The sequence below is a fragment of the Apium graveolens genome, chromosome 4 (assembly GCF_009905375.1).
Source record: "Apium graveolens cultivar Ventura chromosome 4, ASM990537v1, whole genome shotgun sequence".
Taxonomy (NCBI): domain Eukaryota; kingdom Viridiplantae; phylum Streptophyta; class Magnoliopsida; order Apiales; family Apiaceae; genus Apium; species Apium graveolens.
The window spans coordinates 36,359,067-36,431,155 of NC_133650.1; positions in this window are offsets into that span (position 1 = coordinate 36,359,067).

A 72,089-nucleotide genomic window follows, 5' to 3' on the forward strand; every position below is an offset into this window, starting at 1 on the left:
CTTCATAATGAAGCAAGCATAGTATGTACCGATCTTTGCGGATTATTAATTACCAGTTAGTAATCCTATGACCAGGAACTATTTAAGTTTAGAGTTATCATCTTTTTAGGTCTCACTATTATGATCTCATCATAATCCATAAAAAGCTTTACTCTAAACTATGGTATATCTTATTTAAACACTTAAATAGATAAAGCCCGTAATAAAAACAAAACAAGTCTTTTATTAATATCAATGAAATCAAAACAGATTACATAAAGAGTTATTCCTAAATCCTAATTCATGATTGGACTTAGGACATATTCCTTTCAACTTCTTCGTCATTAAGCCTATGTTAACTTCAGTTGGCTTATCCTGTTTAGGTTTGTCAGAAGTTAATTTCTCCTTAACTTCTAATTTCTCAATATCAGTCTTTGCAGTTACAAACTTAACAGGATTTACCTTTGGTTTTTGTTTAACAACTATAGGCTCAGTTTCTACAATTCCCTTACTGTTCTTATCATCTTCATAACCTAAGCCCTCTTTCCAGTTTCCACTACTAAGAATATCCTGAGTTGTTCTACCAGAGTTAGTCCAAGTCCTAATAATCTCTCTTTCCTTTTCTAACTCAGTTTTTAGAGATTCTTTCATTTTTAGCACTTCATCCCTAACATAAAAGGCATCATCTCTATCTTTTTGAGTTTGATGGAACATGACTAACTCTTTTTCTAAATAATCATTCCTCTTTTTATAAGCAAGATTTTTAGAAGTTAATCTTTCACATGTTAAAGTTTGATCTTTATAACTAATGAACATGGTCTTAAGATATCTTCTCAACTCAGTAATATCATCAGTATGAAAGGCATAAGTAGTTTGAGGTAACTTTAAGTCGGCAGTAGCAGAACTGCTTTCAGCATTTGCCATCAAGGCATAGTTTTCCTCATCCTCAGAATCTGAAGCATCTGACCAACTTTTCTTCTTTGTGACAAGAGCCTTGCCTTTGTCACTCTTCCCTTTTCTGCAATCAGGAGATATGTGGCCTTTCTCACAACAGTTGTAACATTTAACATTTGAGTAATCTCCTCTGTTAGACTTTCCTCCTTTGCCTTCAGATTTTATGAAACCTTTCTTATCAGAACTTGCACCTTTTCTGGAAAACTTCTTTCCTCTCCTGAATTTCCTATATGCAATCTTTGTGATTCCTTTCATTATAAGAGCACACAGCTTCATCATCTCCTCATCAGGGTCCATCTCAGGTATACTTTCAGTTTCTGAGTCATCATCACTATCAGAACTTGATGACTCAGTATCATACTTTGTGATGAGAGCCTTTCCCTTGCCTTTCTTTGAGGCAACAACTTTGGGACTTTCCTCCTCAGCCATAAAAGCAACTATCCTTGACTTTCTTCAATTCCTCTTGCTTCTTTGTTCCATCTCAAGTTCATGAGTCTTGAGCATCCCATAAATTTCATCAAGAGTTATTTTATCAAGATTATAGTTGTCTATTATTATTGTGGCCTTCAAATCCCATCTTTCAGGAAGAGCTAACAGGAATTTAAGATTTGAATCTTCAATATCATACTCTTTGTCAACTAGTGACAAATCATTCAAGAGTTTGACAAATCTGTCATATAAATCAGTTAATGACTCATCAGGCTTTGAGTCAAAGTGCTCATACTCTTGAGTGAGTATAGTCTTCCTGTACATCTTGATTGAATCAGTTCCCTGACACCTTGTTTCCAAAGCATCCCATATCTCTTTTACAGTCTTGCTTACACTTTTTGACATGACATTATCAATAGCACTATGCATCAAGTGTCTTACCTTTGCATCCTTTGCAATGGATGAGATATCTTCAGCAATGTAATCACTTTTCTCCTTTGGTACAGACTTTGTTGGCTGACCTGCAACTTCCACAGAGAGTTTGATTGGCATATATGGTCCTTCATTAATCCTGTCAAGATATTCTGGATCTCTAGTTTCCAGAAACATAGCCATCTTCACTTTCCATATGGAATACTCAGAAGGTTTCAACATGGGAACTCTTATAGTCTCATATCGACTATGGGTTATGGTTTTTGGAGGTTCTTCAGTTTTGGTGGGCTTGATTGGAGTTTCTTCTTCAGACATGATTGTTTATGGATCTTAAATTGTATGTGTGTTAACAGATCTGCTCTGATACCACTTGTTAGGTCACACACACTGTAGAAGGGGGTTGAATACAGTGTTTACTACAATCAAATCAAATATAAGAACTCAAGTAACAGAAAACAGATTTTATTCAACATAATAAACTCTGTTACAATATGGAACTGTCATCTCTCAGTGATGAACAAATTATCACGAGAGCTGTTAGGGTTACAAAGAATAATAACTTCGATAATGATAACACTTATAGTGTAAACCCTATTCCTGTGTTTATATACTACACAGTTACAAGATAAATTCTAATTGATATGGAATATAATTCTGCTTTCTAAAATATATCAACTAGTTATCTTTTCTTCCAAGTATTCTATTCTTCATAGAATTCTTTCTTCATGCATATTTCTTTCTGTCTTAGTCTCGATCTTCTTTCCTTTCAATCAGCCACCTGCCTTATCTGAAAGTCATCTTAAGTCCTGATATTATCTCATGATAAATATCTTCTAATAACTTAAGTTCTGATATCTTAAGTTATGTCTTCAGTATAAGTGCTGATATATAGTTAAGTACTGATTTGTCCTGTTAGGTAAGATCTGAAAACTAAACACAAATCATATTACACATGACATTATCAAATATATCTAACATACTATGAAGGTATAACAATGAATTCAAAAAGATTAGCTTTCCATCAAGGAAAGAATCAGAAAGTAGAAGACCAAGGGTTCAAGGGTTCCAAGGATTGGTCTTTTGTTAATCAAGGAATAAGGGTTGATATGTCAAGCAAATCAATATCAGAAATTAGTATATGGTAGATATGTATTTGTGCAGTAGTTTCGTATGTGTCTAGCTCGTATCTGGGAATTCAACAATCAATGGTTTATGAAGAATAAGGCTTATGGATCAAGATCAACAAGAATCAGGGTTCAATATTAAATAGTTTAAAGCGCTTGTAATATAAAACATGAGTTATTTTGAATAATAGCGACATGTCATGAGACAGTTCAAAAATATTTGCAATATATCTTGAAGAAGGTTCAAAAGTACTTGCCTTATCACCGACGATTTCCACTTTACTTGTACTCATCTAACAGTTTTACTCATCAACCACTTTTCTTCTCTTTCTATGCCTTGCTTCTATTTATCAATCACTTGCCTTCTCTTTCTACACTTCGATTCTATTTATAGATCACTGGTTTCCTTTTCCATGCCTCGCTGACTCTGCTAGGAATCATAAGTATCTATTAATTATTCATGCTTATATTATTCTAATCGTCACATAGACGTCATAAGCTTTTATCTACACTTCGTTTCACCCAAATCCGATTTACGGATTGAAAGTTATGACTAAAACAGTCAAACCATAACCACATTGCATATAACGCATCAATTAGTTAGCATGTAGCACCTAACACGTAAGGTATTCGATCAAAATAAGTTTTCAAAGAAGATTCGGGGTTAAAATGATCTTCCAGGTATTTAATACGAATTTTGAACATTTTTCGAAATTAAAATTGGACCCGGAATCATTTTATAATTAAATAATAGGGTTCGAATACCCGAATCCGACTTTAAAATAATTTTATAATAATTATTGAGCCTTGAAAGTAATTTATAATAATATTCTAAAGCTCAAAATTATTTTTTGGAATTTTTAAATCAATTTTAAATAATTAAATCTAATTATTAAATCAATTAAAATTAATTAATAATAAATTAAAATAATTAATCAATTAACTATAAATTAATTGATTAATTAAAATAATTAAAACTAATTAAAATTAATTAATAAAATAATTTTGATTATTTTTGAATAAATAAATAATTAAAATAATTTTCTGAATTTAAAACAATTAAATAAACATTTTTCTGATTTTTTTTAAAATAATAAACAAATAATTTTTAAAAATAATTTAAACAACAGGGGTCAATTTGCAAATTTTTAAAAATGAGATACTAAAAATGCAAAGTTTGCAAAGACTCGAGGCTAAACTGTAATTGTTACAGCTGTCTTCCCCGGTCGCCGGAGAAGCTATGGCCGCCGTCCAAAAGCTTTTCCGGCGGCGACCACAACCTTCCAGAAATACACCATTTAACATGGTGTGTTCTTCTTGCTGCCATGAATCGTTCTGTAGAGTCCAGAGAGTCGAAAAATCAACGAGTCGAACGGAATATTAATCTGAAAATTTCGTCGCCGCTTCGACCCGTTTTCCGATCATCCCCTTCCATTAATCGTTTGTTTACCACGTATATATCATTTGAATCGTCTTTCAACGATCTACAACTCTGTATAATCAATTTCATGTAATAAGCCTTAAAAAAGAAATACCCAAAATTCAATTAAGAACATTCAAAGCTATAAACCCTAGTTTTTAATTTCGAGAATCAAACGCAATTTTCTATATGTTACTGAACTCTATTTTTGACATTTAATATACCAAATTGACCAGAAAAATATTATCTACACGATGAAATCATCAAATCATATCAACAACATCAAGAACAAAAATTCATATATTAATCCTTAATTAATTCGAATTAAAATAAATAAATAAGAAGAAAACCTGGATTTCTGCACTTGAATAGATGGTGGATTCAGAAAGAGTCTTTCCAGAGCTTCGTTTTGATATATTGCACGCTCGAATCGGAGTTCGATAACGCCTTCGTTTGAGTGTTTGATTATAAAGAACACACCATTTTTAGGGTTTTTCTCTGTATTTTCTGTATTTTTACTGATTGATTATGATTATACGAATAAAATGAAATAATAAAAGGGCTATATATATTTTTTGGAATATTGGCTCATTTTGGATCATTTTGGATCGTCTAGGATCGTTAAATTAGTTACTTAGCCGCTAAGTAACTGCAAAAAAATGATCTGATTCGATACCCGTATTGGATAATTATCCAAACCGGGATTCTTATAAAACACTATTTATGAAAATAACATAATAATATCCCGTCTGTCAAAAATACGGGTTTTGTTGGTTCACCGAAATGATTATCGTATCGAAAATCTTGTGCCGGGCCGCGCACGGGTCAAACCGTAATCCGGATCGAAAAAGTCAAAGTACGGAAAATGTCCGGAATTACCGGATTAGGTTAGAAAGGAGTTTTCGGAAGAGTTTCGGGTTGTAAAAACGTAAAAACAGTTGAAGTCGGTCGATTCCCGGCTTAACAGCCTCTTGCTGACATCATATTCTATATGTTGCTCATATAACTCAACTCAAGTCTCCATTTTATATATAATGGAGCTAACTTACTTTTCCTGAATATACACATATAAATACCCTACGAATCTGCTAAACGTGTGGCGGTGAAGCCAACTTACTTACACTTATCCTGACTATTTTATTGTCTCAAAAGGACTAGCATAATGCTTACTAATTATCTTTTCTTTGTAATTCTAGTAATTCGTGGCAAAGGTGCACTGCCTACTATTCTCTTTCACTTCCAATCGCATTCGAAGCACTTTAATCGTTCTTTTAATCTTCTCGTCCATCTACAATTGATATACTGGAGCCATGGCATATTCGATTTCTAACGATTTCGAGATTATTCCAGAGTTAAGAATTAACGAGAAAGTTTCGACTGAATATGACTGACGCGCAAACTTATCACCAAATCTTATTTTCCTTGAATCACAATCGAGTATATTCTTCGTACTCTAATTGCCTCAGAAATTGGATGAGCAGTTTCTCCGTAATAGCGTTTCCACTTGGCCTTCTAAACGAACCATACTAATTTTCTAAAACAAGCATTCGTCTGGATAATCTGAATCTTATAACAAACAAGAAACTCAAGTAGTAGTTTGACAACCAAGTTTTCAAAACTTGTTTTGTTCCAAGGAATTTTAGAAAATTTTTGTGAAGAAAACCTCTTTTGAAAACTATTTAAAATTTTGAAAATCATACACCTGGTTGTCATTACTATATGAGTTGGTTGTCGTCCTTCTCAACAACTACAAGGTACTAGATTAGGGAAACAATCAGGTAAGTGCCCATTCATTTCCACATATCTTCTAACCTTCATTGGGTCCATTTTACCTTCATTGGTCGACAAAACTTCAGTTACTATTGCATATTATCTTATTCAATGCTTCTCTTCAAATCTTCCATACGGGTAACATTTCCATCATCATCTCTTATGATTACTAAGTATAAAAAATCTCTCCAGTAATCATCAGATCTATTTTATAACGCAAGGTCGATTTATATCACATTACTTCCATACGCATCATGTTTGGTCGCATCATCATCATCTATTTCCAAGAAAATTTTCGATTTCAAATCTTTTTAAACTCCATTAGAATCCATCTATGTAATATCCCATATTTTCAAATATTATTATTATTATTATTTAGAATTATTTACGTGATTTTATGTGAATTTTAGTGAATTATATGATAAGTGGAATTGATGTTTGGGTGTTTATATGTTATATTCTTTGAGTATTTTAATTTTTATATGTCCAGAATAAAATATAGATAATTTTGATATTTTCCTGGTAATTTTTGGATTGTTATATGATTTTATAATGATTTATGGATTTATTAATTATTTCCTGAATAATTATAAAACTATTTTATAAAGCCGGGAATGTTCCAATTTCAACCGTTTTTGCGTTTTTGCATTTTTACAACCCAAAACACTTCCGAAAACTCCTTCCTAACCTAATCTGGTAATTCCGGACATTTTCCGTATTTTGACTTTTTCGATCCGGATTAAGGTTTGACCTGCGCGCGTCCCGGCGTAAAATTTTCGATATGATAATCATTTCGATAAATCAACAAAACCCGTATTCTCGAGAGATGGGATATTTTTACATTATTTTCGTATATAGTGTTTTATGAAAAGCTCGGTTTTGGTAATTATCTAAATCTGGTATTAAATTGTATCGTTTTTATAGTTACTTAGCGGCTAAGTAATCTATTTTGGATCATTTTGTAGTTACTTAGCGGCTAAGCAACTAATTTATCGATCCAAAATGATCCAGAACGAACCAATATTCCGTAAATATAATTAGCCTATTTTTTATTTCATTTATTTCGTTTATTCATTTGCAACCAGTAAAAATACCGTAAATACAGAGAAAAACCCTAGAAAACCAATACGTTCCTAAGAATCAATCGTACAAACGAAGGCGTTATCGAACTCCGATTCGGGCGTGCAACATATCAAAACGAAGCTCTCAAAATCTTCTTTCTGAAACAATCATCAGTTTTTGCCCAGAAATCAAGGTTATTTTCTTATTTAATTATGTTAATTCGAATTATATAGTAAATAAAATATGAATTTTTGCAGACGTGATTATTTGAGTGTTTTGATGATTCCATGTTGTAGAGCATGTTTTTCTGGTCAATTTCATATATTATACTTCAAAAATAGAGTTCAATAACATGTTTAAAATAGTCTTTTATTCTCTGATTCGAAAACTAGGGTTTATTTGATATGAATTTTCCTAATCGAGAATTGGGCGTTTCTGCCCTGGGGGTTATTAGTTGTTTTTGATGATTGAATCATGTTCACTGCTAAATTTAGACTCAATTGGTATATATAAATCTAACAGACAATTCCTGGATCACCTGTAATTGGCCACGCCGGAGTTTGGTCGAGTTTCGCCGGGTTTTATCATTTTCGCCAGAGTATTAGTTCTGGGCATCGTTTATGAAACTGGTTGATGATTCTATACTTCTGGACTGAATCTTGATGCTAAGCATAAAAGAACCCTGTTGTTTGGCTGAGATTTGGGGCCAACCGGAGGTTTTCCGGAACTCCCAACGCCACCGGAATCTGGAATTGGTCCGGTGGGTCTGGGTTCTTGGCAACCCGGTTTGACCGGGTTTCAACCCGTTTGGGTTATTTCCCGACACGCTTTTGATTTGATTTCCCCAAACTTTATTCTTATCAACTGTTTTTCAATTTTCCTTTTTAAATAATTCAAAAATCCTATTTTTAATTTCTAAAAATTCATTTTTATTTTAAAAATCATTATTTTAATTCTGAAAATTTATTTTAATTCAAAAATAAATCCAAATTATTTAGTTAATTAATTTTAGTTGATAATTAATTATTTAATTAGTCAATTAATTTAAATATTAATTGATTAATTAATTTAATTAGTTATTAATTATTTTTAATTGATTATTTAATTAGATTTAATTATTTATTATTGATTTAAAAATTCTAAAAAATAGTTTCGAGCTTTAGAATATTATTTTAAATTATTTTCCAGGCTCGATAATTATTATTAAATTATTTTCGGGTGTTCGAGCCCTATTATTTAATTATTAAATGATTCGGAGACTCGTTTTAATTCCGAAAAATGTTCAAAAATTCATAATAAATCAACCGTTCGTCCGTTTAATACGAAACTAACGCCTCTAGACTCAGAAAAATATTCCGCTTTCAATCAAAATACTTTTGAGACCAAAATCCTTTTTATTACGAAAGGTCGCTTGTTTTACGAATCATTCTGGGTCGATTTTTGATCGATAAATCATATTTTTATCCGATTTAAGTATTAAACATACCGAGTCAAACCTTTTAGTAAACCGAGTCATATGTGATATGAATTGTGTGATATATGAGTTATGTGCTTATGTGCTATGTGAATTATGCGTTCTTTTAGGGCAGTTATCGAATGATCAGGACAAGGTGTTGGATAAAGAATGAAATGGAATGGTATTGGATATTAGGCTTCTAGCAATCGCAGTAGCAGCATATCGGTGAAGTGTTGAAAAGAAAGACGGTGATGTTTTGAGATAGAATGTCGGAATAGATGTGTCATTGCGAGTGTGACTAATTCTAAATCCCAAAGGCAAGTATCCCTATCATCGCTTATTGTTCAAGTGATATTTATTTTGACGCTTATTATGCAAGTATTGCTTTCCCTATTCAGTTCGTAATAGATAGATGTTTTACATATCGCTGAATTAAATGATTCCGTTTATGCAAGTATTCTTTTGTTATTCTATATTCAGAATAGTTAAGTGATTTTACTTATCAAATTACTAGATTTATAAATGTTTTGGATTTTGAGAAAGATGATTTTGTTGCCGGTATTCCTGCCCAAGTGAATGGGGGAATAAAAGTATTTAGGATGTCGATTGATTCGGCTCCTTTTTCAATAAAAATGTTTTTAAGATTGGAATGGTTACTGGTTACTGGTTACAACGTAGGTGATCGAGATATCGGTCCAGCTGTAATATCTTTCAAGGCTTGTTATGCCTTTTCTGGCGCCCTATAGGTACCGTAAGTCTTCGGGATACGGGTAGTACCTATATTTACGGTATGGCTGCGGGATACCGGTGTTATTTCGTGACTGATCATCGGGAAAAACATGAAATGTTATTGGTTCCAATCTAAATTGATATCTAAATTTCTTTATTGTTTTGATAATCATAGAATAAATGATTTATCAACTGATTCTGTTTTGGATTAAAAGTGAATTGCGGTTTTGATTCAGATTCTGTTTTATGCTGATACTTATGTTGTTGTTAAATTTCAAAGGTGGTATTAGTATAGATGATTGATGTTGACTTCAGTATGGAATGTTGTGAGAATCAAAGTTCGTATTGATATCTAATTTAATATGACAGCAAAATAAGTATTAATTTCAAGAGTTCGTTTTTGAGTAAAGTTTATGATTCAATCCATAATAATTGTTTCATGTTATTGTGGTTTACGATATTTCCGTAAACACTGTTTTATGAGTTTTATTCTCATCAAGATTCAGAGTATTGCTAAAGCATTTCGCTCAAAAATATCAAAATAGTTTTAAATAAAATTAAGGAACCAATTCTGGGTTCCTCAACTAAAATTTTATGATTCAGCAATTATGATTTTAAATGTTCTGCTCTAATGCAGATGTCGGTTTTATATCAAAAGACCCTATATATGTCATAATGATCTTGCTGATCATTTCTTTCACTCATACTTGCCTGTTTTCAAATTTAACCTCCAGTGAGGATTAACTTGCGCTGTTTAACTGCGTAATTCGAGGAAGCAAAGAAGAAGCTCTTGGAAGGTGGTTGGTCCAGGGTTTGCGGGCTAGTGTAAGTTTTATGGTGTAAAGTTGTTTATATTATATTATAGTTTTATATTTTATTTGGGCCTAGTATAATTCATTTCAAAGTTGTACTAGTGGGTTTAGCTTTGAGTTTGGAATTTGTTGAAAAGAGTTTTAAAAGAAAGTGAAAATTTATTTGTGGAATTTGGATTTCTTGTTTCTAGAACTGTAACCTTAAAAGATCTTGGATTAGTTTGGGGTCATAAATGATAAATATCTTCCGCTGACATTTGTTTATTGATCTAACTGGCTAATTTGGATTGAGGTTTTATAGTGACGACCAAATCCTCTGACCCAGATTTTGGGGACGTTACAGGTTGGTATCAGAGCTGAGGTTATAGTAAACTAGAAACGAGAGTGTGTAGGAGTGTGTATAGCTATGTGAGGACGTTTGAGCTCATATCGAGTTCTTGTTGGACTATCAGATATAGTGCCAACGAGTAAGTTAAGATATGTGCATTCGTTTGGGATGGTTGTGCTGAGCTGGATGGAACTCCGGGAAGCTACAAACTTCTATTGTGGAATCTTCCGAGACTATGATTCGATGATGATGAAGATTATCGATATCCTTGGAACATGAAGAAGCGTCTAGAATCGGATGACGAGTTAACAGAAGAGTTCAAATTGAAGATAGGTATTAAGACCTTGGCAATACCTTCTCTTTCTATAATTGCTATGATATCTTTAAAAAAAAAAGAGGTATCAGTTAGAGGATATATTCCCTAACACTCATTTAATCATTTTGTGCCAGAATCTTGTTTTCTGGATTTCATTTTTTCTCCAGAAATATCAGCTTTGAAATCTTTTCAGTTTTATTCATTTAATTTTGAATTCCTTTTATACTCTTTTATTCTGACTGAGATGAACAACCCTAACTATGGGGGACACAAGGTATACCTGTCTGTGTGATAGGAGTTGGATGGGACGCCATCACTTGTGTGTATTGTGAATACATGAAGGTTAACAACCTTTAGTAGTGTCTTAATTTGGGCACGCAATACCAAGTTCATTTGATCATATTGATCTCTCAGTTATTTTTTTTATTTCAACAATACTTTTTGTCAAATTCAAATTTTGGTCTCGTTATGGTATCAAATTCTTTTCTTTTTAAAATTCCATGATTTTATCATTCCAAATATTCGAAGGTATGTCAATCAAGTTAAGTTGAGTATCCTGGTCAAGTCAAAGTAAGGCGGTGTGATGGAATTACCAAGGACGACAGTGGATTGCAATGCGATTAGAATATCAGTGGCGTATAACGAAGTCGATCTGTTTCTTTACTTCTTTCTCTATCTCTCTCTTTCTTTTCCTTCTCTCTCTCTATTCTTCTTTCTCGCGATCAGTAAAAGCGATTCTATTGAGGAATTGGTCAAAAGATATGGATGGAGCAATTTTGCAGAGTGAAGCTCTCGTGGTAACTGTTTGGTATAAGGAATTGCGGTGTTATTTGGAATTTTGAGAAAAAGTTAAGTAGGCAGTATTGGAAAGTTGGTTAGAAGGTCCCTAGTGTTCTCTTCTGCTGATTCCGAGGACGGAATCCTTATAAGGGGGTAGATTGTAATGTCCCATATTTTCAAATATTATTATTATAATTATTGGAATTATTTACGTGATTTTATGTGAATATTAGTGAATTATATGATAAGTGGAATTGATGTTTGGGTGTTTATATGTGATATTCTTTAAGTATTTTAATTTTTATATGTCCAGAATAAAATATAGATAATTGTGATATTTTCCTGGTAATTTTTGGATTGTTATAGGATTTTATAATGATTATGGATTTATTAATTATTTTCTGAATAATTATAAAACTCTTTTATAAAGTCGGGAATCTTCCAACTTCAACCGTTTTTGCGTTTTTACAACCCGAAACACTTCCGAAAACTCCTTCCTAACCGAATCTGGTAATTCCGTACATTTTCCGTGTTTTGACTTTTTCGATCGGGATTACGGTTTGACCTGTGCGCGTCCCGGCGCAAAATTTTCGATACGATAATCATTTCGATAAATCAACAAAACCCGTATTCTCGAGAGACGGGATATTTTTACATTATTTTCGTATATGGTGTTTTATGAAAAGCTCGGTTTTGGTAATTATCTAAATCTGGTATTAAATTGTATCATTTTTATAGTTACTTAGCGGTTAAGTAATCTATTTTGGATCATTTTGTAGTTACTTAGCGGCTAAGTAACTAATTTATCGATCCAAAATGATCCACAACGAACCAATATTACGTAAATATAAATAGCCTATTTCTTATTTCATTTATTTCGTTTATTCATTTACAAACAATAAAAATACCGTAAATACAGAGAAAAACCCTAGAAAACCGATATGTTCCTGAGAATCAATCATACAAATGAAGGCGTTATCGAACTGCGATTCGGGCGTGCATCATATCAAAACGAAGCTCTCGAAATCTTCTTTCTGAATCAATCATCAGTTTTTGCCCAGAAATCAAGGTTATTTTCTTATTTAATTATGTTAATTCGAATTATTTAGTGAATAAAATATGAATTTTTGCAGACGTGATTATTTGAGTGTTTTGATGATTCCATGTTGTAGAGCATGTTTTTCTGGTCAATTTTATATATTATACTTCAAAAATAGAGTTCAATAACATGTTTAAAATAGTCTTTGATTCTTTGATTCGAAAACTAAGGTTTATTTGATATGAATGTTCCTAATCGAGAATTGGGCGTTTCTGCCCTGGGGGTTATTAGTTGTTTTTGATGATTGAATCATGTTCCCTACTAAATTTAAACTTGATTGGTATATATAAATCTAACAGACAATTCCTGGATCACCTGTAATTGGCCACACCGGAGTTTGGTCGAGTTTCGCCGGGATTTATCGTTTTCGCCGGAGTATTAGTTTTGGGCATCGTTTATGAAACTGGTTGATGATTCTATACTTCTGAACTGAATCTTGATGCTAAGCATGAAAGAACCCTATTGTTTGGCTGTGAATTTGGGCCAACCGGAGATTCGCCGGAACTCCTGACGCAACCGGAATCTGGAATTGGTCCGGTGGGTCTGGGTTGTTCTTGGCAACCCGGTTTGACCGGGTTTCAACCTGTTTGGGTTATTTCCCGACCCGCTTTTGATCTGGTTTCCCCAAACTTTATTCTTATCATCTGTTTTTGGATTTTCCTTTTTAAATAATTCAAAAATCCTATTTTTAATTTCTAAAAATTCATTTTTCTTTTGAAAATCATTCTTTTAATTCTGAAAATTTATTTTAATTCAAAAATAAATCCAAATTATTTAGTTAATTAATTTTAGTTGATAATTAATTATTTAATTAGTCAATTAATTTAAATATTAATTGATTAATTAATTTAATTAGTTATTAATAATTTTAATTAATTATTTAATTAGATTTAATTATTTATTATTGATATAAAAATATTGAAAAATAGTTTCGAGCTTTTGAATATTATTTTAAATTATTTTCCAGGCTCGATAATTATTATAAAATTATTTTCGGGTGTTCGAGCCCTATTATTTAATTATTAAATGGTTCGGAGACCCGTTTTAATTCCAAAAAATGTTCAAAATTCATAATAAATCAACTGTTCATCCGTTTAATACAAAACTAACGTCTCTAGACTCAGAAAAATATTCCAATTTCAATAAAAATACTTTCGAGACCCAAATCCTTTTTTGTTTTGAAAGTTCGCTTGTTTTACGAATCATTCTGGGTCGATTTTTGATCGATAAATCATATTTTTTTCCGATTTCAGTTTTAAACATACCGAGTCAAACCTTTTTGTAAATCGAGTCATATGTGATACGAATTATGTGATATATGTGTTATGTGCTTATATGCTATGTGAATTATATGTGTATATGGATCAAGGGTCCTGTGTTTGTCTGTTATATTTATGTGTGGGCTATCGTATGGATAGACGATAGGCTTTTGACGCGTAGTTCATCGAGTGATTATCGATTAGACGATTAAAGTTATATCTTTTAATTATAGATGTGGATCGTTCGAATGATCAGGACAAGGTGTTGGATAAAGAATGAAATAGAATGGTATTGGATATTTGGCTTCTGGCAATCGTAGTATCAGCATATCAGTCAAGTGTTGAAAAGAATGACGGTGATGTTTTGAGACAGAATGTCAGAATAGATGTGTCATTGCGAGTGTGACTAACTGATAAATCTCAAAGGCAAGTATCCCTATCATCACTTAATGTTCAAGTGATATTTATTTTGACGCTTATTATGCAAGTACTGCTTTCCCTATTCAGTTCGTAATAGATAAATGTTTTACATATCGCTGAATTAAATGATTCTGTTTATGCAAGTATTCTTCTATTATTCTATATTCAGAATAGCTAAGTGATTTTACTTATCAAATTACTAGATTTATAAATGTTTTGGATTTTGAGAAAGATGATTTTGTTGCCGGTATTCCTGCCCAAGTGAATGGGGGAATAAAAGTATTTAGGATGTCGATTGATTCGGCTCCTTTTTCAATAAAAAGGTTTTTAAGATTGGAATGGTTACTGGTTACTGGTTACAGCGCAGGTGATCGAGATATCGGTCCAGCTGTAATATCTTTCAAGGCTTGTTATGCCTTTTCTGGCGCCCTATAGGTACCGTATGTCTTCGGGATACGGGTGGTACCTATATTTATGGTATGGCTGCGGGATACCGGTGTTATTTCGCGACTGATCATCGGGAACAACATGAAATGTTATTGGTTCCAATCTGAATTGATATCTAAATTTCTTTATTGTTTTGATAATCATAGAACAAATGATTTATCATCTAATTCTGTTTTGGATTAAAAGTGAATTGCAGTTTTGATTCAGATTCTGATTTATGCTGATACTTATGTTGTTGTTAAATATCAAAGTTGGTATTAGTATAGATGATTGATGTTGACTTCAGTATGGAATGTTGTGAGAATCAAAGTTCGTATTGATATCTAATTTAATATGACAGCAAAATAAGTATTAATTTCAAGAGTTCGGTTTTGAGTAAATTTTATGATTCAATTCATAATAATTGTTTCATGTTATTGTGGTTTATGATATTTCCGTAAACACTGTTTTATGAGTTTTATTCTCGTCAAGATTCAGAGTATTGCTGAAGCATTTCGCTCAAAAATATCAAAATATTTTAAATAAAATTAAGGAACCAATTCTGGGGTTCCTCAACTAAAATTTTATGATTCAGCAATTATGATTTTAAATGTTCTGCTCTAATGCAGATGTCGGTTTTATATCAAAAGACCCTATATATGTCATAATGATCTTGTTGAGCATTTCTTTTGCTCATACTTGCCTGTTTTCAAATTTAACCTCCAGTGAGGATTAACTTGTGTTGTTTAGCTGCGTAATTCGAGGAAGCAAAGGAGAAGCTCTTGGAAGGTGGTTGGTCCAGGGTTTGCGGGCTAGTGTAAGTTTTATTATGTAAAGTTGTTTATATTATATTATATTATAGTTGTATATATTATTTGGGCCTAGTATACTTCATTTTGAAGTTATACTAGTGGGTTTAGCTTTGAGTTTGGAATTTTTTGAAAAGAGTTTTAAAAGAAAGTGAAAATTTATTTGTGGAATTTGGATTTCTTGTTTCTAGAACTGTAACCTTAAAAGATCTTGGATTAGTTTGGGATCATAAATGATAAATATCTTTGGCTGACATTTGTTTATTGATCTAACAGGATAATTTGGATTGAGGTTTTATAGTGACAACCAAATCCTCTGACCTCGGATTTGCGGGTGTTACAATCTAGCTCACTTCCCAAGAAAATCATAGATAACATACTTGCTAGTAGCTCCATATAACCTAGTAGCGGCTATTTCCAGAACACACGCATCCTCACTCTAGGTTCTTTCTCATATTTCTTAATACCTAGTGTTCTTACCATATGTTATAGCTTTCGGATCCATCCTTCTGGGTGCTGTTACTCCTTAAGACGAGTTTTAAACGGATGTTAGAGAACAGGGTGTAGAGAGGTCTGAAAAGATGCACCCACAGTTGAGTATTCGGTAGAACCAGAATAAGCGTGTTGAGGATTCTCAAATGGATAGTCTCGCATCAGGAGGTGAAATAATAACGTGAAAAGGTACAACCACCGTAACAGGATGTGACATGGCTAACACTGGTGAATGAGCAGGGCATGAATCAGATGAGGGTCCTCCGCCTGAGGGCTCCAAATGATCAGATGATCCCGGGATAAAAGAATCTGCCATCGCCGCTATCTGGAAATTACGTCGCTAGATAAGAATCTCGAATCTCATCATGAATCATACCGAAACCTATTGTATAGTCACACTCAACCTCTCGACATTCTATCTTTCCATTTTTTAACCCTAATCCTAACCCTCTATCCATTCCCGACAATCTAGGCTTGTTTCAGTGACTTATAAACTGTAGCTCTGATACTAACCTGTGACGCCCTCCAAACCCGGGTCAGAACATTGGGGCTCACAACACACACACGCACAATATATAAACCTGTATATAAAATATTATATGCATTGGCCCTTCTTTTCACAACCATGGATCGCAACAGGTTCAAGTATGAAAACAAGCCACAACCTTATCTTTTATTACATCGTACGAAATCCCAACTAGTTCAAATTATAACTGATAATGATATCTCTCTTACAATCTTGCAGAATTCCTCTACAATATAAAGCTCCTACTAGCTCGATCCGACTTAACCTGGAATCCTAGCTCGCACACTGGACTAGGAATCCTTGTTACCGATAATTTCCTTTTCAACTGTTGAAAACATAAAAAGATTTGCAAGAGTGAGCTAACTAGCTCAGCAAGTTATAATAGCAACAACCGAGGTTAAACAATAACCAATTGAAATGATTCAGAAGAATCAAGTTTCTAAATAAGTAATGATTAGAATTGGATATTCACTTTTCATTTTAAAAAAAACCAAGGTTAGGCTGCTGATCAGTCACGCACTAACCCCGAGCAAGGCTCCAAGCTTCGCTCTATATACTGGATCTAAGGAACGCATTGGCCTATTATGACCACGAATCTGGTCCGACCACAAACCTGGTCCGCATTTATAAAACCATCCACTTCTAACACAATTCAATATGATAGCCAATGTTATTCAATAAGTTGAATCATAAACAACATTTATTTTGAAGCATAGAGTGTTTCACAATATTATGAAGGTATAACAAGGAATTCAAAAAGATTGGCTTTCAATTAAGGAAAGAATCAGAAAGTAGAAGACCAAGGGTTCAGGGGTTCCAAGGATTGGTCTTCTGTTAATCAAGGAATAAGGGTTGATATGTCAAGCAAATCAATATCAGAAATTAGTATGTGGTAGATATGTATTTGTGGAGTAGTTTCGTATGTGTCTAGCTCGTATCTGGGAATTTAACAGTCAATGGTTTATGAAGATTAAGGCTTATGGCTCAAGGTTAAATAGTTTAAAGCGCTTACAATATAAAATATGAGTTATTTTGAATAATAGCGACATGTCATGAGACAGTTCGAAAATATTTGCAATATATCTTGAAGAAGGTTCAGAAGTACTTGCCTTATCACCGACGATTTCCACTTTACTTGTGCTCATCTAACAGTTTTACTTATCAACCACTTTTCTTCTCTTTCTATGCCTTGCTTATATTTATCAATCACTTGCCTTCTCTTTCAACGCTTTGATTCTATTTATGGATCACTGGTTTCCTTTTCTATGCCTCGCTGACTCTGCTAGGCATCACAACTATCTATCAATTAATCATGCTTATATTATTCTAATCGTCACATAGACGTCATAAGCTTTTATCTACCCTTCGTTTCACCCAAATCCGATTTACGGATTGAAAGTTATGACTAAAACAGTCAAACCATAACCACATAGGCATATAACGCATCAATCAGTTAGCATGTAGCACATAACACGTAAGATATTCGATTAAAATAATTTTTCAAAGAAGATTCGGGGTTAAAATGATCTTTCAGGTATTTAATACGAATTTTTGAACATTTTTCGAAATTAAAATTGGACTCCGAATCATTTTATAATTAAATAATAGGGTTCGAATACCCGAATTCGACTTTAAAATAATTTTATAATAATTATCAAGCCTTGAAAGTAATTTAAAATAATATTCTAACGCTCAAAACTATTTTTTGAAATTTTTAAATCAATTTTAAATAATTAAATCTAATTATTAAATTAATTAAAATTAATTGATTAATTAAAATAATTAAAAACTAATTAAAATTAATTAATAAAATAAATTTGATTTATTTTTTAATAAATAAATAATTAAAATAATTTTCTGAATTTAAAACAATTAAATAAACATTATTCTGATTTTTTTAAAAATAATAAACAAATCATTTTTAAAAATAATTTAAACAGCAGGGGTCAATTTGCAAATTTTTAAAAATGAGATACTAAAAATGCAAAGTTTGCAAAGACTTAGGGCTAAACTGTAATTGTTACAGCTGTCTTCCCCGGTCGCCGAAGAAGCAATGGCTGCCATCCAGAAGCTTTTCCGGCGACGACCACAACCTTCCAGAAATAAACCAGTTTAACATGGTATGTTCTTCTTGCTGCCGGGAATCGTTATGCAGAGTCCAAATAGTCGAAACTCAACGAGTCGAACGGAATATTAATCTGAAAATTTTGTCGCCGCTTCGACCCGTTTTCCGATCATCCCCTTCCATTAATCGTTTGTTTACCACGTATATATCATTCGAATCGTCTTTCGACGATCTACAACTCTGTGTAATCAATTTCATGTAATAACCCTTAATAAAGAAATACCCAAAATTCAATTAAGAACATTCAAAGCTATAAACCCTAGTTTTTAATTTCGAATCAAACTCAATTTTTTATATATTACTGAACTCTATTTTTGACATATAATATACCAAATTGACCAGAAAAATATTATCTAGATGATGGAATCTTCGAATCATATCAACAACATCAAGAACAAAAATTCATATATTAATCCTTAATTAATTCGAATTAAATTAAATAAATAAGAAGAAAACCTTGATTTCTGCACTTGAATAGATGGTGGATTGAGAAAGAGTCTTTCGAGAGCTTCGTTTTGATATATTGCACGCTCGAATCGGAGTTCGATAACGCCTTCATTTGAGCGTTTGATTATGAAGAACACAACGTTTTTAGGGTTTTTCTCTGTATTTTATCTATTTTTACTGATCGATTATGATTATACGAATAAAATGAAATAATAAAAGGGCTATATATATTTTTTGGAATATTGGCTCGTTTTGGATCGTCTTGGATCGTTAAATTAGTTACTTAGTCGCTAAGTAACTGTAAAAAAACGATCTGATTCGATACCCGTATTGGATAATTATCCAAACCGGGATTCTTATAAAATAATATATATGGATATAACATAATAATATCCCGTCTATCGAAAATACGGGTTTTGTTGGTTCACCGAAATGATTATCGTATTGAAAATCTTGCGCCGGGCCGGGCACGGGTCGAACCGTTATCCGGATCGAAAAAGTCGAAACACGGAAAATGGCCGGAATTACCAGATTAGGTTAGGAAGGAGTTTTCGGAAGAGTTTCGGGTTGTAAAAACGTAAAAACAGTTGAAGTCGGACGATTCCCGGCTTTATAAAATAATTTTATAATTATTCAGAAAACAATTAATAAATTCATAAATCAATATAAAATCATATAACAACCCAAAAATTACCAGAAAAATACCGTAATTATCTATATTTTATTTTGGTCATAATAAAATTAACATACTTATACTGTATCACATATAAACATTCACATATTCACACCAATCATCAGATAATTCACCAAAAATCACATAATAATTATATAAAAATTATTAATTGATAAAAATAATTACACGCAATATCCCGGATGTTACATTTATTACTTCAGAAATAAGATATATTATTCAAAACGAAGTAATACCAAGTATACTTTAACATTCACTTAATCTAAAGAATAGTATACATTAATATTCTTTTAAGAATATTTGTTAGTCATCTGGTCTAGTTAAGTGTATTACTAGTCCAAACTCTTTTTATCTATAACGGGTATTGTTTCGTAGATATTGTCTTCTTCGTTTTGCAGTGAGGTGAAGTATAGTGAGGTGATTCTCGTTCTAAGACCCAAGTCCTAGACGTACTAACGGGGAGTTAGTAGTCTTTGCGCCGTGAGGAAAAGGAAAAACCTAAGACCAACTACTGAGATCCAAGACCGGCAAAAGCATAGAAAGACAAAGACTACCCCAAGGGTTCTACATCAACTTTGAAAAAATAATATGGTGTTATTGTCTAAGATAGGTTGTGTAGGTTGCACATTTATTTTGAGGTGGTAACCCAGAGTTACGTACCAAGAGAAGTATTGGTGGGGTTGTAAAGACTTCTCTTCCTACGTAAGGAGCAAGGTTATTTTAAGGGAAAAACTCGGGTTCTGAAGAGGAGCTCGGGGACTGGACGTAGGGGTGAGCGAATCTATTAGAGATTGCGCCATCGCGAACCAGGATAAATCTCTCGTGTGGTATTTTCTTCCTTGTCTTTTATTTCCGCATACATAATCTGTATCTGTAAAATATTTAAAACGAGATAAATATTTTTAAAACTCCATAATAATTCTTAAATTGGTAATTAAACTATTCAACCCCCTTCTAGCTTAAAATAGCCCTTTTACGGGACCTAACAATTGGTATCAGAGCAGTGTTTTTTAATGTGTTTGTTAAGTGATTTGCAGATTTACATGCACAACAAAAAGTGATCCGAACTGGCGTATCTAAATACCATTGGCTGTGGTGAAGTTCTATCTAGCTCTCGCCCTCCTCTATTTGACGGTACCAACTTTGCAACATGGAAAACGAGGTTTCGCATCTATGCTAGATCTCTAAGAGTTAGAGTTTGGATGGCCATAGAAGATGGAGTCGTGATTCCTACCAAAACGGTTGATGACATTATCATCGAAAGAAGGTTAGTGAATATAACGCAACTGAGGGAGAAGAATGAATATAGTTGTTAAGGCAAAAATGGTACTCACAAGTGCACTTGCTGAAAAAGAATATAAAAGAGTAAATAATTGCAAGTCAGCACAAGAAATGTGGGATAAACTAGTGGTTACCTATGAAGGAACCACTGATATAAAAGATTCTCGAATGGACACTTTGATCCAAGAATACGAGAACTTTAAACTCCAAGAAGGAGAAAATATCATCAACATGGAAACTAGATTCACTTGTATTGTCGATGAACTGTCTCAACTCGGAAAGAGTTATACACAAAATGAAAAGAACCGAAGAGTTCTTAAATCATTACCTCCAAGTTGGAAGGTTAAAGTAACCACAATCAAAGAGATGCACAATCTCAATGATTACAAAATAGATAATCTATTTGGAAATCTTCGTGCATATGAAGAAGATAATTTACAAGAAAAAGTCATTCCAAAAGTGGAAGACAAAAAAAAAAACATGGCTCTAAAATCTATACTAATAGATGTAGAAGAAAACGACGATGAATTAAACAAATAAATCCAAAATCTCGATGAAAGCGAAATTGCTTTACTTATGACACAACTACGTCATGTGCTTCAAAGCAAAGCTCAAAGATATGGAAAAGGCTTCCTAAAATCAAATAATCAACAAAGAGTTTTTAACTCTAATGGAAGGCCAAATTACTCTCAAAATTACACCCCTAACTATAAGAGTAATTTTCCATCAACGAGCTATAAAAAGGCAAAGGTATGCAAAATACTAATGTCTATAACAATAACACTCCTACTTACACTCCTCCCAAACAAAAAGAACAAAATACGGAGGAAATCAAGAGGTGTGTTACGAATGTAAACAACCCGGTCACTTTAAATAGGAATGTCCTAAACATAAAGGGCAATCTCTCGTGGCTGAAAACGGGTGGGATTTAAGTGAAGATGAAGAAGATCCGGAAGCTAGTGAAGAAATTGTGAATCTATGCTTAATGGCTATCGGGGATGCATCTACTTCAAAGGAAATCTCCACTTCATATCAAGAGGTAACCCTTTCTTCAAACTTCATTCAATTACATGAATCTAATTTGAATCTTGTAGATATGAATAATCATGATTTAGTTGAACTTGTGATAAACATTAACAACAAGTATAAAGATCTTGACAAAAGACATCATCTATTATGGTCCGAGAAAATGAAACTCGAGGAAATACATTATAATCAAAGTAAAGAGTTTACTCGGATGATGGACTAAAAAGTCCAATATGAAGATGAAATTCATCTCTAAATAATCAAATCTACTTACTAAAAATTGAGAATAATACTCACAAGGAAAATATTCTCAAACTAGAAGTGGAAAATGTGTCATTAATTTTCCAATCTGAAGAAATGGAAAATGAGAAGTTACAAATAAATGAAAATATTTGTAAACTTCATGTTGAATTGTTGAAGTTAAAAATACAAAACGAGTCACTCACTCAAGAAAGTTCAACAACTAAATCTCAAATAAACAATCTTGAAAAAGAGAAAGAGCTACAACAAACCAATGAGCTTAAAGAAAAAGATTTAGAATTAGAAGCTCAATGGTTAGAACAAGAAAATTTCAAGCTTATATCTCAAGTTAAGGATCAAGAAATATTTATTAACAATAAGAATGATGCCTTAAACAAAGAAAAAGAAAATATTGAAATTGTTATTCAATGATTTATAAAAGGCAATGAGATATTAAATAAAATGGTACATTCTAAAAATTCCTTTAACCATGAAGGTTTAGGATATAATAAGAATGTCCAACCAAAGAAAGGTGTTCAACACCATGAACAAACTAAAAGTGATGCTCCTAAATCATCTACATTTATATGCTCTTTTTGTAATAGACACGTACATACCATTTTATATTGTAAATTTAAAAATGGTGAATTTAAAGGAAAGCATATATGAGTTCAAAAAGGATATAAGTCATACAGAAATGTTGAAAATAATATATCCCATCCTAAGGTAGTTAATAACAATCAAAGACAACCTAGATCTAAATTCATTCAACCATCTATTAGGTTTGAAGATAATAAACCAAAATATCATGGCATCTTTCCTAGAAAAAATGTGTATTATCCAAATGATAGAAGCATGATATATCAACATGGAAACTCTAAAAATTATGCTAATACAAGAACATCAAAATTAAATACCACATATCCACGGGGAATACTTCATAATATTAGGAATAATGCATCTAGAAATCTCTATATGAATAACAATGCTTATCCAATGCCTAGATTTTTCCATGCAAATTTAAATGTTATTTATGATGTACTAACCCCAGGACCCTCAAGACAAAAGGGTACCTATGTATTTAATTGATCTATTTTGTAGGTTTGACTTACGGCTAAGAAGGACTTGTGGTATCTTGATAGTGGATGTTCGAGATATATGACCGGTAATAAGTCACTCTTGAACAACATTAAAAAGGTCACTGCTAGAAGTGTCACGTTCGGAGATAGCAGTAAAGGTATCATTATTGGCATCGGTGACATCGGGAATGAGCACTTCAAGATATCCGACGTACAACTTGTCACGGGACCAAAGTACAACCTTTTCTCGATAATTCAACTTTGCGATAATGGAAATAAGATAATTTTCTATCCTACTCATTGTTCTATTCTTAATAAAGATGAAATATTAGTCCTTACGTGTCCTCGAGACAAAAATGTCTATACATGTGACATGAGTAAGCATGTTAATATATGCCTAATCACTGCTATAGATGACCCTTGGTTGTGGCATCGAAGATTAGGACAAACAAATATGAAGTTGATTAAAAATATATGAACTTAAGAACATGTATGAGGAATACAAAAATTAAATTATAAAAAGGATCACATATGTGAAGCTTGTGAAATTGGCAAACAAATACGGGCCTCTCACAAAGCAAAATTTATGATATCTACCTCACGACCTCTCAAGCTTTTATACATGGATCTTATCGGTCTAGTCCCTGTACAAAGTCTCAGAGGATGTTCATACACTTTGGTAGTTGTTGATGACTATTTACGATTTACGTGGACAGAATTCCTCAAAGCCAAAAGTGATGCTTTTGAATCTTTTTCTTCTCTATGTAAAAGAATTCAAAACCAACAAAATAGTACCATAGTCTATATAAGAACTGATCATGGTAAAGAATTTGAAAATTCAAACTTTACAAGTTTTTGTGAAACTAATGGTATCACTCATAACTTCTCTGCTCTTTATACTCCTCAATCTAACGGAGTAGTTGAAAGGAAGAACAGAACATTACAAGAAATGGCAAATACAATGATAAATGAATATCGTCGTCCTAAATATTTTTGGGCCGAGGCAATGTCCACTGCATGCCATATACTAAATAGAGTCTTATTAAGACCTATAATACAAAAGACTCCATATGAGCTTTATTTTGGTAAAACTCCTAAAGTTAATTACTTTAGAGTATTTGGAAGTAAATGCTATATCTTAAACTCCAAAGATTACCTTACAAAATTTGATCCAAAATCAAATGAAGGTATATTCCTTGGATATTCAACTAATAACATAGCTTATAGAGTATTTAGTTTAAATTCTCTAGTGGTGGAAGAATCAATGAACATAGTTTTTGATGAATCAAAACCATCATCTAAATACAAAGATCTCGTAGACAAAGAAGATGTCACACAAGAAAATATTGAGAATATTATTCGATAATTCGAAAATGTGGATTTTGGCTCATCATCCCCAAGAAATCCATTAGAATTGTTAGAAACAGATATTGAACTACCTAAAGATGTTCCAAACATTAGAAGTCATCCTTTGGATAATGTTCTGGGAGACTTAAGTAAAGGAGTTCAAAAGCGGTCACAAGTTCAAAACGTTGTGAATCACCTTAGTTTTTATCACAAATAGAACCTAAGAACGCTAAAGAAGCTTTATTAGACGAAGACTGGATCTCTGCAATGCAAGAAGAATTAACCCAATTCTCTCGTAGCAAAGTTTGGGAACTTATTCCAAACCCCAAAAATACTTCCATAATTGGAACTAAATGAGTATTTAGAAATAAGTTAGATGAAAATGGAACTGTTGTTTGAAATAAAGCTAGACTGGTTGCACAAGGCTATACTCAAATGGAAGGTATAGACTTTGATGAAACATATGCACCGGTAGCACGAATTGAGTCAATTCGAATGCTATTAGCTTTTGCATGTCATAAGGATTTTAAAGTATATCAAATGGATGTAAAATCTGCATTCTTAAACGGGATACTAGAAGAAGAAATATATGTTGAACAACCTCCTGGATTTGAAGATGCAACACATCCAGAATATGTATACAAATTATACACAGCTCTATACGGATTAAAACAAACCCCAAGGGCCTGGTATGAAAGGTTAAGCAAATTCCTGTTAGAAGATAAAATTAAAATGGGAACGGCTGATAAAACCTTATTTACAAGACAAGAAACAAATGATATCTTGCTTGTAAAAATATACGTAGATGACATCATATTTGGTTCAACAAATGATGCACTATGTAAAGAATTCTCTGGCTATATGAGCAAAGAATTTGAGATGAGTATGATGGGTGAATTAAATTTCTTTCTGGGATTGCAAATAAGACAATCTGCCGAGGGCATTCATATTTCATAATCAAAATATTGTAATGAAATGGTAAAGAAATTTGAAATGGAAAATTGTAAACCAATTTTCACACCTATGTCAACATCTGACAAACTAATGGAGGATCCCAAAGGAATTCCCGTTGACACTAAGAAATATTGAGGAATGATTGGTAGCTTATTATATATTACCGCAAGTCGACCCGATATACAATATAGTGTTTGCAAATGTGCTAGATTTCAAGTAGCACCAAAAGAATCTCACTTATCTACAGTAAAAAGGATACTGAGATACCTTAAAGGTACCACGAATATTGGTCTTTGGTATCCTAAAGGAATACCATTTGACTTGACTTGTTATTCTGATTCAGACTATGCTGGACATTTAGTCGATAGAAAAAGTACAAGTGGTACGTGTCAGTTTCTGGGTGGATGTTTAGTTTTTTTCAAAGAAACAAAATTCCGCATCTATATCCACCACTGAAGCTGAGTATATAGCTGCTACCAAATGTTGTGAACAAATACTGTGGATGAAACAAACATTGGCTGACTGTACACCAAAATTTGATGTAATCTCCATTTTATGTGATAATACGAGTGCGATTGATTTAAGTAAAAATCCCGTACTGTACTCTAGATCCAAACATATATATATGAGACATCATTTTTTACGTGATCATGTCAACAAAGGCGATATAAAAATGACTCATATTGAAACTCAGTATAACATTGCTGACATCTTTACAAAACCATTAAATTCCGACAGGTTCACTAAACTCCGTTTGGATTTAGGAATATTGGAATATTTTAAATAAATAATATGTTCTCTAAATATATTATTTATATTGTGGGTATACATATATATATATATCTATTTTAAAATAATTTTTTTTCTACTATCTGTTAATTCTCTCAGTAATTCAGATTTATCAATATCATTTATTGATCGGATTTTGAGAAATTAAATGGACAAAGTGCATTAAAAAGAAATTTATTTTAAAGTAAATTAAATATTATTACTCATTAATATATCAAAATTGTCCTCTAAATATATACATATATATATATATATATATATATTAATTCGAAAATAGTTTCTAATTATTTTCTAAAAACAAAATCTATTTTTCTATCTTATTTATTCATAAGCCCGGCCCAATTCTCAAATAAATTTATATCCTTTCAAAATTTTCGGGCATCTAATTTTATCCAGCCCATTTAAACAACCCAACCCAAAAAGATTGAATCCAAAACCCATTCTTTTAACCCTAAAATCCTGGCCATACAATCTTATCACGATTTAATTCTGACCGTTCTTAAACTATAATATATATATATATAGAGTTAGGTTTTACTGTTCAGTATACACGCCTCTCAGTTGCCTTTTTTTTCTCTCAGTTCTCTCTCTCAAAACTCGCCGCTGTTCATCAGCTTCTCCGACGAGTTCATCGAATTTTCCGATTGAACCTTAATCAATTCTTAATTCTCAAATACTATACATGATATTCAAATGATTCAAATACAGGAATCGATTGAATAGCTTTCTTAATCAACTGTGTTGGTAAAATTAAAATGATTTTCGATCAAGTCCACTTGAGTTCAAATCAATGAACCTAAGTTTGATTTGAAATCAATATTCACACACACACACACATACAAACACACATATATATCTATTTTTCAAAACCCTAATTCGAATTCGAGTGTTTTGTGCAGATTAATCGAAGAAACTAAGCGAGATAAAGGGAGATCGAGCAAAGAAATAATGGTTGGAGAGGAAATTAGCTCGACTCAGTTGAGTCAACTTGGATGATGTACCGAGTAAACTCAGTGAGTCACTCAACTCGGCGTCAGACGAGTTGAGTCAGGTAAGTATCTATGCATGATTCAAAGCCACGGACTCAGGTATGTCGTCTAATTCAAAGCTGTTGATTGTGTAACTATGTGGTTTATTCGAAATAAATTGTGTTGATGATTGAACTTTGGATTGATTGGCTGTTTGAGTTCTGATTCAATGTTTTAGTTAAAATTACTTGTGGTTTAAATGATGTTAATCTCTGTGCATGAACTAATTTAGTGTTCATCTTAGTTTCAACTGTGTACTGATGAAATCGCTTTCATTCATTTGATTAAATTTGATTTTGATGAATTATCAAGTTATCAGTGGTATATAGATAGACTGATCTTGATATAAATGTAGAATTCAATTTGTTTTGGATTAGTTGAGTTATCAACAGTGTGTTGATTACATTTATCTTGACCTAACTGATTGAACTCTATTTTGTTGAATTATTTATATCAGTTTTAAGGATTATTTGTACTTAATTAAGTGATATATTAGGCTGTTTTTTCTTTAAAAAGTCAGGAATCAGTTGCTGTTATTTCTGGTGTATGAAAATTTTAATAGATTAAGTTACTAAACCAATTTAAATAATTTGCTTCAAGGCTATGGACTGGTATTGAGAAATGTGACTTAGCCTGTTATATGCTTAGTGTATGATCTCAGAATGATTGTCTGAGTTAACTGGTCTGTATAGTAATTCACTAAGAAATTGAAATCTATTTCCTTGCTATAAATGAATGGACTGATTGGAATTAACATGAACAACTGTTAATCATTTAAAAGATATATGACTAGTCTTGTTCACTTAAAAAATTTAAAATGAAAATGTGAATCAAGATATTAAGATTGTTTGATGATTAATTAAATGATTGTTAACATTTGTGAAATAATAATACTTATGGTATGAACTTTAAATAAAATCAGTGAATGTCTATCTTAAATGCTCATCTGAAATGAGATGATTCTGAGAGTCCTCTGTGATGTGTTATGTATTTGAATTACTGCTTCTTGACTCTGTGAATTACAACAGTTTATAACCGTCTTGAAATGAATAGTTTCGTTTTTATAATTTTCTAATTGTTTACAATGAGTAGTATATTAATCAACATATAATATGAAAGTTAAAATTAAGGGATTGATTGCTTTCGATGAAATTTATAAATCAAATGTGAATTTGTGATAACATAGTGGAATGATAATTAACTTAAACAGTTATGTGCAGTACTCAGGGTTCTTACTATGTGACATGAGTTTTTATTTACTTGGCTGAGCAGATTTGTTAAAATTACTTGCTGATTTATAAGAAGTAATTATTGCATTCCTCATGTAGTATAAATCACACACACAATGCCCTCACACTAAGACCTAGCTGGGAATCCCTTAGAGAATCCCAGAATCTGGATTACTGGTGAAACAGCCACAATTAGGAACTAAGGTCATTGTTGCATCTTTTATTTGTGAGAAGCTGTTTATGGCTTTATTTGGTTGCTAGAATCCTCTATATGTGTGTATGGATGTTTACATGTGTTATTTGGTTGCTAATGTTTATATGAGTGGAAATTAAATGGTCTAAAAGAATCCAAAATCAGTCACATCAATCATGAACAGTTGAGTCTTGCTCATTTAATTCATAATTTTACAAAGTGACTGCACATATTTATTGAACCTCTGTCCCTTTGTATAATATCTATTATTTTTAGCACTCATTTGTTTATAAAAGGAATATATTAATGAACACTCATAGATATTTAATGCATGCTTCATTAAATGCATTTACACAGCCCTGAGAGTTATATTTATTGAACTCCCTGCACAGACCTTGCATACATAAGAACTGCATATCCTCTTTCATAAATGCCTTCATATAAAAACAACTAAAAATAAAATGCAGTCAGTAGAAGTCAACATAATCTTTAAATAAAATTGGAAGTAAGTGTCTAAGTAAGACAATGCCTGTGCTTTCTGTGCTTATTACTTGAGTGGCTTGTTGACAAACTAACATGAGGTCATCCATATCTGCTTTACATTTAAAATCTGTACTATGCATTTGCATGCCATGCATATACATACATATGCTTATTCTTTATTCTAATTCACTATGCTACCACATGAGTTCTTTGAACTCTTTATAAGACCACTGCTATGCATGCAATGTATCACACATATACATAAACACAAACTTCACTTCATTTCTTCTCAGTGCATTCATTTTCCTCTTGCATGGACTCTAGAAACTCTCACTTTTATCCAAGGACAGATCCAATGATTCTCCCTGTCATTGACACCATTGATAGGGGATCACTGTCTAACTCTCCACAACAGTCACATGAATCACTCTTCCCAAACTATAATCATCACTATCCTCACCATTAAAAGCAAAAACACAACAACATCACACACCAAACACCTTTATATCATAGCACTCATGAATACACATAAAGATTTAGGAACTCTAACTCAAACCAAGTGATAAATTCCACTGCTCTAAACCTTGCACCACCATCACTAACACCACCCACACCTACATTAGTCAAACTGACCAATTCTGGTAAACTTAATAGAATGTTGAAAAACATTCAAACTGGAATGATGATTCAAGTTGAGCAAATGGGTGAACTCTTTAAGATAATCATGGCTGCTAAATGGGACAACTTTGTGTTCTACAGAGGTAGGAACTATCATGTGCATCTCATAAGTGAATTATATGTGAACATGAAAGTATGTCAAATGGATGATGGTGTTTGTTATGTTGAGTCTTATGTGCAAAGGATTAATTTGAAAGTTGATAGTAACTTTATCCATAAGGCAATGAGGTTAGGAAGTCATACTTTGCAAAAACCATGCATCAATATTTTGATAAGTTTGTTTTTGATCAAAAGGAGTTTGAGTTGTATGTTGGTCTCTTCTGTGATGATGATGTGCCTTTAGGTCTCTGTAAGTCTAACAAGGGTATACACTTTAAGCACTTCACACACACATATCAAAAACTAGCTGTCATACTTAGGGAAAACATTCTCCATAAACCAAAACAAGATAGAGTTTTTGATTTTGTTGATCTTAAGGTAATGTTTCAACTAGTAACTAATAAGGTTGAGTTTAACTTAAGTTATGTCATAATTTTAAACATGATAAATGGGTTTTATGAAGAATACATGCCATATACCTTGCTTATGACCTCTCTGTTTGAAATTAATCAAGTTAAACTAATCAGAACCTTTTGTAAGCAAATTAAATACTTTAATATTGAAACCCTTTACCAAGATTAGGTCCCCTTGAGTGTGTGTAAGCCCCAGCCTGTGAATCTGATTAGAATGCCTAAATAGTTAATCTTGAGAAAACCAACAATGAGATTAAAGTGCTAAAAGTGGAAATAAACAGTCTTAAAGTAATCAATATTAAGTTATTTAATAGGATTAATTACTTTTTAAAAAAGATTCTTAGGAAAAAGGCCTTACTTGAGGATTCTGAAGCAACCACAAGAAGGCATATGAATGAGGAGGCAATTGAGCATATGAGAGTTGGTGAAAAGGCTGATGAGCTTGTTTGTGTTGTTAAGGAAAAGGATAAAGTTATTGGTGTTCGTCAGAAGGATGATGAGTTTGTTGGTCTGGCAGATATTACTGTGCTGCCTGAGTTGTGTGAGACAGATGGAAATCTGGGTTTTATTGATGTTAACAAATCTCCTGTTAAGGAGTAATCTGTTCTGTGTTACTTGTTTTTGCTGCTTGATGGCCAAGCATTATCTGTACTTCATTTTTGTTGTTTCAATTTCTTTAAGTTATGTTTTCAGTTTGGTTGTTGGTTGGTAATGTTTCTTAAGTTCAGTTCTGTTGCTTTAAAAACTGTTGATTGGTCAGCTGTGATACAGTCTGATCATTACTATCTTCTTGAATTTGAAAAACTATTGTTGGCATTCTGTTAAAACTGTATGAATTTCAGTTGGTTGATTTTAACAAATATCTAGCTCAAACTTTGTTATATATAAACACTATGGTATGTTCTTAAAATTCAAACGAGGAATATTAAATTGTTATTAGGATATAAACTTACTCTTGCATGTTCTCAGGTTTATCACTCACTGTCAAAAATAGAATCCTAACATGTTTAGTTCTATAATAACTAAAGTCAGAAATTTGAACAGTTAAAAGTCTCTAAATTGTTGTTCTTTGCAGCAATAGTGTTGAATACCCCGAACTTTATTTTAGTTTCTTTAGTCCACTGTTTGGTTAAACTATACGTTGTGCATAATGGAAATTATATATGCAGGTTTTGATACTTTCAGCATCACTTTGGAACTTCAACAGATCAAATTTATTAGTCACAGATAGTTTAAATACATAGAATAGGTTGAGTATTAGGAACCATTTAAAAGATTAGTATCAAACTTTTCTGATTGTATAAACAGAATAGTTATATAAAACTATTATATTATTTGATGTACACTAACTTACTAATTTACTAACTACTAACCCAGATGATGTTAAAATGAAAACATCCAGATTTAAAAAATGATCTCAAATTTGACTAACAATTAGCAAGCTTGATGATCAGATAAGAAACAAGTTGGTTTTAAAACATATGATATTCACATCTTGTTTTTAACCCAAAAGGGAACCAAAAAGTCTATCATACAGAATAGAAATCTCGAGTTCAAATAAAACTTGTATAAAATTGAAAGTACATAATTTTCAAAAAAAAGGGTACTTGTATAAATTCAAATAGACAAGATATATGAAAACATATATTTAACAACAAAGATAGGTATACACAAACTTGAAAATGGTTATCAAGAATTGTTTATCACAGTTTGGCTCTTTTCTTAGTTTTGGAACTGACATCTTCTTCTGCATAAAATATGGGCAGAAAGTTTTTTAACCATTGATCAGTCAAGAAAATCGAATAAGTTTTGTTTTAATTGACACTGTTCTAACACATAACAAATAGTGAAAACTGAGAACTTAACTATTCTTCTACATTACTATCAAAAGTTTTGGTAATAGCGAAGTCATTTAGAACGAGATTACTACAACTAGCATATAAAGTTTCTTTAGAGATTCATACAAATGATCTAAACAAGACAAAATTAAAATCAGTTTACAAATAAACATACTATTATTAAATCTATAATAGTAAAAACCAAAGTAGATACTTTGTAACCAAACATAAGTGCATAAAGTGCAACAAAAATTTAATTAAAAGGAGAGTTTTTAAAGGGAAAAAGAAGTTAGAAAAATGGTGATTTCTTAAAATCAAACTTATAACTTCTTCACATTTTCACTAAAATAAAAACTTATTGTTAAAAAGGGTCATAATACATTAAGGGAGCAAATAAAAGGGGAAGAAGAAATTATTCTTTTTGAAATTTTAAAATATTCTTGCTAAAATGACATAAAATCTACATCAAAATGTATTTTTCTGATAAGCTGTTCAGTTTTGTAGGAATTAAATTCAAGGGATATACAACAGGACTTTCTCTGTTATATATTTATGTGAAAAATATTTCTCAAAATACATGCATACATTTAGGGGAAGCACACACTTAGAAAATTTTAAATTTTATGTTTTATTTGGCAAATATCAAAAAGAGGAAGATTGAAAGGACATCTTCGATTAATTATTTATTTTGGTATTTGTATAATTTAACATAAAATTTAAAACACGTATATCCTCTCCAAATAGGCATGAATTTAACTGACATAATCAAATGTGAAAACCCATATCTAACAAAATATTTTCAAAAATGTTTTTCAAAATGTATTTATATTTTAAATATAAATACAAGAGATATTCCAATTTGCTGAAAATCAAAATATATATTTTTGAAGGAATATACTCCAAAGCAATGAGATCGTAAAAGAATTATCGGAAATATGATTTTTCTTAGGCTCTCTTGCAATATTAATAAGGCAACAAGTTTGAAAAAGGAATATCAGAACTTGGATATTCTTTAGAAGGCTCGTGCTAAATTTATTTCAAAAATAGATGGTTTTAAAAGGGATAAAATATATATCTTTCACTCCATAAATATTTATAAATCCAAATATATATTTTTATATTCCTAGAAATTAATATTTGATATAGGAATATTAATATCTCATTTTATCCCCCTCCTCATATTTTTCCAAGTAATTTTCTCTCGTATCTCAAATATATTATTTATCAAAGAAAATACTTTAAAATACTTAAAAAAATATTTCCCACACTCTCAAAATATTTTATATTTAAGGAAATATATTCTAAGCATTTATTCTAGCCCAAAATGAGCCAACAAAGTCTATCTGCTTTTATAAAAGATCGTTGATATTTTATTTGGAACCGAACCCTGATTTAATCATTTTAAATCCAAATAAAATACTTCCACTTGCGAGAAAATATTGAAACTTAAGATTTGTCACTAAATTGGTATCTTCTATGCATGGTTAAAGTTTCGTAAATTTTAAGAAATTTTGTACGGGTGTGATTTTACTGGGTGTTGACCAAGACTTTGACCGAGCGTTTGACCAAGCTATCTTTGACTAAAATTGACCAAAACTTGCAGATCATCATTTTATGATATTTATATAATTATCATGTTTTTGGTTATATTTATTAAAGGATTTTTAAAGTCGTTATATTTAATGGTGCTAATTACTTAATTAATTAAATAATTAATGATTAATTGAAAAAGCTAAAAACCATTATTATATAATTAATAGTATATGGGATTTTTCTTGTTTGTCCTATATGCAAGTTGCAAACAAACACACCTTATCCTCCATGTCATCAATCCACACCACTCCCTTCATCCACCATTCAATTTAACTCAATCTCAACCACTCCCTTCATCTAATCCCTTCTATAAATAAATACCCACACCCACCATTTTTTACATAAGCTAAGAGCTAATTAATTGATGGGCATTTTCAAGAAGTATTCTCTCTACACACTCTCTAATATCCAAACCCAAATACTTCATCTCAAAAACCTTCTCTCTTACAAATATATATCATATATTCAAGGTTTTTGATCTTCAAGCTTAGTTCCATCAATCAAGCTCCATCAACCCAAGAAAAGCTCATCCATACAACTTTCTTGCCTCCCGAAGGGCTACCAAAGTACGACCAACAAACCAAAATCCGGCCAAACCTCCGGAGAATTTTTTCGGCGAACTTTTCCATTCATCTCTTAAAAATGGTAAACCTCTTAGCTTTCATCCGAGTCTTAACCGACCACTTTTAATATTCATATAAGAAACTTAGTAACACCTTCTCTTCATCTCTACAAGCTCTTATATAGAATAACTTAAAGAAAACAAATCCGTACAAGGATTATTTTCTACAAATTATACACTTCTAAGCACAAAGTGATAATTTAATACAACGCTTGGTTTATATTCCTAACTAGCACCTTTAGTGTTTCGTGGGAATTAAATTACAAAGCTAGCATTTTATTCTTTAAACTTAAACACACTTATTTTGGTCATATATTGATATATTCGATATAATTGTTTAACAAGACTTAAACGACTTCCCTTACTAACACCTGTAGTGTTCCGTGGAAAAAACTTAAGGCTTATATTATATATATATATATATATATATATATCTATATATACATATTTATTATATTTAGTTAAAAGATTTAAGTGAATTCCCTTACCAGCACCTCTAGTGTTTCGTGGAAAGATCTTAAAGCTTTTAAGTAAATATAAGTATATATATAATCGTATAAGAATTAAGCGACTTCCCTTACTAGCATCTTCAGTGTTTCGTGGGAAAAACTTAAAGCTTATATTGTGTAATATCCGGGATATATCGTGTAATTATTTTTGCTAATAGATAATTATTATATATGTTCAGTATCTATTCTGTGAATTATTTGTTAAGTGTTATATGTGTTTGGACGTTTAAAAATAATATTAATTGAGTATTTTAATTTTTATATGTCCAAAATAAAATATAGATAATTGTCATATCTTCCTAATTATTTTAATGTTGATTTATGATTTTATAGGAAATATATGGATTTTATAAAATCTTTTTCCGAGTTTTTAAAAACTATTTTATACAATCGGGAACCAACCGACGTCATCCATTTTTACGTTTTTATAACCCGAAACTCTTCCGAGAACTCCTTCCTAACCTAATTGCAATATTCTGAACATTTTCCATGTTTCGACTTTTTCGATCCGGCGTACAGTTGTCCTGCGCGGGTCCCGACGCAACATTTTCGATACATTATTCGTTTTCGGTAAATCAATAAAACTCGTATTTTTGATAAACGGGATCTTTTTATTAAACTATCACAATTATCACCTCGTAATACGTGTAACCAGGCGCTGAGACCAAGATCGCAGTACAAACTGTACTGGTTTGTATAATTATCCCGAAAACCGGTACAGTTTGGATCAGTTTTTATAAATAAACGTACCATTTTATATCCGGAATGATCCCACGGGATACTAATTTTCCGTAATTATAAATAACCTTTACCGTAATTTATTCCGTATGAAAAATCATTGCAGACAGTAATTATATAATTTTCCAGAGAAAATTCATATATTCATAAACCTTTCTGAGAATCAAACCAACAATCGGAGGTGTTACCGGAATCCGTTTGGAAAGCTCGAGTACTCAAAACGAAGGTCTTGAGATGTAGTATCACAATCTGTGTTCCATATCACTGTAGAATCAAAGGTTTATTTTCTGTAAATTTATTTATTTTCAAATTATTTTGATTAAAAATATGATTTTTTTGTCCGAATGATTGTTTGGATGATTTGATGCTTGCATGTTGTAGAGCTTGTTTTCCTGATGATTTTCATATGTCATATGACTGATTTGGAGTTCAATAACATGTTCAAAAGTGAGTTTAATCTTCGAATTTTGAAATTAGGGTTTATAACCCGTATGAATGTTCTTAATTGAAAATTTGGGCTTTTTGATCTAGGGGTTATTAGTTGTTATATTATAGTGGGTTGTGTTCCTTATAAAATTTGCAATCGATTGGTATATAGCTCGTTAGCAGAGGATGTCGGAATCGAAGGGAGTTGTGTTTTGAAGTTTTCGTCGGGTCACCGGAAACCGGTGAAGTTCTTGGCCATTTTTCGGCCAGGTCTGGGGTTATTAGGACAAAATGATTATTGGGATGTGTTTTTCATGAATTGTAGACGATAGCTGGAGCTCCTGAAGGTGTGACGATTCCGGGAACGCCATCTCCGGCGAACCACGATCGTTTTCCTGCGAGCCCTGCAAAATTTGCAGTTTGGTACCTAAACTTTTGGGGACGATACAGTTTAGTCCCTGAAGTTTCTGGAAAGTTGCAGAAATAGGATTCCTATTTTAAAATTATTTAAAATCATATTTTCTATTTATTTTAATTATAAAAATCCGTTTTTTAATTTCTGAAAATTCCAAAAATTATTATTTTAATTCCAAAAATTATTCTTAATTCAAAAATAAATTTGAATTAATTAGTTAATTAATTTCAGTTAATATTTAATTGATTAATTGGTCAATTAATTTGAAAATTAATTGATTAATTGATTTAATTAATTATTAATTGATTTTAATTAATTACTTAATTAGATTTAATTATTTAAAAATGATTTAAAAATTCCGAAAAATAGTTTCGAGCTTTAAAATAAAATTTTAAATTGATTTCAAAGCTCGATAATTATTATAAAATTGTTTTGAAGCCAGATTTGGCCAACCGAACCCTGTTTATTACTTTGAAATTGATCCAACGACCCGTTTTAATTTCGAAAAATGTTTTAAAAATCATTTTAAATACCCAAAAGCCTGTTTATGACCCGAGACTTCTTTATAAATAATATATCATTGATTGTTTGATGTGTTATGTGCTATACGTGACTTGTTGGTTAACTGTCGGTCTATATGTTCGGTGTTTACTTATTTATAACGTAACTTTCAATCCGTTAATCGGATTTGGGTAAAACGAAGGGTAGATAGAAGTGTATGTCAAATAGAATCGTATGAGTTGAGTATTGATAGATACTTATGTTATATGAGCAGAAGAGGCAAGGCTTAGGAAAGGGAAGTAGATAGCCGAGGAATAGACGATTGTAATTGGAAGTAAGTGCAGTATAGCAAGCTAGTACCAGGCAAGTGTTCTGAACTTTCTCGAGATATATTATAGTTGATTGATAGTCCTATTTTATATTGTAAGTGCTTTGAAGCATTGAACCCTAAACCCTGATTCCAGTTATTGATCTTGAGCCGTAAACTTCATTCTTTCTAAACCATTGATTGTTGTGCACCCAGATACGAAGCACAAATATACGATAGTACGCCACAAATACATACAAACTAAATACCAAACACTGAATTGAATTACTTACATGCTCAAACCATTGTACCTTATGATTTGAAAGACCAATTCCTGGTAACCTTGAAACAATGATTCCTTTGTTATCCAATTCTTTCATTACCTAACATCCAAACTTTGAAATTTCCATATTGATCCTTTGTGAAGGTTGAAACCATTTCATTATCGAACATCCAATGTTGTTTATGATTCTGTTTATTGCCTTACATTGTTTATTCTGTTATTATGTTAGAATTGGATTGTTTTATAAAATTGTGGACCAGATACGTGGTTAGACCATATAAATGGTCAAGTTAGGCCAATGTGTGCCTCAGATCCAGTAGTTAGAGCAGTGTTGTGTGCTTTGCTCGGGGTTAGTGCATGACTGATCAACAGCCTAACCTTGGTTTTTAAAATGAAAATATAATATCCAATTCTAAATCATAATTCATTGTTCACTTGATATCATAACCTTTTTCACTTGATGATCATTATTCTTAGTTTTGTCATTGTGACTTGCTGAGCTAGTTAGCTCATTTGTGCGATGTTCTTTATGTTCTTTTCCAGTTAAGAAGGAACCAGTTGGTAGCGAGGATCCCCAGTACAGCGCGAGAGCTAGGGGTTCAGGTTGATCGAGTTAAGCTAGTAGGCATAGTTTGAGATAATTTAAGTTTGTAAAAGTTTGTAATAATGTTTAATACTCAGTTCTGAGTTTGAATAGTTAGGATTTGGACGGTTTATAATATAAGTGTATGTATGGCTTGTGTGCATACTTTAACCTATTGCGGTCCGTGGTAGTTGGTAAGTAGGGTCACTGTATATTATCATTATCTTTATTATTGTTATAAGCAGGTTATACATATGTAATATCTGGGATATATCGTGTAATTATTTTTGCTAATAGATAATTATTATGTATGTTCAGTATCTATTCTCTGAATTGTTTGTTAAGTGTTATATGTGTTTGGACGTTTAAAAATAATATTAATTGAGTAATATAATTTTTATATGTCCAAAATAAAATATAGATAATTATCATATCTTCCTAATTATTTTTATATTGATTTATGATTTATAGGAAATATATGGATTTTATAAAATCTTTTTCCGAGTATTAAAAAACTATTTTATACAATCGGGAACCAACCGACGTCATCCGTTTTTACGTTTTTATAACCCGAAACTCTTCCGACAACTCCTTCCTAACCTAATTGCAATATTCCGAGCATTTTCCATGTTTCGACTTTTTCAATCCGGCGTACGGTTTGTCCTGCGGGTCCCGGCGCAACATTTTCGATACATTATTCGTTTCGGTAAATCAATTAAACTCGTATTTTCGATAAACGAGATCTTTTTATTAAACTATCACAATTATCACCTCGTAATACGTGTAACCAGGCGCTGAGACCAAGACCGCAGTACAAATTGTACTAGTTTGGATAATTATCCCGAAAACCGGTACCGTTTGGATCAGTTTTAATAAATAAATATACCATTTTATATCCAGAATGATGCAACGGGATACTAATTTTTCGTAACTATAAATAGCCTTTACCGTATTTTATTTCGTATCAAAAATCATTTGCAGACAGTAATTATATAATTTTCCAAAGAAAATTCATATATTCATAAACCTTTCTGAGAATCAAACCAATAATCGGAGGTGTTACCGGAATCCGTTTGGAAAGCTCGAGTACTCAAAACGAAGGTCTTGAGGTGTACTATCAGAATCTGTGTTCCATATTACTGCAGAATCAAATGTTTATTTTCTATAAATTTATTTATTTTCGAATTATTTTGATTAAAAAAATGAATTTTTGTTCGGATGATTGTTCGGATGATTTGATGCTTGCATGTTGTAGAGCTTGTTTTCCTGATGATTTTCATTTGTCATATGACTGATTTGGAGTTCAATAACATGTTCAAAAGTGAGTTTAATCTTTGAATTTTGAAATTAGGGTTATAACCAATATGAATGTTCTTAATTAAAATTTAGGGTTTTTTGATCGAGGGGTTATTAGTTGTTGTATTATAGTGGGTTGTGTTCCTTATAAAATTTGCAATCGATTGGTATATAGCTCGTTAGCAGAGGATGTCGGAATCGAAGGGATTTGTGTTTTGAAGTTTTCGTCGGGTCACCGGAAACCGGTGAAGTTCTCGGCCATTTTTCGGCCAGGTCTGGGGTTATTAGGACAAAATGTTTATTGGGATGTGTTTCTCATGAATTGTAGATGATATCTGGAGCTCCTGAAGGTGTGATGATTCCGGGAATGCCATCTCCGGTGAACCCCGATCGTTTTCCGGCGAGCCCTGTAAAATTTGCAGTTTGGTACCTAAACTTTTGGGGACGATACAGTTTAGTCCCTGAAGTTTCTGGAAAGTTGCAAAAATAGGATTCCTGTTTTAAAATTATTTAAAAATCATATTTTCTATTTATTTTAATTATAAAAATCCGTTTTTAATTTCTGAAAATTCCAAAAATTATTATTTTAATTCCAAAAATTATTTTTAATTCAAAAATAAATCTGAATTAATTAGTTAATTAATTTCAGTTAATATTTAATTGATTAATTGGTCAATTAATTCAAAAATTAATTGATTTAATTAATTATTAATTAATTTTAATTAATTATTTAATTAGATTTAATTATTTAAAAATGATTTAAAAATTCCGAAAAATAGTTTCGAGCTTTAAAATATTATTTTAAATTGTTTTCAAAGCTCGATAATTATTATAAAATTGTTTTGAAGCCAGATTTGGCCAACTGAACCCTGTTTATTACTTTGAAATTGATCCAACGACCCGTTTTAATTCTGAAAAATGTTTTAAAAATCATTTTAAATACCCAAAAGCCTGTTTATGACCCGAGACTTCTTTACTCATTGATTGTTTGATGTGTTATGTCCTATATATGACTTGTTGGTTAACTGTCGGTCTATATGTTCGGTGTTTACTTGTTCATAGCGTAACTTTCAATCCGTTAATCAGATTTGGGTAAAACGAAGGGTAGATAGAAGTGTATGTCGAATAGAATCGTATGAGTTGAGTATTGATAGATACTTATGTTATATGAGCAGAAGAGGCAAGGCTTAGGAAAGGGAAGCAGATAGTCGAGGAATAGACGATTGTAATCGGAAGTTAGTGCAGTATAACAAGCTAGTACCAGGAAAGTGTTCTGAACTTTCTCGAGATATATTATAGTTGATTGATAATCTTGTTTTATATTGCAAGTGCTTTGAAGCACTGAACCCTAAACCCTGATTCTAGTTATTGATCTTGAGCCGTAAACCTCATTCTTTCTAAACCATTGATTGTTGTACATCCAGATACGAACCACAAATATACGATACTACTGCACAAATATATATACTAAATAACAAACACTGAATCGAATTACTTACATACTCAAACCATTGTACCTTATGATTTGAAAGACCAATTCCTGGTAACCCTGAAACATTGATTCATTTCTTATCCAATTCTTTCATTACCTAACATCCAAGCTTTGAAATTGCCATATTGATCCTTTGTGAAGGTTGAAACCATTTCATTATCGAACATCCAATGTTGTTTATGATTCTGTTTATTGCTTTACATTGTTTATTCTGTTATTATGTTAGAATTGGATTGTTTTGTAAAATTGTGGACCAGATTCATGGTCAGACCATATAAATGGTCAAGTTAGGCCAATGTGTGCCTTAGATACAGTAGTTAGAGCAGTGTTGTGTGCTTTGCTCGGGGTTAGTGCGTGACTGATCAGCAGCCTAACCTTGGTTTTTAAAATAAAAATATAATATCCAATTCTAAATCATAATTCATTGTTCACTTGATATCATAACCCTTTTCACTTGATGGTCATTATTCTCAATTTTGTCATTGTGACTTGCTGAGCTAGTTAGCTCATTTGTGCGATGTTGTTCATGTTCTTTTCCAGTTAAGAAGGAACCAGTTGGTAGCGAGGATCCCCAGTCCAGTGCGAGAGCTAGGGCTTCAGGTTGATCGAGTTAAGCTAGTAGGCATCTTTTGAGATAATTTAAGTTTGTAAAAGTTTGTAATAATGCTTAATACTTAGTTCTGAGTTTGAATAGTTGGGATTTGGACGGTTTGTAATATAAGTGTGTGTGTGGCTTGTGTGCATACTTTAACCTGTTGTGGTCCGTGGTAGTTGGTAAGTAGGGTCACTGCATATTATCATTATCTTTATTATTGTTATAAGCAGGTTATAAATAAGGTGTGTGTGTGTGTGGACCCCAAACTTATGATCCGGGTTTGGAGGGCGCCACATATTGTATTATATATATATACACACATATAAACTATGCTAATATAATTTAAACTCTGCTCTTCTATTATTTTGATATATTGTGTTTAAATTACGCACCTTTTATTCTATCGGCCAAATATTTTATAAGTGCATATAGTTAAAGAATAAGTGTAACGTTCTCGATTTATAAAAGTCTACACACGACTATATTAAATGAGAAATTATTTTATCAAAGATCCAAAAGCTATAACGCTTCAATAAGGACTTGATATATTTATTACTTCAGAAATAAGATATGTTATTCAAAATGAAGTAATACCAAGTATACTTTAACATTCACTTAATCTAAAGAAAATATACATTAATATTCTTTTAAGAATATTTGTTAGTCATCTGGTCTAGTTAAGTGTATTACTAGTTCAAACTCTTTTTATCTATAACGGGTATTGTTTTATAGATATTGTCTTCTTCCTTTTGCAGTGAGGTGAAGTGTAGTGAGGTGATTCTCGTTCTAAGACCCAAGTCCTAGATGTACTAACGGGGAGTTAGTATTCTTTGCACCGTGAGGAAGAGGAAAGACCCAAGACCAACTACTGAGATCCAAGACCGGCAAAAGCTTAGAAGGACAAAGACTACACCAAGGGTTCTACATCAACTTTGAAGAAATAACAGGGTGTTATTTTCTAAGATAGGTTGTGTAGGTTGCACATTTATTTTGAGGTGGTAACTTAGAGTTACGCACCAAGACAAGTTTTTGTGGGGTTGTAAAGGCTTCTCCGCCTACGTAAGGAGCAAAGTTATTTTAAGGGAAAAACTCGGGTCCTGGAGAGGAGCTTGGGGACTAGACGTAAGGGTGAACGAATCTATTAGAGGTTGCGCCATTGAGAACCAGGATAAATCTCTCGTGTGGTATTTTCTTCCTTGTCTTTTATTTGAGCATACATAATCTGCATCGATAAAATATTCAAAATGGGATAAATATTTTGAAAATGCCATAATAATTCTTAAATTGGTAATTAAGCTATTCAACCCCCCTTCTAGCTTAAAATAGCCTTTTTACGGGACCTAACAATATTAACAAGTAGCATGCTCTGTAAAAAATAATATCAGTCGTGTGTTGTGTAAATACCAGAGTCCAATTTTAGCATGCTATTTTCAATTTCAAATCCACTGCTCCATTACAGGAACACAATACCATATGCTCCATTACGGGAACCACAAAATCAAAATTAGATATATATTGGATGTTATCTAGTGACAGCTGATCGGGCTTTCACACAATTCATACCGGATCCGTAGAGGCTAGCTAGGTCTCTGATAAGTTATGCTGGACTAATCGGTGAAAATAGGGCGCGCAACCGACTTAGCCACTTACGACCGTTATCCAATATCTGATTCATTTTATCCAATTTTCAAAACAACTTTTACCTATCTCTTTTTAAACAATTCTATTACAGCACACTTTCCAAAACCTTTCCTCAATAATCATAGTTTAAAGATATGCATTTTCAGAAGTTACTTTTCCCCAAAACATAATTTAAACAAACATTTTCAAAGACAGTGGATACATAACTTAAAACGTTTTGTTCCACTACGCAGTTTAAATCAATAGTTATTCATATATTACTGAACCGTAAAAGATTTGTTCAGGGGTAGTTGCCTTGCCGAACTTTAGAACTAAATGCTAGTCTGAATTTAAACCGACTTTAACTCTCGATGCCTTCGACTGGAAACTACGGAATCGAAATACCCTATATTAGATGACCAGTTTTACTTGACATATCCTCGTTATCAACTTTACCCGAACGATTTCAATTCCCAACTCGTAATTATACGTATTAATATAATACACATAACTACTAGGGTTTATAAAATATTTATTTACAACTATATAAGTATATACACTCGACTGGTATTCCCGATAATTACAGGTTACATTCCCGTATTTTTGAAATTAATTTCTCAAAAATCGGGCAGCGTCTCCTTTATTTATTGTACTTCCCGTCGAAACATAATCGACGCAACAATCACAATTTCGCAACCCAAACATCGATACGACTTTTACTAATAAATAACTATTTTTTGTTTTGAAAATAATTTAATGAACTAAATATTATTTTTATAATTATAGGACTCATAATAAATCATCACGGTCCACCGTCGACTCACCGAGGCTCATTGCTGATGGAGACAAAATTCGTCAGTGCCCGATAAATCGGGTTTCCATAGGAACTTCACCGATTAATTAAAATTCCCGCAATAAATTATTTATATCACAAATATTAATCAAATATTTCCTGCAAAATAATAAAAATATCAATTCAGAATATAACCGAACCAATCAACAGACAACAATCACCAACATAGAACACCACCCTTGCCACACATGCGCCACCACGCTGCACACACACACTTTCACATATATATACACATATATACATATATATATAAACCAACAAGAACAACACCGAAATCAATCGAGGCAAGCAACCAGAACCATGGTTGGAAACTCACCGGAAAACGGCGGCGAGGAAACACAGAACATGAAACAAACGGGGAAGCAGGGGTATAGAGAGAAGAGCGAGGGAGAGATAAGGGAGACGGAAGAGATGAGTAACAAAGGGATTGATAGAGACGAGGAATTTGAGAGATGCGGAGAGGCAAGAGATTGAGGGAAAAAGTGAGGTCGAGAGAGATGAACAGGGGTGGGGGGTTTGTTTTTTTTTCTTGTTATCCCTTCCTTTATTCACTTCTGTACACATTGCAGTTATCAATAGAAAATTTTAACACATATCAAGTAATTGCCATGCGTCCTTCCTGCAACTACAAGCCTGATTTTAACCCAAAATTTGTAATTTAACGAACATACTTACGGGTAGAATTAACCCGAAAAATTACCAAATAAGTTTTAAAATTCTCGTAATAATTAAAAACTATTAAATTAAAATTTTCATAATTTTTAAATCATTTCTGAATCGTGTATCATACCCGTATTTTACGATTTAGCGAACAAACGTGCGGGTGAATTTAATCCAAAAAATTTCAGAAATAATTTTAAAATTCTCGAAATATTCCAAACTTAAGAAAATATGAGTTTCATTATTTTTTGAAATATTCTAGAATTTAATATTGAATTTACTTTTAAATACAATTAGAAAATTATTTAAGAATAAATCATTGACAAAATATTATTTTTTAATTTTTTTTAAATTCCCAAAAATAACTATTAATATTATAAAGCAATGGAAATAATTTTAGAGACAATTCAAATATTTATGAAAATAAATCTTCACTAAAATCACTTTTAAAAATAAAAAACAACAAAATACTGCTCATTAATTAATTATACAAATAATCCTCGTACACCAATAAGTAACACACAATTAATAATAAGTTTAACACACAGGTGACACAACCAATACGCATATGTATTTATTTAATAATTACACTTTTAATAATACCAAAATATGAGTCGTTATATCAACGAGTTATCAACGACTTATATTACTAAAAATTTTAATACTTGATACTTTTCGTTATTCGACCGACTTGAAATAACTATCAACCATTTGTCATAATGGACGGTCAAAGTGGTCTTCTAGAGTTGACTTTACGGAATGTTACTATTACACGACTCACACTCTAATATTTTTAATAAATCAAAAAATTAATATTTAAATGCGAAACCATCTCAAGGAGCTTCTTGATTGTTTTTAATATTTATAAAAAAAGTTTCAATTTGAAAATATGAATTTAAATAGGTAAAAAATATTATAAAATTCCGGTCAACTACGAAGTTTACTATTTGCACATTGTTCACAAAAATGTTAATTTCTCTCAAACCTTAACTCAATCGATGCACCATTTTTACGTGCATGAGCTAGAGACCATTTAGAACAACATAACTCAAAACCATTTTCTTGGAAGAAGGGTGAAATTCCAGAAGTCAGCAAGTTTAGGTAGTAGGTAGTTTTCGTATTTTCACTTTGCGCGACCTCGGCTCCGACATTTTTCAAAAATTTAAAATTTAATATCCTAAACTCAAATTTTACAGAGACCTCCCTCACTGTATAATTCAGCTACTGACCAAAGTTAATAATTTTAAACAATATTTAAGAGTCTCATTTATACTCTCAAAATCAGTACTTTATAGTAGTTTGGTTTTCTCGACAATGTTCACTAAAACAGACTTATTTCCTAAACCGTAAAACATCTCGACACGATCTTTATATGGTTACAAATTAGAAAATAATAAATTTATATTCATGTCCTGTGGTTTTCAAAAGTATAAGTTTTACAGTTTGAAAACAAGCTTTAAAACAGTCCTAAATGCAAGCGGACACTATAACGACTATATAAAGATTCCCGATTTAACTATGTTAGACCCATTAATCAACAACCCAATTATCAAATCTACCAAGTTTCTTTAAAGGTCAGTTTATTAACTCTTTTAAAACATCATACATCAACTCATAATAATTAACCATCAAAATTTAACAATCCAAACTCCTTTTCCAAAAATCATATTATGCATGAACACATCTTGTAACTATGCTTAAAACTTAAAGAAATACACGGGTGGAGGAGTTTTATACCTTTAATGAATCCTTAAACATAGTAACAAGATTTTTAAGCCTTAAGAGACCCTTGACCTATGCTTATCCTTCCGAAACTTGCCAAAGAAATTAAGGAACTAGTTAAAAAATTTCAGAGCCACTATTCACCCTCATCTTTAAACAATTTTCAAAAATTGAAAATTTCATGGATGGGCTTCAAATTTGGTATGCATGTTGTCGATGATATGGAGAAGCTATGGTAAAAATTTAGTGATTTATGAGTGAGTAGATGTGAGTTTTGAATTTTTCTTTCCTTGATATTCTTGAATGACTTAAAAGGAAGAAAATGGAGAGGAGGGTGTTTGCTTCCCTTTTGTTTGCTTTATGTGATAAAGTGAAGATTTATATAAGTTTGTTTATGTATTTAATACAGGTTATAGCTGATTGATAGATTGCTTGTGTGATTTTTACAAGCTATACCCTCACTTTGCACTATTCAAGTACTATACATGTACTATTTTGCTAACTAGCATAATTTAGCTTTTGTACTTCCCATTTGGCTTCCTAATTACATTGGTTAGCTTCCAAGGTTATAGTTGCATGGTGTGCATGTATTTACACTTGCCAACATATGTATAATACTTAATTCCTTTTTCATTATCTCGATTAATTCTCATAAATGCTTCGTGGTATAAATCCTTTTGTCCTGATTACTTATAATTTCTAGTACTCGCACTTGGTCATTATTTATGGAATTCCATTTGTCATAATTCTCTTGATCGTATTGTAATTCTTGTATCCTTCGGTAGCTCGTAAAATAGAGTCATTTGAAATAATGGGTTATTTTCAAAAATTAATAATTTTTACATACACTCATTTGTAACGTAAAAAACGTAATATCAATTCCAAATCTTAATTTAGTAACTCGTATATGGTGTGGTAGCAAATTTTTTTATTAAACCGCAACATTACTATTCATAAAGATCTTTTACCAATGTCAAAATTTTGGGTTTTTTCTTCCCCCTTAAAAATCATTCTTTTAAATAATATTTGAAAATTGGAATGATAATTTATTGATTTTCCTATACATGCAATTGATCATCCAAAAGGAGAGAAGGACACTAATGTCATTTCCAACCCCACTAACACCTTTTATACTAGCCAAATCCCTAGAATACCATTGAATGCAAACTTTAGTAGTGTTACCACAAGGACAAGCTAGTAAATTCTCAATTCCACTTCCAAAAACAAAACCATAAGAACTCACCAAATTATCAAATGAAATTATTGTTATCACTCCACTCAACCAACTCATTTTCTTTTCTCTCCCTCCCCTTCATTTTTCATTCAATTCCTCAAGATTCTTATGTAATCCAACTCTCTAATCCTTGTCCAACCCATTCATATATATTTTACAAGAAATTTTGAGTGTTTAAGTTTTTCATATTAGAGATGATTCCAAAACCAAAGTGAAAGGCCTTGATTCTTATGAATTTAAGGTCCAAACCATGAATTATAATATTTTTGGAGAAGGTTATGGTTGGTGAAGTAATTATAATCCCACCATTTTCCTCCTCACCATTCGGCAACGGCTTTTTAAGGATCCGAATGGAACCAATTTTAGTTGCCTTGTTTGCATTCAAATATTTTAGTGTAAAAATCATATTTTCAAAGCATATATCTTAGTTTAAGCTCTTGCATGTCAATGATCCCTATAGTTTTAAGTCTTGCATGTTAGCAAAAACTCTTACATGCTATATTTTACTTGATATATAGTCATATTAATGCTTGCATGTTAGTTTTAGGATGTAAACTAAAAGTATTAGTAGAGCATCCTTGATTATAGATGATATTGTGGCTATGTGCTCAAATTTGTGAAGTATTAAGCTTGAAAATTGATTTGCATGCAAAGGTTAATGACTTAATAGATTAAGGTATTCCAAGATGTTAAATAAGTTTTTTCGTGGGTGATTTTACTTGAGGTTAATATTCGAATATATGCATGTATATTCGAAAGTGTGATTAAGTGTCATGTATGCCTAGTTATGTTTATATAATGATTTATTTTCATAATTTTGGAGTATGTAATAATCTCATAGGTGGATACTAGGAAGAATAAGAGGGTTAATAATTTAGTTTTGGATGTCATTGTTGTGAAGTGGGCTTAAGTCGAATGGAGTTAAGGAGAAAAGGGTGGTGTAGTTCGAGTGTTGAGTTGAGAATTTGTCTAAAGTTTGGAGAGTTTTGAGTGAGCATTCATGAGGCCCTAGGAATCCCAAGCTCCAGAGTGTAAGGAATTGATATAATCTTGAGTCCAGTAGCCATAGAGAAAAACATTGTGTTTTGGTAGGTGTATTAGTGTAAAACCGAGAGAAACCCAAAACATGGGCAATTTTGGAGTTAGTGTGTTTAGGGTCCAACTTAGGTTGGTTTAAGGTAATTAAACTATGGGCCTTGATAGATAAAGATGTAATGGAGTCTAGGGAAGGTCATTAGAACCAACCTTAGGGAAAGATTAAGGTTTTTTCCCAGGCACACAATATGGTGCCGAATGGTGCACTCGGGAAGGTTGGTTTTGTGTGAAGTGTTTGTGAGTTTAATTAGGTGAGGCCTAGATGTGACTTGGATTTTATAAAATAGGAAAAGGTCAGTAGAAGAGAATGTGCTAAAAATAATTAAGAGAATTGCATTTATAGTACTTAGGAATTTCAGGGTATGATGATTAAGAATTAGAAATTGGAAGGATCGAGTGATCAAGGGTAGAGTGTCTCGAGATCATTCGATACTCATTTAATTATGTGAAATATATGCCATGCTGCCATGTGACTACTTGTAATGATACATGATTCTGTGCACTAAGTGATTATGTGATAGAAACGCATGATAATAAGTGAACTCGTGTAAGTAATACTTATGTGTTGCATTAGAGTCGAGTAGTATATAAGAGTCCTTCGAGTTATATATAAAACCTTTAGTAATGAGGTTATATTATATGTGTAGGTTCAAAAGGAGATAGAAGAAATAATCTTGCCGTCAAAGTCGAGTAGGGAAGCTCAAGGTTGCTTTTGTGTTAACTAAGATCGTTAGGAGAGGCAAGTGTTCCTCCCTTGTCAAACTTATTCTATGAAAGTATTCTATTTTCCAACTTATGGTTATTGCAAGTCTCTCAACCTTATCATTCATGATTTCAAATTTATTCTCACAAGGAAATGATTATACTTATCAATGCTTTTAAATTGTCATATGCAACTATTTTTCCTTAACATATTGATTATTGATATACTTCTTTCAATACTTTCTTCCTTAGTCATTGAACCTTATGATACCATAATTATGATTCTTGATTTTGTGAATTATGTGATATTCTCATGATTAGTTATTCCTACTCTTGAATGATTGATCTTTCGTCTCTAATGACCCCTCTAGTAAGATGATGATTCCTTCCTTGATAAGATCCTTAAACTTCTAATCCGTTAACTTTTGATTGTAATTCTATTGTCTAGAATCCATTGAAAATGGAACAGTTGATATTCTTGATTAGAATCTTTGTAATTTCCCTCTAGCATTAGTTTTATAAAAGATAATTGCTTAAAAGAGATTTTCAAACAAAAGAATGTTTTCTTGAGATTAGTGGATTGGACTAAGACGCAAGTACCTTTCATACTTATTACATTAGGCTTAAAAGTTGTCTAGGGATCCCAATTATAATTTGTTAGAACCCATCGAGGTTTGAGATACTTCGTGGCTGATCACCGGCTGTAATCCATAGCGTCATAACATTATTTTTGTGCAGTGATTGATTTAAAAAGGATTTTGACTTTAATAATGATGCCATCTACCCCAAATTTGAATTATGAATTACTATATTGTTAATTTATGTCTCATTATATATCTTGCTGAGCATTTGGCTCACCTCTTGCTATTTATTCATGTTACTTCAACTAGCAAGTATGGTTAGATTCAAGCAGACTGCACGTAAGTCTACTAGTGAAGATGTTGAGGCGTATGTGAGAGCTCAGGTAGTATAGCCAGCGTTCGTGTGAGGAACAGTAGTTATGTGAAAGCTGTAATAGTTGTTAGTGTTGGACTGGTCAAATAATGAACTTTTTCAATCTTGGATTATGTTATAAACAGCCGTTTGTAATAAGTATGTTTATCAGTTATTATCTTTTAGTTATAATTTCGGGATGTGACACGTGGTACACGATATAAACTTGTTGACAGTTCGGGGGTAGTGTTAACTTGTAAACCAACTTTCTTATTCTTTTCAAGATTTCAAATGGTCCAGTGAACCTTTGGGCTCAACTTTTCTTTCCTTTCAAATCTCATCATTCCCTTCTAGTGAGACACTTCCAACAACACTTGGTCTCTTACTTCATACTCTCTGTCAGGGAACTCTTTTGTTTGTCCGTATATATCTTTTATTTTTCCTTGGATGCCACTAGCCGGTCCTGATAAGGTCTATATTTTCTTTGGTATGTCGAATCAACTTGGTTCTGAGTACCTTTACTTACCAACTTCTTCCCAACATGAGGGGAATAATACGTTCTTCTAGGAAAAGTTTTATCATGAGGCTTTCTCAAGCTCGCATGATAACGGTTATTGTCGGGGAACTCAATGAACGTAACTGATCACTTCGTCTTCCGTTAAAAATATATGGCATAGACCATTAACATATCTTCTAGAATTTGGAATGGTCCTTTAACTTATTCTTTCCCCTTCATCACTCTAACTAGTGCTAGAGTTTTATTCCTTAATATTTTCTCATTCTGGTATAACATCTCTGTTGATTGCTTATGTAAGAAAATCTTGTTACATTTCTACACGCTCATCTTTCATCACATTCTTAGCGACATATTTAATATTTCTTCTTCTAGGTGCGTAAAACATATCATGGTCGTGTTTCCATTCTGAGGGAAACACCATTTCGCACGTAAGTGATCGATATGCTTTAAAGTCTTGAAAGGTTTGATTAGCTTTAGATAACTCCCACTACTTATCAACCTTCTTCAATTCCTTCTAGTATGCTATTTTTTTGTTACACAATATCTTCATCATTGTATTCCTTATCCTCACTAGCTCATTGGACGTATTCGTGTGGATTGGAAGTTGCTACTAGTGGTGTCTAAGGGGTTAGAACGATCTTATTTGTCCTCCATTTTGCCTTTGTATAAACATCCTTCATCTTCTCACTTTGTTCTCATCGTAAGGGACGTTGGTTCCTCTTTTCCTTATGCTTGCATGGTCGGTGTAACTATACGAAATTTCTATTGATGATAGGTGATTCTTCCAACCACCCTTAATAAAAGGCATGTGATAGGTTTTTTCGTCTTACTTGTTAATCTACGAAATCTAAGTAATGACCCTGCTCAATCTTGTTAACTTTGGAAAAATAATTTGGTTAGGGAATTAAACCTTGGGTTTTAATCTGGCACAATTGCTACTGAGATTCTCTATCGCTAATTATCTCTTCCACGTTCATAATAAATTTGTCGAGCGGAGATCTCTCATTTATATAAAAAAATAGTAAGTAGACTTATTTAACCTATCAACTTATAACCTCAAATAATACCATGACTCAAGTTTCTCCTAGGTAATCCCTTTTGTTTTTGAAGAAATTCATTTTTAATAAACTCTTATTCCCATTCAGACTCTTTATATGATATAACCGCTTATTTAATTTTTATTGTTCCGCTTTCATTTTCTCACATGTCGAGTACTTACTTAATCAACTAATGACATCCCTTTTCATATTTGGTCATTAATAATATCCCCTTAAGTTTCTAGAGATCTTCACTTCTTCCCATTGAAGGTTTTCGCTTTTTTCTTGACAAAATCTTAGCTTCTCGACCATTTCTTGTCGAATCTTATCTTTAATTAATTCTTCTAGTCATTCTCATGATTTCAATCACTTTCATCAGTTAGCCTGGAATTTGGCATCCTCAATCTATTTTTTCCTACTTTATGTGTCGGCCACCACATTGGCCTTTCCTTGATAATATTAAATTTCTCAACCCTGGTCCTTGATTAATTTTCGACTACAGTCTCTATCTTGTATTCTGTATAAGTATATACTCTGAGTCATGGAAAATAATTCACAATTTTCTCATAAGTTAAAGTCTTCATCCTTTTCAGTGTGAACCTTATCGTGGTTGTGCTAAGTCAAGATTAGGACACCTTATGTAACAGTCTTTAAGTCGCTTTGATGTATCATTATAATTTTAAAAAAGCCCTCCTTTGATCATCAAGTATTTCTAATGCTGGGTTGTTACTTACCTTTCATTCAGCTCTTGAAAATTTCATATCTTAAATTCATACAAGCTTGGTCGTTCCCGAATTTATTAAATACTTATCCTGAAAAACTTTCATAGAAGCGTACCTTCACTAATCACATCAGTAAATCTCTTATTATTCTTCAAAAACCATATTAAATATCTTTATGATATGTTCTAAACATGTTGTCCCCACTTTAAAACAATTTATTCATCACGATGCTTTGATTGAACAATTATAGCACTGAGTTTTCAATCTCAAATTAAAGCAACGGTTCTTAACTATAGCTCTCGTTGTTCATAAGGAAATCAACTTTGGAAGATTTTCAAGATATCAATGTCATTTAGACAATCTTAATAAGATTTCAAAATCGAATATTTCAAGAAATAGTGAATTCTGGATACAAAGAGTAGCAATCCTTAAAAGATATATGAACTGAAAGAAAGAATACGATAATGATTATTCTTTCATGTCTTTAGAATTTTATATTATGATATTATAAAGAATATTTCTTGAAAGCAATGATTGCTGGATAATCATTTTACGAATGATTTTTATTATATTTTCCATATTGGAATAATACTTTCCGTTTTGAATAATAAAAGAAAATCTCAAATAACTTCCTTGTTAAAAGGTTGACCACTAAGGTCTCAACAACGATGTTAGTCTGGAAGAAGGAATTCTAATCCATGATAAACAAAGAAGTAAGTATATTTATGTTCAATAACTTTATGATTTCTACTAAAAATTCACCATATGAATGAAATAATAGAACATTCAAACAACCAGAATGTTTCATAAAATTGGATACCAGTTCTCATTTGAGTGTGGGTGACCTAATTAGTTCTCAGTCAAATTATTATTTGAAAAAATCACCATTATAATTTTTTATGTATAATGTATTATGAAAAAATTCTATTAGAAGTAGAACTAGTGTAACGCCCCCAAATCCGGGGTCAGAGGATTTGGTCGTCACTATAAAACCTCAATCCAAATTAACCTGTTTAATCAATAATTAAATGCCAGTGGAAGATATTTAGCACAAATGACCCCAAACTAATCCAAGATCTTTTAAGGTTACAGTTCTAGAAACAAGAAATCCAAATTCCATCAATAAATTTTTCTCTTTTTTTTTTACTTTCTTTTAAAACTCTTTTCAACAAATCTCAATCTCAAAATTAAACCCACTAGTATAACTTCGAAATGAAGTATACTAGGCCCAAATAAAATACACAACTATAATATAATATAATATAAACAACTTTACACAAAAGAACTTACACTAATTCGCAAACACTGGACCAACCACCTTCCAAGAGCTTCTTCTTGCTTCCTCGAATTACGCGCCTAAACAACAAGTTAATCCTCACTGGAGGTTAAATTTAAAAATAGGAAAGTATGAGCGAAAGAAATGCTCATCAAGATCATTATGACATATATGGGGTCGTTTTGATATAAAACCTACATCTGCATTAGAGCAGAACATTTAAAATCATAGTTGCTGAATCATAAAATTTTAGTTGAGGAATCCCAGATTTAATTCCTTAATTGTATTCAAAACCAATTTGATATTTTTGAGCGAGATGATTCAGCAATACTTTGAATCTTGACGAGAATAAAATTCGTAAAACAGTGTTTACGGAAATATCGTAAACCACAATAACATGAGATAATGATTATGGATTGAATCATAAACTTTATTCAAAACCGAACTCTTCAAATTAATACTTATTTTGCTGTCATATCAAATTAGATATCAATATGAACTTTGATGCTCACAACATTCCATACTGAAGTCAACATCATTCATCTATACTAATACCACCTTTGATATTTAACAACAACGTGAGTATCAGCATAAATCAAAATCTGAATCAAAACCGCACTTTACCATTATTCCAAAACAGAAACAGTTGATAAATCATTTATTCTATGAATATCAAAAACAATATGATAATTTAGATTAGGATCATCCTCCGACAGACGTACTATCACATGCTGATCAGCCCGTGTGATAGCTCAAGGTCAGGATTCATAGAAACGTGACCCCAAAATACGAGTACTCAAACAAAGGCAATATACCTGCCTGTGGCAAAAGTTGTGTCATAATGTTTCATATGGCACTTAGAAATATCCCTCCACTGGACCGTCCGTCCCGGTCACTTACGCAATTATGATCCAATCTTAAAACCTTTTATTGAAATGGGGTCATAATAATCGACACCCGACATAATTTTATTCGCCCAATTCTTGGGTAGGAATATTCGCAACCAAATCACTTTTATCAAAATCCAAAACATTTAGAAATCCGATAATTGGATAAGTAAAATCACTTGACTATTCTGAACATAGAATAGCAGATGAGTATTTGCATGAACATAATTATTTAATTCAGTGATATGTAAAACATCTATCTATCTTGAACTGAAAATAGGGAAAGCAATACTTGAATGATAAGATTTAAAATAAATATCACTTGAACAATAAGTGATGATAGGGATACTTGCCTTTGGGTTTTAGTAGTTAGTCACACTCGCAAAGACGCATCTATTCTGACATTCTGTCTCAAGACATCTCCGTCCTGCTTTTCAACACCTTACTGATATGTTGCTCCTGCGATTGCTAGAAGCCAGATATCCACTTGCATTCCATCTCACTCTTTATCCAACATCTTGTCTTGATCAACTCGAATGATCCGCATCTATAATTAAAATATAGAACTTTAATTGTCTAATCGATAACCACTCGACGAACTACGCGTCAAAAGCCTATCGTCTACCCATACGATAGCCCACACACAAGGAAAACAGTCAAACACAAGACTTATGACCCACATATACACGTAATTCACATAGAACATAAGCACATAACTCATATATCACATAATTCATATCACATAAGACTCGGTTCATCAGAAGGGTCGACTCGGTATGTTTAAAACGAAAATCGGGTCAAAAATATGATTTATCGATCAAAAATCGACTCAGAATGATTCGTAAAACAAGCGACCTTTCGAAACAAAAGAATTCGGGTCTCGAAAGTATTTTTATTGAAAGCGGAATATTTTTCTGAGTCTGTACGCGTTCGTTTCGTATTAAACGGACGAACGGTTTATTTATTATGAATTTTTGAACATTTTTCGGAATTAAAACAGGTATCTGAATCATTTTTATACCTAAATAATAGGGCTCGAACACCCAAATTTTTTTTTATAAGAATTATCGAGCCTGGAAAATAATTTAAAATAATATTTTCTTGGAAATCGGACAACACCTCCTCTATTTCTCGGACTGCTAGTCGATATCATATCGACACAACCAACAACAATCAACACAATACGTTATATTTACGCGTATAAACACTACAGAAATGAATAACACGGCCACCTGAACCAAAACTCGGACGAAAAGTGACTTCTCCAACAATTTCTAAAAATTATGAAATAAATATATAAACACTAACATGCTATAATATACAAAAGTACGAAGGCGGAATTTCGGAATCGTTACCCAAAATAAATTCTGATCACCCCGAAGAGAATATCTGATGTCCGGAAAATATCTCCAGAAAAATCCGAAATTAATAGTCATAGACATATACACGCTGAGATGTCATGTGGAGTAATCAACGCCTTCAAACTCCTTTTCTATGTCCCGAAAATAAATTAAAAAGGAAATATAACGGAAATATTCCCCGCAAATTTTCTTCTGAAAACCTCGCAATATATATACCTATGCGTAGGTATCGAAGCGCTGATCGTTTATATATATACCAATTGAAATTTGGATATACGGTTTGCAAGATATGAATTTTTGAAAATTAAAAGTATATAAACAGGGAGAGAGACTGAGAGACAGAAGGGGAGAAACTGTTTTTGGTAAAAAGGAAAGGGGGCAGGGGGGTTAACGCGGGTGGGGGTAGGTGGCAGGGGGGTGGGGGCGCTGTTTGACACGTTTTGGTTTTTTTTTTTTTATTCTTTTAACAGAGCACACCAACATATCCTTATTTATACCTGAAAATTTGTTTTGCCCCGTATTTCTTAACTTATCGAATAAACGCGCCGGTAAATAAAATCAGAAAAATTACCAAACAAATTCTAAAATTCTCAGAATAATTAGAAAACTAGTAAAATAAAATTTTCATAATTTTTAAAATATTTTTGACTTGCGCTCTATACCCGCAGTATACGATTTAACGAACCGAGCTGCACTGAAAACAAATTCAGAAAATCACGAAAATAATCTTAAAATGTTACAAATATCCCGAAGTTTATAAAAACATAAATTTCAAAATTTTAAAGCAACTTTTTGAAATACAATTTATACCCGCTTTTATCAATTAAATGATTCAACGCGCGGATAAAATTAATCCTAAAAATTCCCAAAATAATTTTAAAATTCTCGTAATATTCCTAACTTAAATAAATACGAGTTCCGTAATTTTTGAAGAATTTTGGAATTAAATACGGATTTTACAAATAAATGAAATCAGAAAATCATATAGGGCTAAATAATTGATGAAATATTGATTTCTAAATTTTATAAAATCTCAAAAATAATTATTGTAATTATAAAGTCATAAAAATAATTTTTAAAATAATTTAAATATTTATGAAATTAAATTTTCAATAAAATCACTTTTAAAGATAAAAACAAAACGATACGACCCAATAATTAATAATACAAATAATCCTCAATCATAATTGAGTCCCACACAATTAATATTAGATACAACACATAACAGATATCCATCCAATCCCGAATATTACTAAACGAACTCAATTTACCGATACCAATAAAATGATCGGTTTTCAAATAAACTTTTGAAAATAATACATTTAAGGAAATATTTTCAGATATTAACAAGGATCGATATAACACTCAACAATTAGCACATTACCATTTAATAACATAACTCGTCAAATAGGAATAAAATATCCACCATTTTATTCTTTAAATCACATAAACATATTCAAATATTAATAATAATAATTCTGAAAATACGGGATATCATAATCTACCCCCCTTATAAGGATTCCGTCCTCGGAATCAACAGAAGAAAACATTAAGGGTTTTCTAACCAACTTTCCAATACTGCTTACTTAACTTTCTCCCAAAATTCCAAATAACACTGCATTTCCTTATACCACACAATTATCACGGGAGTTTCACTCCACACCATTGTTCCTTCCACATACCTTTTGTCCAATTTCTCAATAGAATCACTTTTACTGATCGCGAGAAAGAAGAATAGAGAGAAAAATAAAGAGAAAGAAAAGAAAGTGAGAGATAGAAGTAAAGAAACAGATCGACTTCGTTATATGCCATTGATATTTTAATCATATTGCAATCCACTGTTGCTGTTGGTAATCCCATCACATAGCCTTACTTTGACTCGACCAGGATAACTGAGCTTAACTTGATTGGTAAACCTTCGAATATTTGAGTTAATAAAATTATGGAATTTCAAAAAGAAAAGAATTTGATACCATAACTGGTGTCCCACCATTGTGGGTACCAAAGTCTGAATTTATGAGAAAGTGTTGTTGAAATGAAAGAATAATTGAGAGATCAATATGATCAAATGAACTTGGTATTGCGTGTCCAAATTAAGACACTACTAAAGGTTGTTAACCTTCATGTATTCACAATATACACAAGTGATGGCGTCCCATCCGACTCCTATCACACAGACATGTATACCTTGTGTCCCCTATAGTTAGGGTTGTTCATCTCAGTCAGAATTAAAGAATATAAAAGGAATTCAAAATCAAATGAATAAAACTGAAAATATTTCAAAGATGATATTTCTGAAGGAAATGAAATCCAGAGAACAAAAATTCTGACACCAAATGAGCAAGTGGTGTCACATTATCAAGAAACTATCCACCAAATAAGAAAAGTGGAAGTTAAATTATCATAACTTGGCAGAGCTATCAAAACCTGAAAAATAGGCTTTATGACAACCTCTGGCACATTTAAAACACAGTTATGATTGAAAATGAGTGTTAGGGAATATATCCTCTAACAATTACTTCTTTTTGAGAGATGTCAAAAGGAATTATAGAAAGAGAAGGTATTGCCAAAGTCTTAATATTTATCTTTAATTTGAACTCTCCAGTTAAATCGTCACCCACTTCTAGACACTTCTTCACGTTCCAAGGATATCGATAATCTCCATCGTTGTCGAATCGTAGTCTCGAAGGATTCAACAATAGAAGTTTGCAGCTTTCCGGAGTTCCATCCAGCTCAACACAATCATCTCAAACGAATGCGCCTATCTTAACTTATTCGTTGGTACTATATCCAATAGTCCAACAGGAACTCGATATGAGCTCAAACGTCCTCACATAGCTATACACACTCCTACACACTCTCGTTTCTAGTTTACTATAACCTCAGCTCTGATACCAACCTGTAACGCCCCCAAATCCGGGGTCAGAGGATTTGGTCGTCACTATAAAACCTCAATCCAAATTAACCTGTTTAATCAATAATTAAATGCCAGCGGAAGATATTTAGCACAAATGACCCCAAACTAATCCAAGATCTTTTAAGGTTACAGTTCTAGAAACAAGAAATCCAAATTCCATCAATAAATTTTTCTTTTTTTCTTTTACTTTCTTTTAAAACTCTTTTCAACAAATCTCAATCTCAAAATTAAACCCACTAGTATAACTTCGAAATGAAGTATACTAGGCCCAAATAAAATACACAACTATAATATAATATAATATAAACAACTTTACACAAAAGAACTTACACTAATTCGCAAACCCTGGACCAACCACCTTCCAAGAGCTTCTTCTTGCTTCCTCGAATTACGTCGCTAAACAACAAGCTAATCCTCACTGGAGGTTAAATTTAAAAACAGGCAAGTATGAGCGAAAGAAATGCTCAGCAAGATCATTATGACATATATGGGGTCGTTTTGATATAAAACCTACATCTGCATTAGAGCAGAACATTTAAAATCATAGTTGCTGAATCATAAAATTTTAGTTGAGGAATCCCAGATTTAATTCCTTAATTGTATTCAAAACCAATTTGATATTTTTGAGCGAGATGCTTCAGCAATACTTTGAATCTTGACGAGAATAAAATTCGTAAAACAGTGTTTACGGAAATATCGTAAACCACAATAACATGAGACAATGATTATGGATTGAATCATAAACTTTATTCAAAACCGAACTCTTCAAATTAATACTTATTTTGCTGTCATATCAAATTAGATATCAATATGAACTTTGATGCTCACAACATTCCATACTGAAGTCAACATCATTCATCTATACTAATACCACCTTTGATATTTAACAACAACGTGAGTATCAGCATAAATCAAAATCTGAATCAAAACCGCACTTTACCATTATTCCAAAACAGAAACAGTTGATAAATCATTTATTCTATGAATATCAAAAACAATATGATAATTTAGATTAGGATCATCCTCCGACGGACGTACTATCACATGCTGATCAGCCCGTGTGATAGCACAAGGTCAGGATTCATAGAAACGTGACCTTAAAATACGAGTACTCAAACAAAGGCAATATACCTGCCTGTGGCAAAAGTTGTGTCATAATGTTTCATATGGCACTTAGAAATATCCCTCCGCTGGACTGTCCGTCCCGGTCACTTACGCAATTATGATCCAATCTTAAAACCTTTTATTGAAATGGGGTCATAATAATCGACACCCGACATAATTTTATTCGCCCAATTCTTGGGTAGGAATATTCGCAACCAAATCACTTTTATCAAAATCCAAAACATTTATAAATCCGATAATTGGATAAGTAAAATCACTTGACTATTCTGAACATAGAATAACAGATGAGTATTTGCATGAACATAATTATTTAATTCAGTGATATGTAAAACATCTATCTATCTTGAACTGAAAATAGGGAAAGCAATACTTGCATGATAAGATTTAAAATAAATAACCTTGAACAATAAGTGATGATAGGGATACTTGCCTTTGGGTTTTAGTAGTTAGTCACACTCGCAAAGACGCATCTATTCTGACATTCTGTCTCAAGACATCTCCGTCCTGCTTTTCAACACCTTATTGATATGCTGCTCCTGCGATTGCTAGAAGCCAAATATCCACTTGCATTCCATCTCACTCTTTATCCAACATCTTGTCTTGATCAACTCGAATGATCCGCATCTATAATTAAAATATAGAACTTTAATTGTCTAATCGATAACCACTCGACGAACTACGCGTCAAAAGCCTATCGTCTACCCATACGATAGCCCACACACAAGGAAAACAGTCAAACACAAGACTTATGACCCACATATACACGTAATTCACATAGCACATAAGCACATAACTCATATATCACATAAGACTCGGTTCATCAGAAGGGTCGACTCGGTATGTTTAAAACGAAAATCGGGTCAAAAATATGATTTATCGATCAAAAATCGACTCAGAATGATTCGTAAAACAAGCGACCTTTCGAAATAAAAGAATTCAGGTCTCGAAAGTATATTTATTGAAAGCGGAATATTTTTCTGAGTCTGTACGCGTTCGTTTCGTATTAAACGGACGAACGGTTTATTTATTATGAATTTTTGAATATTTTTCGGAATTAAAACAGGTATCTGAATCATTTTTATACCTAAATAATAGGGCTCGAACACCCGAAATTTTTTTTATAAGAATTATCGAGCCTGAAAAATAATTTAAAATAATATTTTCTTGGAAATCGGACAGCACCTCCTCTATTTCTCGGACTGCTAGTCGATATCATATCGACACAACCAACAACAATCAACACAATACGTTATATTTACGCGTATAAACACTACAGAAATGAATAACACGGCCACCTGAACCAAAACTCGGACCAAAAGTGACTTCTCCAACAATTTCTAAAAATTATAAAATAAATATATAAACACTAACATGCTATAATATACAAAAGTACGAAGGCGGAATTTCGGAATCGTTACCCAAAATAAATTATGATCACCCCGAAGAGAATATATGATGTCCGGAAAATATCTCCAGAAAAATCCGAAATTAATAGTCATAGACATATACACGCTGAGATGTCATGTGGAGTAATCAACGCCTTCAAACTCCTTTTCTATGTCCCGAAAATAAATTAAAACGGAAATATAACGGAAATATGCCCCGCAAATTTTCTTCTCAAAACCTCGCAATATATATACCTATGCCTAGGTATCGAAGCGCTGATCGTTTATATATATACCAATTGAAATTTGGATATACGGTTTGCAAGATATGAATTTTTGAAAATTAAAAGTATATAAACAGGGAGAAAGACAGAGAGACAGAAGGGGAGAAACTGTTTTTGGTAAAAAGGAAAGGGGGCAGGGGGTTAACGCGGGTGGGGGTAGGTGGCAGGGGGGTGGGGGCGCTGTTTGACACGTTTTGGTTTTTTTTTTTTTATTCTTTTAATAGAGCACACCAACATATCCTTATTTATACCTGAAAATTTGTTTTGCCCCGTATTTCTTAACTTATCGAATAAACACGCCGGTAAATAAAATCAGAAAAATTACCAAACAAATTTTAAAATTCTCAGAATAATTAGAAAACTAGTAAAATAAAATTTTTATAATTTTTAAAATATTTTTGACTTGCGCTCTATACCCGCAGTATACGATTTAACGAACCGAGCTGCACTGAAAACAAATTCAGAAAATCACGAAAATAGTCTTAAAATGTTACAAATATCCCGAAGTTTATAAAAACATAAATTTCAAAATTTTAAAGCAACTTTTTGAAACGCAATTTATACCCGCTTTTATCAATTAAATGATTCAACGCGCGGATAAAATTAATCCTAAAAATTCCCAAAATAATTTTAAAATTCTCGTAATATTCCAAACTTAAATAAATATGAGTTCCGTAATTTTTGAAGAATTTTGGAATTAAATACGGATTTTACAAATAAATGAAATCAGAAAATCATATAGGGCTAAATAATTGATGAAATATTGATTTCTAAATTTTATAAAATCTCAAAAATAATTATTGTAATTATAAAGTCATAAAAATAATTTTTAAAATAATTTAAATATTTATGAAATTAAATTTTCAATAAAATCACTTTTAAAGACAAAAACAAAACGATACGACCCAATAATTAATAATACAAATAATCCTCAATCACAATTGAGTCCCACACAATTAATATTAGATACAACACATAACAGACATAATATCCATCCAATCCCGAATATTACTAAACGAACTCAATTTACCGATACCAATAAAATGATCGGTTTTCAAATAAACTTTTGAAAATAATACATTTAAGGAAATATTTTCAGATATTAACAAGGATCGATATAACACTCAACAATTAGCACATTACCATTTAATAACACAACTCGTCAAATAGGAATAAAATATCCACCATTTTATTCTTTAAATCACATAAACATATTCAAATATTAATAATAATAATTCTGAAAATACGGGATATCATAAATAGCGAAACAATAACTAGTCCATAAGAAACATCAATAATTGACTAGCAAAGATGGCTATCAAATAAATTTAACACATAACAACTAGACAAAACGATTAACTAGATATTCATTATATCATTTAAAATTCCAACTAGTTAGAATAATTTACTAGTATTTCACAAGGACATAAGCAACTAAGAAGATTCAATATGTTTCTATAAATTCTCAACATGGTAGCCGCTAAAGAAATTTGTGGCTACCCAGATAACGAGTTTGAATAAAGAGTTCTCAGGTTTGGGCCAAACAGGCAATTACAAGCTATGAATTAAGTGGTCTTGGCATCGGAACGATCGATAGTCTCTCATTAAAGATTTCTTACCAATGAAACGTTACACTTAAAGGTGCTTCTGTACACATACTTTATCCGATTTTTTTATAGAATTTTGTTTCGGGATACCAATATCAAATTGATATCCTCACTATGATTTTAACATTTGATAAAAAAATCTCATCTTAAATAGAAGGAAAGAATTCACAAGGAGTGTCTGGATATTTAATCATTCATGTTCTCAATAATTTATCAAAGATTGATAAGCTCGACTGATGAGTGTAAGTACTGAAAGAGAGAAACTGTTAGATATTGAATACAAAGAAATGTAATACAGCGAGGGGTGGGTGAATGCGTTTCTTAGATTTTACCTGGCTATCAAAACTATTTGGATTATGGTTGAGCAAAGCAGTTAAGAAATGTAGAAATTTTATATTTAACAGAAATCATAAAAAATACAATATATCAAAAACTCACTTAATTGTATTAATTAAGTTAGTCTTGCTACAAATCTGTGATCTTAAAAATAAGAGCTCATCTACTATCTTGAGAGAATACAAGATTTTTCTAGATCTGTTTATTATTACTAAACTAAGGACCCATGCATACTTTATAGACTAGCAACACGGGTTTACAAAACTTGTACTAAAATGTACTAAACCAATTTCTAAAGTAACCTTGTATATTTCCTTTTCTGGTGTTAGCAAATCTGTGTAAAATCTTGCAGGTCAGTAACCATCCTTTGTCCAGTGAATCTTGGTCTTTGATCTTGTATTCTTCAAGTTACTTTTGTAGTCATTCCAATTTATTGAATAAATTGTTTGTTGACTGATAATCTTGAATCTTGAACTTGTCTTTATTCTGAATTTGAGATAGTATGTCAAGATCTCTTTTTGTTATGTAGAGAAATGACATATCGATAAGTATAATGACTTATCGATATCTTGAGTTCTCTACATGTATATTTGACTTGTCGAGGTCTCCAGTTCTCTACATGTGAATTGACTTATCGATATCTCTGAGATCTATACATGGAGAAATAAATTGTCGATATCTCTGATATCTCTACATGCACATTTTGACTTGTCGATATCTCTGCGATCTCTACATGCAGAAATGACTTGTCGATACCTCCAGTTCTCTATATATTTATTTTACTTGTTGATATCTCTAAGAACTCTACATGCAGAAATGACTTGTCGATATCTCCAGTTCTCTACATCTTCGTTTGACTTATCGATATCTCCTAGATCTTTACATGCGGAATGACTTATCCATATCTTTTGGGACTTCTCTACAAGTCATTTTGGACTTCTTGACCGACTTCTCGATATACCTTGATCTGTGACTTGTCGATATCTTAACTTAGAATATTTTTTCTTGAACATCATTGTTCAACTTCAAGCTGCTACATTTTTCTCTGAGGCATGATCAGGATTTGATCTTCTTCCAGAGTTTATTCTTTACCTTGAAACTGTTTATAAAAAAATCTCCCAGTCTAATCTACTAAACATTTTTACAGACTAAAGGAATACAACTATAGATTACAAATATTTATTATCATACAACTTAATCTTAGGGCTGTCAATGTGACTTAGTCTTGTTATTATACATGCATGTTTTGCACAACAATCTCCCCCAATTTGTGAGAAGATTGCTCATCACAAATTCATGCATGATAACAAGACAAACCCCAAGCTAAAATCAAATATAGTAAAATTGATAGATTGACAAAATACACTATTTATACATTGATCGTTTACATCAGTTCATAGTTACAAATATTAGGTGAATTTCTCATAACTAAGCTCTTTTCTAATGAGGTCCTTGATTTTGACTAGCATTTCAAGTGCTTCAATGATTTCAGTCCCTCTTAAAGCTTCCTCTAGCTTGAGCCAATCTTCCAAGGAGTAATTGTTTAGTAGATGAATCCCGAATCTTGAAAATCTGTCAACTTTGATATTCAGAAAGTGTCCATCTTTTAAAACCATGCTCAACCTCATTACCTTTTGTTCATTAGATCTCTGTTTAAACATCTCAATTTCCTAGGCATATTTTCTTTCCCTTTATTCCCTCTCAACCTTTTCCCTAGCATGCCTTACGTTCCTTTCTCTCAACCTTTCAGCCAATACAACCCTCCCCATTCTTGTACTTGAATCCTCAGCCTTCATCAAACTGATCACCCTCTTCAATTCTACAATTGAAAATATCTCTATTACTTCTCTATTTATCAAAATGAAGGAGCCATCCTTGTAGTAGATTCTGACTTCTCCTAGAGAAACAACCCAAACTTTGACTATCTCCTCAACTAGTTGTTGGTGATAATCATCATTTATTATGCTCCTTGAAACTGGTAGAAAGTCATCCTGATTGAAACAGTTCCAGATGGCACCAGTATTAGCTTGAATTTTTCTTCATTTTTTTTCAGCAGTTGTTATAGATCAAAAACTAAAGTATAATAATTGCAGTATTTATTACTAGGGAACATGAGCTTCGAGGCTCGATTTGACTGCTCTTGTGTTTCGTGACTCGATCTGCCTTAACAAGATACCTACGTACCTTGCTGATTGCCAATGATCAAGTCAAAAAATGTAGTTCTTATTTGTGGGTTGAGGTCCCTTATATAGATGTTAGGAGTCCTTAAATTGGACTTGGGTTATGAGACTTGGTTTTCTAGTTTCATAATTAGAATGGACTTTGGAGTCCTAAGTGGTAGGAAACTGATTCCTTATCCTTTTAGGTCCCTTGGAGGCTAATCTACTGAGATTTTCGTCCTTATCGGGACTCTTCTTAACAACTGATTTTTCCCTTAATAATTAATTACAAAATTAATTAATATTCAGGGTTTTAGGCCTTTTTTATTCCATCAAATCTGATCTGGTCCATCAGGCCTGATCAATGTGTTAACCTTTTTGGTCTGAATGTCATACATCTTCTGATTGGGCCTTGTTGCCCAAATCATGTGTAATTAATGCAATATTTAATTCCGTAATCAGGATTTATTTATTCCCTATCATTTCCCCCCCAACTTTTGGGAAACCGTAAAATATTTCGCAAAAGTTAAGTTCACTCGTTCCCTTACAGGGTATCATTTGGTGTAAAGTGTGGAGCGACCTACACATTCACAATGATTTGCCTTGTACGCGGCTTCAAGGTTGTTTTAAAAACTTCCCTATTATTTTCTTACCTTTTTCCCTCTTTTTAGGAATTTTCTGGTATTTTTTAGGAATCTTCCCTTAATTTCCGGGACTTTTTCTTAATTTCGGGAACTTTCCAAATTTTTTGCAATTTTTCAGAAACGTTTTCCAATTTTCAGCCCTTTTTCGACCAGGATCCTAGTCAAAAATTCGACCTGGATCCTAGTCAAATTTTGGGCAAGCTTTTTAATCCTGGTCGAAGAATTTCGACTAGGTTCCACGACCTGGGTTTAGACCAGGATCCTAGTCGAACCTTCGACCTGGATTTTGGTCAAAATTTCGGTCCTTGTTTGATTCCTGTTCGTGATGTTTCGACTAGGAATCACGACCAGGGTTTTGACCTGGATCCTAGTCGAACCCACGACCTGGATCTTGGTCGAAGTTTTAATCCCTTTTTGAGTCCTGTTCGTAATGTTTCGACTAGGAATCACGACCAGGGTTTTGATCTGGATCTTGGTCAAAATTTCGGTCCTTGTTTGATTTCTGTTCGTGATGTTTTGACTAGGAATCATGACCAGGGTTTCGACCTGGATCCTAGTCGAACCCACGACCTGGATCTTGGTCAAAGTTTTGGTCCCTTTTTGACTCCTGTTCGTAATGTTTCGACTCGGAATCACGACCAGGGTTTTGATCTAGATCCTGGTCGAACCCACGACCTGGATCTTGGTCGAAGTTTTGGTCCCTTTTTGACTCCTTCTAAAACAATTTCGAGCTTGATCCACGACCAGGATTTATTTATTCCCTATCATTTGCCGCCCAAATTTTGGGAAACCATAAAATATTTCGCAAAAGTTAAGTTCACTCATTCCCTTACAGGGTATCGTTTGGTGTAAAGTGTGGAGCGACCTACACATTCACAACAATTTGCCTTGTACGCGGCTTCAGGGTTATTTTAAAAACTTTCCTATTATTTTCTTACCTTTTTCCCTCTTTTTAGGATATTTCTGGTATTTTTTGGAATCTTCCCTTATATCTAGGACTTTTTTTTAATTTCTGGAACTTTCCGAATTTTCTGCAATTTTTCAGAAATGTTTTCCAATTTTCAACCCTTTTTCGACCGAGATCCTGGTCGAAAATTCGACATGGATCCTAGTCGAATTTTGGGTCAGCTTTTTAATCCTGGTCGAAAAATTTCGACAAGGTTCCACGACCTGGGTTTCGACCAGGATCCTAGTCGAACCTTCGACCTGGATTTTGGTCAAAATTTCGGTCCTTGTTTGATTCCTGTTCGTGATGTTTCGACTAGGAATCATGACCAGGGTTTCGACCTGGATCCTAGTCGAACCCACGACCTGGATTTTGGTCAAAGTTTTAATCCCTTTTTGACTTCTGTTCGTAATATTTCGACTAGGAATCACGACCAGGGTGTCGATCTGGATCTTGGTCGAAATTTCGGTCCTTGTTTGATTCATGTTCGTGATGTTTCGACTAGGAATCACGACCAGGGTTTCGACCTGGATCCTAGTTGAACACACGACCTGGATCTTGGTCGAAGGTTTGGTCCCTTTTTGACTCCTGTTTGTAATGTTTCGACTAGGAATCACGACCAGGGTTTCGATCTGGATCCTAGTCGAACCCACGACCTGGATCTTGGTCGAAGTTTCGGTCCCTCTTTGATTCCTTCTCGAAAAATTTCGAGCTTGATCCACAACCAGGATTTCGACCTGAATCCTGGTCTTTTTGATAGGTGCTTTTCTGGCTTTTCATGAATTCAACTTCAACCTCCATCCTGGCTTTTTAACGCGCATTTTTCGGGCGCCTGTTAGAAAGAATTCGAACAGGATTCACGACCTCAAATTCGACCTCAATCTTGATATATGGTCTTTATTGGGCTTTTCCTAATCCAACTTGGATTGGGCTTTTTATTGGGATTATTTTTCCAAATCCTATTTGGATTTGGGCCTCGTTTGGGCCTTCACTTTTCCAAATCCATTTTGGATTTGGGCCTCGTTTGGGCCTTCACTTTTCCAAATCCTTTTTGGATTTGGGCCTCATTTTGGACCTTTATTTCTCTAAGTCCTGTTTGGATTTGAGATTGGCCTTAAGAATTATTGAAGATACTCTGGAAGGTTCCAGAATTTAATAACTCCAAAGATATTAATAACTCCAAAGATATTCTGGAACATTCCAGAATTTGGGCTTTTCCTTTGGGCCTTCAGCTTAATGGGCTTTTTTGCCCTTTCATCTTCCCTTTTCCGCTTATATAAAGGAGTGACTAGGGTCACTCATTTCTCACTTTCTCATTTTTGAATTCTCTTTCTCTTTTCTTCTCTTAAAGATCTCAGAGAAATAACTGTAGGTCGGAGTTTTTGAGCCCCAAAGCCTTCTTTTAGCAAGCCAACCCCTTTTTGCAGCATTACTTCAGGTAAATACCTTTCCCTCTTCTTTTATTTTGCTCATTTTTGCATAGTTTGTGTTTAAAATTGTCTTCTTTTATGACCTTTTTTAGATGGATGATAAGAGAATGACCCATTTGGCCAAGATGAATGTGGCCAAAAAGTCTAATGAGTTCCCCATTCGATCAAGGTACACTTCCTTGATTGATATGATCAATACTTGAGGGGATGAGTACCCGTCTAACGCGCATCTGGATGTGCATGATCACATCAGTATCTTCCGGGATCCAAAGGAGCTGGATAAGTTGAGTATTTATTTCAAGATCAAGAAACCCTTCAAGCTGGTTCTTGCGGGTCCGGCCGACAGGGCCTGTCAATGGAAGAAAGACGCTCTATGCGTCTACAGGGACACTCTAAGGGCAGGTATCAGACTCCTCTTTCATCCTTTTATCCCTGTTCTGCTAGCTGATGTGGGCATCAGCCCTTGCCAACTCCCTCCAAACTCTTGGAGGCTAATTCTTTGTTACCTGTCACAATGTGCCAAGCACAACGTCCCTACCTCGGTTGCTGTGTTCAGAAAAATCTTTCAGTTAAAGAACAACCCCGACAAGAATTTGGGGTCAGTTTCTTTATACCAACGCCCCGTTCCCCACATAGTGAATGAGAAGTCCATCCCCGACAATAACTTTGGATAAAAGAAGGAGTTTCTGTACGTCCTTTGGGAGGGCGGCGATTGGGGCACCCTCTTTCGCTTGTCATTTGGGCAAGCTGTGGATGGGAGCCCAAATGACATAGTTTTATCTGAGGAGGAGACCAGGGCCTTCAACCTCCGTACCCAGGATAATGGGGCATCCTACTCTTGGGATCTAATCAGGAAGACTGTTCTCGTGGAACGTGGCCTTTCTTCCGTTCTTAAAAAAGGTACGTTTTCTTCCTTTTTCCAATTGCCTTCATTTTTCCAACTTTTTTACTTTACTATTTTCTCAATTCACTTATTCGTTGCAGTTACTGAGAAGATCGAAGAGGCTATCAAGCCTAAAGACCTGGAAACGACCAGGATGAAGAGAGCCGAGAAGGTCTTCAAGGACCTGCACCTTGGGGATAGCTTCCCAGAGTTCCTTCTCTAGGCAAGGGAAGGAGACGAGGAAGGCCCCAGCCAACCCTTGCGTACAAAGCAAAAACCGGGGGCCTTCTTCCAGCCTTCCTGGGGGATTCGGGGGAAGGACTCGATCGTTAGAAATACAAAACTAGCCAAGGAGTGGTCGATTCAGTATATTACCCCCGTAGACTATCATGACCTTGTCCTTCAACAGAACTTGGAAGCTAACGAGCTTTTAGGAGCTCAGGCCTTGGCGCAGGTATGTCTTTTTCTTTTGGTATCCATAGTATTCTGTCGTAATTTTTCCCATTTATCACTTTCCCTTTGTCTCTTGTAGGCGAACGTCCACTTTCAAGGGGCAATTCAGCAAGACAAGGCTTGGAAAGTTGATCTAGAGGACACAAACAAGAAGCTTGAGGAGGATGACCAGCAGATAGAGGCTCTTAAAGCCCAACTTGCCTCCTCAACTTCCGATCTTGAAACGGCCCGGGCTGAGATTTTTATTCTCAAGGCCCAGAAAGACAAGGCCTTTGACGGCTGGATGGATACTCAAGAATTCAAGGACTTAATGGTAGAGCATGATGCCCTCGTCCATTAAGGAAGGCTGGGATGCTACTGTGGAGGCTATCCAGGACGAGTTTCCTGAGGTTCTTGAACAATCTTCCTTCCCTTGCCTTGTGCAAGTCCCAGCACTTGGAGGCGTTACAAATAAGCTCGCTGATCTTATTAAGGAGGGCACTTCAGCGTCCCCGATTAGAGCATCATCAGGAAGCCAGGGTCAAGGCCAAAAAAGGAGGGAGCCCGAATCCATCTCTAAAGAGGAGGAATCTTCTTCTGAGAAAGAGGCCGAGTGTGGCGCCCTCCAAACCCGGGTCAGAAGTTTGGGGTCCACACACACATACCTTATTTATAACCTGCTTATAATAATAATAAAGATAATAATAATATGCAGTGACCCTACTTACCAACTACCACGGACTGCAACAGGTTAAAGTATGCACACAAGCCAAACACATCTACTTATATTACAAACCGTTCAAATCCCAACTATCCAAACTCAGAACTGAGTATTAAACATTATTACAAACTTTTAAAAACTTAAGATTATCCCAAAAGAAGCCTACTAGCTCAACTTGATCAACCTGAACCCCTAGCTCTCGCGCTGGACTGGGGATCCTCGTTACCAACTAACTCATTTTTAACTGGAAAGAACATAAACAACATTGCACAAATGAGCTAACTAGCTCAGCAAGTCACAATGACAAAACTGAGAATAATGATCATCAGGTAAATATGGTTATGATATCAAGTGAACAATGGATTATGATTTAGAATTGGATATTATATTTTCATTTTAAAAACCAAGGTTAGGCTGCTGATCAATCACGCACTAGCCCCGAGCAAAGCACACATCACTGCTCTAACTACTGGATCCAAGGCACATATTGGCCTAACTTGACCATTATATGGTCTGACCACGAATCTGGTCCACAATTTTATAAAAACAATTGAATTCTACCATAATAACAGAATAAGCAGTAATAAACAATAAACAGGATCATTAATAACATTGGACGTTCAATAAGGAAAATGGTTTCAATCTGTATAAAGATCATTATGGCATTTCTAAAGCTTGT